The 72,089-nt window shown below is 34.2% G+C and overlaps 4 protein-coding genes across 4 annotated transcripts; all 4 read right to left on the reverse strand.

Annotated features, from left to right (window-relative positions):
* Window positions 1–19,964: 19,964 nt before the first annotated feature.
* On the reverse strand, window positions 19,965–30,328 carry LOC131613896 (probable FBD-associated F-box protein At1g32375). The gene is made up of 6 exons (XM_058885534.1): window positions 29,728–30,328; window positions 29,372–29,426; window positions 20,720–21,407; window positions 20,497–20,634; window positions 20,243–20,394; window positions 19,965–20,049 (listed from the first exon to the last, which is right to left on the reverse strand). The coding sequence occupies exons 1-6, from the start codon at window positions 30,326–30,328 to the stop codon at window positions 19,965–19,967; spliced, it is 1,719 nt and encodes a 572-aa protein (XP_058741517.1).
* Window positions 30,329–31,467: 1,139 nt separating this feature from the next.
* LOC131613897 (uncharacterized) lies at window positions 31,468–32,167 on the reverse strand. The gene is made up of 2 exons (XM_058885535.1): window positions 31,929–32,167; window positions 31,468–31,765 (listed from the first exon to the last, which is right to left on the reverse strand). Exons 1-2 carry the CDS (start codon window positions 32,165–32,167, stop codon window positions 31,468–31,470), a joined length of 537 nt encoding a protein of 178 aa, XP_058741518.1.
* Window positions 32,168–34,498: 2,331 nt separating this feature from the next.
* On the reverse strand, window positions 34,499–35,077 carry LOC131613898 (uncharacterized mitochondrial protein AtMg00310-like). The gene has a single exon (XM_058885536.1). It carries the CDS (start codon window positions 35,075–35,077, stop codon window positions 34,499–34,501), a length of 579 nt encoding a protein of 192 aa, XP_058741519.1.
* Window positions 35,078–56,380: 21,303 nt separating this feature from the next.
* Window positions 56,381–59,350, reverse strand: LOC131611677 (F-box/FBD/LRR-repeat protein At4g26340-like). Its single transcript, XM_058883598.1, has 4 exons — window positions 58,509–59,350; window positions 58,276–58,413; window positions 57,877–58,173; window positions 56,381–56,975 (listed from the first exon to the last, which is right to left on the reverse strand). Exons 1-3 carry the CDS (start codon window positions 59,241–59,243, stop codon window positions 57,886–57,888), a joined length of 1,161 nt encoding a protein of 386 aa, XP_058739581.1. The 5' UTR covers window positions 59,244–59,350; the 3' UTR covers window positions 56,381–56,975; window positions 57,877–57,885.
* Between the last annotated feature and the right edge of the window lie 12,739 nt (window positions 59,351–72,089).

Here is a 72,089-nt window from a genome sequence, read left to right on the forward strand (position 1 = left end):
TCAACTTAATATTTTTTAGTGGGAGGATCATGGAAGATAGTGTTGTGAAAGTTGATAGACTTGGTTGGAGCCTATATAAAAGTTATAATTAGTTAGGCTATGAAAATTGTAACTCAACAAACTCAACAATTTTTATTTGAGTAATTAGATCTAGATAGATGTTTTCCTAGTTCATTTGAAACTGCATTTCTTTGGGTCTCACCAATTTGGGAGATTTGGAGGAAAAGAGAAGAAATATGAATTTTGATATTTAAAAAGTTATTATATTTGTTAAAATATTTTCAGTTTAATTTTAGTATTTAAAAATTATTTTTTTATTGTGTTAATGTTTTTCTTCAATATATTTTTCATATTGCATCGATCCACTTATTATAATTGGTCTCTACCTTTAAATTATTTTTAATCAATTTTTTATGTTTATTTATGTTTGTTTTTTTCTTCTAATTTTGTTATTTATCCTATCTTATTTTCATTTATATCAGATTTTAAATCATTATTTTTTTATTTATTTAATAAAAAATTTAAATCAATAATTTTTTTTTTGTAGCTAGGATTAAATTTAAAAGGAGTACTAGGGGTACTCAAACCCAGATTACAAAAGGATAAAGTCCGGAAAAGAAAATTACCAACCAATAAAAACTTAAACTAGATAATTCAAAGGATCTTTGCATAAATAGTAAAAGTTGCTATTGGTATGAGTAATATCCCCCACCGTAGACCATTTCCAAGCCGAAATCTTGATGTTCCAAACTAAATCTGATAAAATGAAATTCTCATTCTTAAAGATTACCGAATTGCGGGTATTCCAAATGCTCCAACACACCACCAACCAGATGAAACCTTCCTTGCCAGACCTAGTTTTTGACTTGCTGAAAAAATCAAACCATAAATCATAACTACTGCTGATTGAAGATCCATGGTCCACATAGGTGCCTAACCAAATTCCTATATTATCCCAAACCTGTTTATGACTGGGCAGGAAATCAAGATATGGTATAGCGACTCTGTTACATCAGAGCAGAAACATCAGCAACTATCCTCTGGACTGTTCACGATGCCTCAAATCAGGAGCGAGTCCTTTGTCGCCAATCTGTTCCAGAAAACCCTCCAGCCGAAAGCCTTTACTTTGTGCGGTATCTTGGTCTTCCAAAGCCTCTCGAAAACTTTGTTTTGAGCTGCTTCCAACACCCTTTCGTTAAGGGCCGGAGGAACGAAAATGGTGTTGTAGCCGCTCTTGGCCGTGTATCCCTCCAACGGATTGTTGTTCCATATTACTCGACCGTTCTCCTCTGCGCTCAAAGTAGCATCCTGCAATATAAGTTTCAGTTCTGCCAAAGCATTAATAATACCAGTATCTGTCGAAACAAGGATGATGCTGTCTCCCCGAGACCATCCATTGTGAACCTATTTCCCGACATCCGCCATGCAACAGCCCTTTTTAAGACTAAGCTCGTACAGATTCAGGAAAAGAGATTTAAAATTCTCTTCTTTGAACCACACGGCTTTCCAAAAAGAAGTGGATATACCATTACCTATGATGACTTTGCAGTTGCTTAGAAAATCCGCCCCATTGTTACGGTTTTCCAAGTTGAGAATATCGCTCCACCATGTTGATGCCGATCTAATGCGTCTAGCAACTTTGCCATTTTGAACTTGCAACTGGATGTTTCCGTATTTGGCAGACAGCATTTCCTTCCACTTCCCTTTGTCCCCATTGATGATTCTCCATTTCCATTTTAACATTAACGCCGTGTTGAAATCCTCAATGTTTTTTAGCCCAAGACCTCCTTCTTTCATTTGTAAGCATAAGATTTTCCATCATACCCAATGGATCTTCTTCCTCCCCTCAGCTCCTCCCCATAAAAAGCGGCTTTGAATCACATTTATCTCTTGACAAACCTTCCTCGGAGTCTTGTAAAAAGAGAGATGAAAAATAGCTAGGCTACTTAAGACAGATTTGATGAGTGTGATTCTCCCACCGAGAGATAACATTCTTCCTTTCCAACAACTAAGGCGATCTTTAAATTTATTCACTAAAGGAGTCCTGGACTATATTCTTCTCGGGTTCGACCCAATCGGTAAACCAAGAAAAGTGAATTGTTTTTCTTCAGTTCTGCAGCAAAGAAAATTTGCAGCCGCTGACAGAAAGTGAGGATTGATGTTCACGCCAATGAGTTTGCTTTTGTGGTAGTTTACTCCCAGCCCCGAAACCAACTCGAATCCTCTAAGGATTTATTTGAGACTCCATATATGCTGCCATCCACCTTTGCCTATCAGCAATGTGTCATCGGCGAATTGAAGAATATCCACCGAGCAGATATCAAAAACCTGAAAAACAGAAAAAACACCACATTCGGTAGCATTCGTAACCAGGCCGGCCAGAGCTTCTGTCACCAAAATGAAAAGAAAAGGGCAGATAAGGTCTCCTTGTCGAAGAACCCTCTGTACAACGAAATCTTTTGTAGGGCTTCCGTTCACGAGAACAGACATAAAACTAGAAAAAACAATCGCTTCCATCCACCTATCGCCGAACCCCATTTTGTCCATCAAGAATCTTAGAAATTGCCAACTGACTCTATCGTATGCTTTCTCGAAGTCAACCTTGAACATCATACACTCTTTTTTCTCCTTTGTTGCAAAATCTACTACTTCGTTTGCTAGAACAGCACCGTCCATCAGTTGCCTTCCAGGGACAAAGGTTGTTTGAGATGGTGAAACAATCCTGCCAATAACTCCTTTGAGCCTAGCTGATAGTAACTTCGAAACAATCTTGTATAAGCAACCAACCAGACATATGGGACGATAGTCTTCTAAACCCAACGGAATTTTTGTTTTAGGTATCAAGGACAGGAAGGAAGTGGTAATGGATTTAGATAACACAACATTTTAATGGAAATCATTGATGAAACGAATGATGTCTTCTTTCATAAAGGCCCAACACTTTTTGATAAAAAAGAAGTTGTATCCGTCCGGGCCCGGGCTTTTGGAACCGTCGCAATCCCACACAGCTTCTCTAATTTCAGATTCGAAGAAAGGCAGCTCTAAATTGGCAGACTCCTCTGTAGTTAAAGACTTGAAAACAGTACCTTCAATAATGGGGCGAAAAGCTTCTTCTTCCTTAAAGAATTCTGAGAAAAATCTCCAAACCTCTTCCTTTACTTCCTTCACTGAGTATAATGTTCCATTTGGATGGGGAAGCGCACCAATGAAGTTTCTTCTACGAAGATCTTTCAAACTTTTATGGAAGTAACCACTGTTGACATCTCCTTCGTTATCCCAAATTGTTCTAGACTTTTGAGCAATCATGTTCTCTTTAATCTTCAGATCCATTCACAATCGGCTAACTACCTCACTGCGCCTAATCAGGACATCTTCAGAAATTTCTTCCCTGCAGGATTCCAGAATAGCATATGCCTCGTTGATAGCTTTCACGTTCTGCTCGATCTTCAAGCCCCTCTTGCCGAAAACCGTCTTGTTCCAAACGGCTTTGCTCTTCAAATTCCTAAGTTTCTCTTTTAAGATGAAGTCCCCTCTTCCTGTTACCTCGATTCCCTTCCATTCCTTCTCCACAAAGTCCATAAAATCCTTGTTACCGAACCATTCGTTATGAACACGGATCGGTTTTGGCCCCCAGTTTGAGTTGTCCACCATGAGCCAAACTGGGCAGTGGTCAGATATATCCCTGTTTCCCACCATTTGCCCCACTATGTCCAGACTAGAGATCAAATTATCAGAGACTAGGAAGAGATCTAGTCTACTCATGGCACAACCCTTCCCACCAAACCAAGTAAACCTTTTGCCTTTTGTTGGGACATCCACCAACTTGCTTTGGTCTATGAAACCTGCAAAACCCGTAATTTCGTTACTTCGCATTTGTTGTCCCCGACCTTTCCTTTCACTACCATCAGAAACTGAGTTAAAATCGCCAACTATGCACCACTCACCATCTGAGAACTTGGTTTTAGCTTCCAATAAATCCCTCCAAAGTTTCCTCTTTAAATTCAAAAAGCAAGGAGAATAAACGTTGACTATGTAAAAAAAATTTCCCTCCATTTAACCTTAATCCCAAGGTAACCTTCTCCTCTGAAACTCATAATAACATCGACAGTTTCCTCCTTCCAAAGAGTTATATACCACCCGATCGACCTTCTGACTTTGTGAAAGACCAACCAACTTTCTCAAAACTCCATAAGCTACTTATGATGGTCTGATCCACTGTCTCCAATTTGGATTCTTGAATCAGGAAAACTTCACCCCTTCCCTCCTTAATGATTTTGTTGATTCTGTTCCTCTTTACCGAACTTCCTCCCCCCTTATGTTTAGAGTTCCAATAATCATGGGAACTCTTTGTTGAACGCCTTCGATATCTGCTTTCTCTCCCTAGCAGTCTTCTCCATTGCCTCAATTTTTTCTTGCAATCCCTCCTTCCTTGGGTATCTTTTATTCCTAATCTCTCAATTGCCTTCCAAACTTTATCCCCCACATTGGATTCCATGTTATCCCAAAATCTGTTGTTACAGTGAACCACATTCGAATCAGAGATTCGGTCGCTGCAGAGAATATCTCCTGCTGAAAAAGAATCGTCCTCTTCGTGACAGAGATGTGGTGAAGATTGAAGAGGTGTAAAAGTGTTGGTATCGGGCCTCTTCTTAGGACCAGCATCTTGATTCTTCTCTAAAAGGGCCTCCAAGCTATTCAGCCTTAAGGTTCTTTTGATGGGCTTTGACTTCTTAAATTTCAAAGGCCCAGAAATTTCGTACACACTTTTGTAATTAGATTTAATGGGCTTTTCTGAACTCCTATCTGGTCCTGTCTTAAATTTGAAGAACGTGTCTATGGAACAACTCACTTGAGAATTCTTGGACGCAATATAGGATGGGGACCCAGTGAGAAAAAGTTTTGCTGATGAAGCTTCCTTCGCCGCCCCTATGGCTTCATCGAAACTTCCAACAATAGCCTTTTTGTCTTTCCTCGAGCCAGATATCACTTTTTCTGCCGTGTCCTTTTGGACTTCCTCATCTGTCTTGTCAACGGAAAGATCTCCCTTGTTCTCTTCCTGGATGTTTGAAGATAGAGCATCACTATCCATCGAGAATATATCGCCCTCCTCGTCGCCTAAAACACCTTCGTAATCTGATGCAGATGAAGACTCAGTGTTGTAATTCTTATATTCTTTCTCCTTGGATGGTGCCGAAAATCTCAAGGGACCGTAGGAGTCCTCTGACATTTTGATGTCGAAAGAAGATCCATTGATGAGGACCTTGAAACACACCTCAGACACCTTAGCTATATTGGTTCTAATCATGATTCTAGCGATGTCCATGGTCGTCCTTTTTTGAGTATTTCCATCCGTACAAATATATGATCCAACCAAACTAGCCAGTTTTTCAAAGAAACAGAAATTCCATGCGTGACATGGAACACCATGGATCCTTATCCAAGTGACTCTTTCATTGTCTATATCTTCCTCCTTCCACTCCCTAATGCAAGAGAACCATTGGCTCCACCAGGATTTTCCTTCTTTGATTAAGTTTTTGATTTCCCCTTCCTCGATTTCTTCTAAGAGACAAAGATTTGCTCCTAGAAGAGTAACCTTGATAGCGAAATAACCCTCGATCTCAAAGCTGTTTTGGATATTATAAGACATACCTAATTGATGTACCCTCCCCACGTAGGCCTTTTTGTATCTGTTGATGTCTTCCTCCTCAGCTTCATAATGGATTTTGTTATCAAAACGATCCGAACTAGAGACGTCGATATCTTCTCTATTCAACACAACATCTACAAAAGATTTTGATCCCGTATGCCCGCTGCTCTTTCCCTGCCCGCTACTCTTTCCCTTATCGCTCCTCCGTAGAGTCTTCCCATCCCTAGGGTTTACTCCTCTAATGAAAGTTCCTTTGGTAACCGTTTTGACGTTTGTCCTCCCATTCCTACCTTCATCTTCGCTTCTGTTGAACCTTGGAAGGTTTGCATGGATCTTTCTCCCGTCGTTGATGATGTTATCTAATTTGACTGCAAGCAATCTCGCATTCTCTCCAACTCTGAATCTGGCGAAGCAAAGTCTCTTCCCCATTATGTTCCTTTTTTGTGGTATTACGACCTCCAAAATGTCTCCTATGCAACCGAACAGCTCGAAGATATCTCTAGTGTAACACCCTTCTAAACCCCCGCGGAAAATATAATATTATCAGAGTAATAACACATCAAGGATGCTACAATTATTAAATAAATAAAAACATCCAGTCGATTGTCATGCTTTATTAGAAATTAACCAATATCAAACATGTGTTTAGCACAGCGGAACTTAATTCAGCAGTATTAGGAAACATCTCCACACAAATACTCAATACATAAATCCATAGCCAAAATGGCAACAATGTATAACAAGTAACGCTAAGACTAATCGATCCCAGTGTTACAATCAGAGCATGACTCGACACGAACTACGGGCTAGCCCACAAGCTATCTTCACCCAATCAAGACGCCGCTACATCCTTAATCTGAAATCATCAAAGTAAGGGTGAGACTACATCATAATTAATTAGCATTATAAATCATCAGATATAGAATTTCATAAGCAATTATCCACCCTACTTAGCATATTCAGGTTTATCAATTCCTACCAATCACAAGCACAAGTCAAAAATATGCACCAATAACACCACACAATCATAACACCGGATTTCATCCTGACATGTCACAATTTATACAAAGACCATGCAGACTCTCATGCATGTGGTACCAAAATTCGTGAATCACATTCACAGGACTTCTCTCTTTGATACTACCCTCTAGTCGCTCACACCCCACATGGGCACACGACTACTGCCTCATCGCTCACACCCCACATGGGCACACGATGACTGCCTGCTAATCTCCGCACAATGGGAATTAGCCGTCAATGCAAATGATTTATGAATGAATGCACACATGTCACATACTTATATCATCATCAACCCGATGCTTAACATCGCTTTATCACATCTTACCAATAACGTCACAACAAGTATGTACATGTATCATGCATCATTCAAAACAAATCAATCATCATCATTCAACAAAACACATGATAACAACATTTACCATGAATAACATCCATCTGCATCATCATTCATCAAAACACATGATAACCATATTTACCACGAACAACATCCATTTGCATAACAAGCAGAAGCAATCACATTATAACAACACACATCATTGCACATATTCAATTATGCAAACAACAATTCATTGCACCTCATCAACTATGCAAAACAAGAATAAACCACATTTGAAGAAAACGATACTTTTCAAAATAAAATCAAGTTATTGTTGTTTCCTTTATTTCATAAGGTAAAGCATTCAATTTAAGGAACAACGTCCAAAACGGCGTATAAAACGGAGTTACGGTTTGAAAATTAGAAGCTTTTAAAGTTAGAACAGTTTTCAAAACGTGCTGCTGGAATTTGTACTGTAACCCGGTTCGTCCCACATGGGAACCGGTTCCTAGACCCAAAAATACCATTTTTAACGTTTAAAAACACTGGAACCCGGTTCCTCCCACATGGGAACCGGTTCCCACGAACCCAGTAGCTAAAAAAAGTGATTTTTAAGGCTTTCATGCATCCCAAACACATACCAACTCATACCATTACGAAATTGATCATCAATAACATCAAAATACTCAAAATACATGATTCTAATACACAAACAACAAACCATAACACCATGTAACAATACTACATCATCAATTGCAAGCAATTCATCAAATCATACATGTCAGTGTTAGGATTTCACAAAACCTAACATCCCAAATAGAGATTCTAATTCCTTAATTCAATCCTATTATCATCAAAATCATAATACTATATAATTAGAGTAATCACCCCTTACCTTGATGGAGATTCTTGAATTGATCCTTGAACTTTGGGGTTTTCCTCCTTCCTTTGCTCTTCTCACTTCTACGATCAAAATCTTTTCTCCCAACTCTTCTCTTGCTCCTTTCTTTTCTATTTTTCCAATAATAAAATAATAATAGAATTAGGACCAAGTGTAGAGCTTTTTACTCCATACACCCCCTAATTATCCATCACACCCCAAAAGTCTAATATTCTCTTATTTCCTTGTTTTATGAACGCATAACATAATTTAGTAATGAACTCCACAACTCAACACCCCTCATTACTAAATACTACACTTGGCCCAAGGACTAATATTCCATAATTCCTCCAATTATTTCAACAAAAATACCAAATAGTTCTATATAATAATTTAATTTCCGATTAAATTAAAATTATAAAATATGGGGTGTTACAACTCTCCCCCACTAAAAGAGTTTTCGTCCTCGAAAACATACTTCAAGTGGAAGTTCCGGATAGGAGTCCTTCATCTGAATCTCCAATTCCCAAGTAACATTCCCCTAGTCGATCCTCAAAATTAATCCGACATAATCAACAGAAAGCATGTCTCATGCATTCAATCTCAGCTCTTACGTTGCATTCGACCACTCCACAGATGTACCACTTGCCATGTCTCCAAAAGGTTAATGACAATGAAACGTCGAGGTGCGACTCATAAAATACACCCAATAACTAAATAATGTAATTACACAATCCATGGTATGATCACACCTGATCAACACTGCCGTAAAGCATTCCATCTACCGAACGTACCAACCTTAGACACACTTTTCCATCTGAGCGATGAAATAACACTTATACTTTTCACCAACTGCTTCTTTCAAGAGCTCGATAATAACATTCCTATACCATTGAATTTCAACTATCTGACTCCTCCCAAGTCATACCACAAATTATCCAACACGTCACATTCCGCTTTTACTGCACTATTTGGATTACTCATTACAACCATCATTACCAATTAGATTTCTCAGTTTTATCCAATTCCGACTCTCTTCACTCATTCGTTACAGAATCCTTCTTTGTCATACATGGTACTAATCTACCATTTAGCAACACTTACTCGCACTCAAAAATAAAGTCCTGATTTACTTCCTCTATTTAAACATTCTAACCATCAGAACGAGTACACACAAGTAATTATAATCACACTCATCATCCTTAATATACCATTGCTTACAAAATAGCTCAAACTAAGTCCCACTTTTCTCTAAGAATTAAATCAACTTCGTCCTTCATAGAGTATAATTCCTCATTATATCTGGAAATCTACAATAACACTTTACAATAGTCCAAAATTATTATAGCATCATATAGTATACACTCATCGCCTTAACTTTGCTGAATACATACTCGTTAACTAACTACATCCACAATAACATACTCATCACCTCAGCAATTATTCAAAAGAGTACTAATCCTCCGAAATGACATCCTTTCATCCACTAGATTATAAATCCAACATATAGATCAATACACATCCTCTATGTAGGCTCCTGACATATTAATTCCTCACTGCCCACGAGTAATACTCATAACACTACTCCACATCACACTTTCGTTGCGCGATTATGGTTACCCGTCTTAAATCATCATCCAATATATTGCACTCTTTCGTATTCACTTCTTCATAAGTTCACACAACATGGTGAGTGATTATTCTCACGGCTTAGTATCCATCATATCCTAAACCATTAAGGTAACAAACAAGCTCATCCTATCTATATGATTCCTTCTACTATCAACAAGAGATTAAGGGTGATCAAGTCCTCAATTTGTCAATAGATAGCCGACAACCATATTTAAGCATAAACCGTCGTTACTACATAATAGTGTCCTTTCCGAGTTTGCACTCGAACTCATTAACATCATCATAGTCCAATAGTTCACTCTGAGTCTTTACAACTTGCACACTTCCCTCTCATTGGCTCTTGTCGGTGAGACACCAACGTCCAAACATTTTACACAATCCGCTTCGTAGTCACTTAGCATCACACACATGTTAAGTACTTCCAAACTTCATAATCACTAGTATACTCGTACATTACTATTCATCTCGTTCCAAATTAAAATCCCCTTCTTAGCAAAAGACCGCGACAACATTCATAACTCGAGGTTTTAATCTAAATCCCATGACATCTTTCACGTCCAAGTATCATTCCAATCGCAATCTCAACAATTCTTCCTCACACCAATAGGTGTAAGAAATCCTCTACAATTCTCCTTCTATACACGTCGTTGCCTTGGCATCATAAATACGACCCCAACCGTACTAAAACTTATTTCACCCTTCTCTACTAATTCACTCCTTGCTAAAATCCATCGCCACTCAAATCATCAGCTTATTCTTCAACAACATATTCTACTCAATTTTGTTTCAAACAATCACGGTAGTAGGCATTCCTATTCAACAAGTTTCACGCTTCCTTAACTGACTTCAGAATATCTCCTCCTAGGATCAAAAGTTATGGGTTTTTAAAGTAAAAAACAATTTTCCAAAAACTCACAGTAGAAACCGGTTCCTCCCACATGGGAACCGGTTCCTGGATGCTTCCCATAACTCGTCTCTAATTTTTACTATGGGGAACCGGGTTGTCTCTATCTGGGAACCGGTTCCCAGCAACCCAAAATTCCCACACCTTTTCTTTTATAATGGGAACACATTCCAAACAAGTTTTAAACATCAAATAACAACATATATCATGGTTATTAAGTCAGCTTTGCAATACCCCAAACGACACTTAAATCAGACACTCGAATCTCAAGATATGAATTTTCCAATCGTTGTCCGAAATTGCAACACTGACGCCATGCAGCGACACCTTAAATGATATTTCCAAAACTCCTCAAAAGGTATACTTAATTCCTAAAATTGCTTCTCAACAAACCTTTTAATTATTCCTTCAATCTGTTCAACTCTGACACTGACATCCCGTGCCGTACCAACAAACAAGTCTAGTTCTAAGAGCACGTGTAACCGCAACTTCACTTCTTTCCAACATCATCCTGTCACAATTAAATATGTTACAGCTGCTGCAACCAATTTTATGACAAAGTTCATCTCTTTAGCTTTCCGACGCCTCAAACGGAACTTAAATCGGATGTCCAGAACTCCAGTTATGAATTTTCGAAGTTCTGCAGCTATTCAGCAATTTTCCGGCATTTTGCTTACGAAAATTTCACTCCAAAACTCATTCTCTTCAACTCGATCATATTCCAAATAGCTCCTTATCATATCTCTTCACTTCCAAACATTCTTATAACTTGAGCAACACACCCCATTGCCGAAGTGCGATTTTTGAAACATTACGACAACAGTCCTCTTTGCAACTTGCAACTGAACCTCTTCCGAGACGCACAGCTACTCAATTGACAACTTCGCAGCCCATCAGCAGAGCTGATACATTACAACTTCTTAATTTCCCTCTCCTACAATAATCATCAATTACCTCTAATCATTTTCCTTCCAGATGTTCCAACTTAACTACCAGTCAAGTCCCAATTTCAAGTCACCTTCGATTTGGAAAACAACAACTCCAACAACGCTTGCACGGTTGCCAACAACAGCCTACTGAATCAATCGTCTTACAACTGAAACATAACCGAGAAGTGAAGCTTCTCCCCCACTTGTTTCAAACCAACTTCCGCAACAAACAACCAAGTACCGACAGTGATTCACTCACATGTCGCGTACCAAGGGACAATATGCCGACAGTATTCAACTGTCGTGCAACTCGACTGACTCTACAATTGGCCGGACGGACCGACCTGCTCTGATACCACTATTGTAACACCCTTCTAAACCCCCGCGGAAAATATAATATTATCAGAGTAATAACACATCAAGGATGCTACAATTATTAAATAAATAAAAACATCAAGTCGATTGTCATGCTTTATTAGAAATTAACCAATATCAAACATGTGTTTAGCACAGCGGAACTTAATTCAGCAGTATTAGGAAACATCTCCACACAAATACTCAATACATAAATCCATAGCCAAAATGGCAACAATGTATAACAAGTAACGCTAAGACTAATCGATCCCAGTGTTACAATCAGAGCATGACTCGACACGAACTACGGGCTAGCCTACAAGCTATCTTCACCCAATCAAGACGCCGCTACATCCTTAATCTGAAATCATCGAAGTAAGGGTGAGACTACATCATAATTAATTAGCATTATAAATCATCAGATATAGAATTTCATAAGCAATTATCCACCCTACTTAGCATATTCAGGTTTATCAATTCCTACCAATCACAAGCACAAGTCAAAAATATGCACCAATAACACCACACAATCATAACACCGGATTTCATCCTGACATGTCACAATTTATACAAAGACCATGCAGACTCTCATGCATGTGGTACCAAAATTCGTGAATCACATTCACAGGACTTCTCTCTTTGATACTGCCCTCTAGTCGCTCACACCCCACATGGGCACACGACTACTGCCTCATCGCTCACACCCCACATGGGCACACGATGACTACCTGCTAATCTCCGCACAATGGGAATTAGCCGTCAATGCAAATGATTTATGAATGAATGCACACATGTCACATACTTATATCATCATCAACCCGATGCTTAACATCGCTTTATCACATCTTACCAATAACGTCACAACAAGTATGTACATGTATCATGCATCATTCAAAACAAATCAATCATCATCATTCATCAAAACACATGATAACAACATTTACCATGAATAACATCCATCTGCATCATCATTCATCAAAACACATGATAACCATATTTACCACGAACAACATCCATTTGCATAACAAGCAGAAGCAATCACATTATAACAACACACATCATTGCACATATTCAATTATGCAAACAACAATTCATTGCACCTCATCAACTATGCAAAACAAGAATAAACCACATTTGAAGAAAACGATACTTTTCAAAATAAAATCAAGTTATTGTTGTTTCCTTTATTTCATAAGGTAAAGCATTCAATTTAAGGAACAACGTCCAAAACGGCGTATAAACGGACTTACGGTTTGAAAATTAGAAGCTTTTAAAGTTAGAACAGTTTTCAAAACGTGCTGCTGGAATTTGTACTGGAACCCGGTTCGTCCCACATGGGAACCGGTTCCTAGACCCAAAAATACCATTTTTAACGTTTAAAAACACTGGAACCCGGTTCCTCCCACATGGGAACCGGTTCCCACGAACCCAGTAGCTAAAAAAAGTGATTTTTAAGGCTTTCATGCATCCCAAACACATACCAACTCATACCATTACGAAATTGATCATCAATAACATCAAAATACTCAAAATACATGATTCTAATACACAAACAACAAACCATAACACCATGTAACAATACTACATCATCAATTGCAAGCAATTCATCAAATCATACATGTCAGTGTTGGGATTTCACAAAACCTAACATCCCAAATAGAGATTCTAATTCCTTAATTCAATCCTATCATCATCAAAATCATAATACTATATAATTAGAGTAATCACCCCTTACCTTGATGGAGATTCTTGAATTGATCCTTGAACTTTGGGGTTTTCCTCCTTCCTTTGCTCTTCTCACTTCTACGATCAAAATCTTTTCTCCCAACTCTTCTCTTGCTCCTTTCTTTTCTATTTTTCCAATAATAAAATAATAATAGAATTAGGACCAAGTGTAGAGCTTTTTACTCCATACACCCCCTAATTATCCATCACACCCCAAAAGTCTAATATTCTCTTATTTCCTTGTTTTATGAACGCATAACATAATTTAGTAATGAGCTCCACAACTCAACACCCCTCATTACTAAATACTACACTTGGCCCAAGGACTAATATTCCATAATTCCTCCAATTAGTTTAACAAAAATACCAAATAATTCTATATAATAATTTAATTTCCGATTAAATTAAAATTATAAAATATGGGGTGTTACATCTAGCCTTGATCCTATCCAGAATTTCTGAAAAGAAAACTGAGAAAGAAGCACCTTCTGCTGCTCGCTGTGCCGACCTTCCCTCCGGGAACACATCCCATCTTGCTGCTATCTTTCTAAAACCCTTCCTTCCAACCCTGTTCCATTCCATGGTAGACGAAACCTCCCAAAACCGTACTCCTTAAATCAATAATTTTAATAATAAATTATTTATGTATTTGTTTTGTTAGATGATTCATCATAATTTAAAAGTTATTATCAACATATAGTTTAATTTGTGTCGGAGAGTTATAATCTGAATAAGTGTTCTCGGTTTTTTAACGTTATGTAGTAAATTATAACTTTTTAGTCATGAATTTTTCACATTCGAATATCGTATCATTTATATAAGATCATAAGAATAAAAATGTAAAATAAAACCCCTCTCATCCCCTCTCCTCTTGAACCAAACATATTTTTAATTAAAATCCCTCTGCTCCCCTTGTTTACCATGATTTTTGGTAAACAATACCTCTAGTCTCTTATTAAAGGTTACTTGCAAAATCAAATAGGGAATCATATGACATAGTGTTAAGATCTTTTAGAGACTGTTTGGTTGAGGTAATTCGAAATTTCAAAGGAATTTGAAATTCAAAACAATTCAATCGATTCAATTGAAATCCATTCATTTTTAAATTATTTTGTTTGGATAAAGTATTAACATAATTCATTGTTAGATTTTGGGGGTTATTTTTTATAAAATTTAAAATGTTTAAACCAATTTATAAAATTGAAAAGTATAGACTAATTTGTAATTTATAAAAATTTGAAGAATCCAATTGTAAATTTTAAAAATTATTAAGGACCAATTTGCATTCTTGTGAAAATTTTGGGGGTCAATTTTGTAATTTTGAAAAATATAAGGACCAATTTGCAAAATTTGAATAAATAATAGTAACGAATACATTATATGGAGTATGAGAGGAATTTCAAATTCTTTGGTTCTTTGTGTCATTTTAAAATGATTAAATTTAACTTAGATAAAATACTCCATAAATTTCCATCATTTTAACAATTCTTCACTTTTGTATCTATATAATAAATTTTGTGCAAATCATTTTAATTTCTCTCAAAACATTACATTACCTCATTAAAATACTTCATCCAAACACACTCTTATAGTTTTTCTATTGTTTGAGTATTGTTTTGATAATATATGTAAAGGAAATGTTTAAAGATTTAAAATGCAAAAAAAAAAAGGAAAAGAAAAGTTGATAAAGTAAAAGTTTAAATAATGAACTTTGTATTGAAGAAGAAATAAATAACTTGGAATTAATAAATTGGAACACATACATACATTTTTCAAAAAACACTTTTTTCTCACTTTTGTGAGGATACTTTGAGTTTCTTTTACAATGTAACAAATGCGGACCCTAAAAACTAAAAACAAATACTATTTTTATAGAAATCCTAAAATAACTATTTCTAACGGTCGACTAAGCTACAAATGCTACATCTCTGATCCATGCAAGCTTCGTGTGATATGTTTCCACGTGTCCTTGAGAAAACCTTTTGTCCTTATCCATTTGGAAGCTTCGATCGACCAAACCTTAAGCAATCTGAGAAAATATGGTTTTTTGCAAAGTCCTTTTGAATATTGTATACTCACAATGCTCTTAGTAAGAGGAGTTGACTAAGTCATCAGATAACCTTTCTCTCTACCATTCAACAGGGCTATGTTTTGACCGGAGGCTTCAACCTACTTGTCGAAGATTCCTTTCCTTTCATAAATATTATTAGGAAGTCATATCTATAGGATCATAGTCCTAAAGATTTGGTCGAAATTCTAGGGTAACAAATTTCCCCCTAAAAATTGCATTTTCGATTAAGAACTTTTTCGGCAGAGAAAAAATGGCATTTTTTTATTGACAGATTTTCGACACTGTAGATGCCTTTTCGCTGATGCCATCATCATAATGACCACTTTATCATTTATTCATTTCCCAAGGATTTTACCATTATTCCTTTATGATTACATCAAATCCCCAGGCCGTGGGTTTTAAACTACTACCTCCGGTCCCATTTATAAAAAAAATTCTCTTATTAGATACATTGAATAAATAATGTATCTAGACAGTTTGTTGTCCAGATACATTATTTATTCAATGTATCTAAAAAGAGAATATTTTTTTATAAATGAGACCAGAGGGAGTACTACCCATAACTTTTCCCACCAAACTGGAACTGAAACGTTAGGGCTAGATTCAAGACCTCGATCGCCATTTGTCATTCATTGAAGTGACTTAGAGGGTTATAAATGGACAATATCTAGTTCCTCTAGTCTTTTCACAAAACGCTTTACTCTTAAAGATTTAACTCTTCTTATTCATCTTCTATAGTGTTTTATCAGAAAAAACCAGAGAACAAAAAACCTTCTATTTTACGGTAAATCATGGAAACACTTTCTACCAATTTGAAGACATGCACAAATTCTCTATATCTTACTCTCTCCGAAGAAGATGAGTCTAAAGCTTACAAAATGTCCCTCAACCAACACATAATGCAGCGAACATTACTATTTGGAAAAATTAGATGCTGATTTCCTTCCTCGATATTGATAAAATGTTGGCATTCCATGGGCCGTATCTTGCTCCGAATTCATCCCCAGAAAGAATGCGAAAGTTTTTTCGTTGCTATGCTTCTGCTTCTCCTTCGGCATTCGAAACACGCGCTCTTGATCGGAGGTTTTTGGATCCTACTGCAAGAGTATTTCGCTCAGTTCCTACTTCTGGAAACATAGATTATCTAGCATGGCTTGACAAAGTAGAGGGATAACTCCAATATCAATGAGAAGATTCGACTAACACTTTTCAGCTTCCCACTACAAGAATATTTCGCTCATTTCTTCTCGGAAGGTTCGATTAACACTTTTCAGCTTCCACATGGGATGATAACACCCACTCTGTTTGACATGCGGCTATTACCGGCCTCTCACCTTTCGGTGAAGTGTTCAATCCCATGCTGCCAAATAAACTAGAATTTAATTTCGACAATCTAACCATCAAATAGTACATCCTCGACCATCACAACAAAGAAAGTGCAGAAGTTTATGACATCGAGCATGTCGCTTTCCTAAATTTTTGGCTTTCTTATTATTTTTTTCCAAGGTTATCTTAAAATAGCCAAAGGATTTATCAACTTGGCGATTTAGCTCCAAGAAGGTCAAAAAATCTCTTTGGGAAAACTACTGCTGGAAAATATGTACCATTCTCTCGGCCTTGCTTCTTTAAAAATCAGTCTTCTCCTGAAAACCACCGAAGTGACTTTTGCTTTCATGCCCTCAATGGCTATTACAACATTGGCTCAATGCCTCTATCGATCCCCGTCTGGACATAACACAATCTCCCGAACTCATGTGTAAGAAGGCACCAAGCTTTCTTTGACTACTCCTCGTGGCAATATCAACAAACTTGTTTTCATGAAGTACATCAATCTATTTCTCGAAATAGACGTCTTTGTTTTGACAACGACTCCCTTCATGGATAGGACTTTTGGACCGAAATGGTTTAGAAACCGTTTTCCTGGTGTTACTCCACCTACTGCTGCTCATTCGAATGCCATTTGGGCAACATTTTTAACTCCAAACATTCTCGCTCACCGCATTGAAACATGGAGGGAGTGTTATGGATTCACCAGCTACCAACCAAATTTGGTGGCTCGACAATTTGGTCTTATCCAAATGTTGCCAAAATCCCTCTATTCTAAGGCAACTGAAATTTGTTGGTCGGGATGTGGATTCACGGCTCAAAATCATGTGGATTTCCTTAAGTTTCATAACAAACAACTTCTCGAACTCCCTAATTTCAAATTTCAACATTCCTTCCTTACCACTAATGATTTCGACACGTGGTGGTCGAAATACTATGAACAATCTCTTTCCCTACCACTGTTTCTTGAAAGGGTGGAGAAGGCCATTAACAAATTTGAGGGCCCGGAGGCCAAAGCAGGTTTTCCTTTACTAGCTTCATATTTACTCTTTCTTCTAAAATTAAAGTTCCTTACTTAGTTATTATTCATTAATCAGAGCAAGAAGCTAAACCTAACAAGTTAACTTCTACAATTAGTCGAATATGTATTGTTTGAGGCTGATGGAAGTATCCAAAGCTTTGCAGGAAACAATCGCTTTAATCACCATTAGAAAGTAGAAGATGGATAATTTGATCATGTTGTTGACCAATTAAGAAGATGAAGAAAAGGAGGCTGATTATGAAGAGGAGGAATATTAAACTGGCTTGAAGAAATCAACTAGGATGTGCCAAACATATAATCTGACTTATGAAGATATGTTATAGTTAGCTTATGATGATCTACTTTCGTTAACTAAGACTTTTTTAATCCTTGCATTTGGGATTATTTATTTTGGCAATTGGTTTAGTAACCATTAACTCTTTTGTGCTATGAAGAACATTTGCTTTGTGACAGTCCTAATGCTCTAGCATCATGCTCAACATTTGTCTTGATATTTGCTGGAGTTTTTCTATTCCTGATATGATGTGTGTATGTGCTAACATATTAATCTATATGTTTACTAACTAACATTTCTGAGGAATATCTTTTCCAAATTTTGGCAAAGAGGGGGATTAATGGTGTGTAGAGGGTAGTTTTTCTAACTACTGACTTTGAGGAGCTGATATCTGCTGATTTCTGATGTGTTTAGTACTAACTGGTACTCATTGTCTGGTTTTCTGGTATTTTGAGTGTCCTCTTTTGCTGAATTATTTGACATGGCATATAAACCTTGTGTGAGCTGGTTGCTTGTTAGTAGTAGCTTCTGATCTTTGACTACAAACTACTAACTGTGTGTTCATGCATGACTAACTCATCTTGAATGATTGCATGACTAACCGTCTTTGGAGATAAAATTGTGTAGCATTATCATGTGTGTGTAAACTACCTAATGACGCATATGTGTAACTACCTTATGACCTTTGGCATGCAAACTCATGTGCATATAGCTACCTCATAATTTCTATCTATGCTACAAATGTGTTGGTGATGTTTTGACATTCGTAATAACATGACCTATTCTTTAAGCGGAGGTTGGGCGTCAATCTCAAACATGGTTATTTACACCCATGGAATAAAAGTATATTTTCCATTTTCGATATTCCTTTAAATGCGACCCTTTGAGAACACCACTGCTTTGCTTAATCTTTGGCAAAGCTTCTATGTAAAAGAATAAATATGCGACACTAATATACAATTGCACCATCTCTTCTTTTTTGTCGAAAAATTGACCCATTTAGTTATAGTGATCATGGAGCACCAAAGAATGTATGTATTTAACGTCAAGATGGAAATTCTTAATGGAAAGTGTAACATCTCGTGAAACCAAAACTGAGTATACAAAATCGTTAAACTTAGATGTTGTGATTCGTTCTATAACTGTTTGTTGGAAGCGCATAATGGGAACTAAGGGTCATAGATGGTTCCACCTCTTTGAGAGAATGCTTCTTGCAACAGATTGTTTGGTTTGAAGAAAAGAGAGAATGTGACAGAGAATCACGTCTGGTAAATTGCTTATTATATATGCCATTCTAACAATGGACGAAGAAGGACTGATTATAGAATTTAGATTTTGTTTTCAACGACAACACATATAAAGAAAATCTTATTCAATTTAATTATTAGGAAAATAAAAATAAAATAAAAGACAATATAAATTTTCATATTTTCACATACAAACAATAATATGTTAAAAGTCAAAATGATCTTAAGAAAAATTGTAAAAAAATTGCAAGTTAAACATCAATAAATTTGCACTATCAAACATGGTTATTTACACCCATGAAATAAAAGTATATTTTCCATTTTCCATATTCCTTTTAATATGGCGGTCAAAACATTAATAAATATGCACTAAACAAATACTAATGAATTCTTTGAGAATACTAATGCTTTCATGTAAGAGAATAAATATGAGACATTAATATACAATTGCACCATCTCTGGTTCTTTTTTGTCGGAACAATTGTACACTCTTACCATATAGTTATTTATCAAATCAAAATTTAGCACACAATTACTCACAAAATGGATCAACTTGAATATGAAGTGAAGTGATAAACAAGTAAAAATGTAGTTAACTTAAGCAAGTACTAGAAGGAACAATTTTCCACCAAAGACTAAGTTCAAGTTTAAACCACCAAATATAGCAATTGCATGGTAGAAGCTAATTAGCAAAATAAATGACAGCAATGATAGAGTAAGTAACTACTAGAGACATGTATCATTGATCATGATAAACTCTAACTTTACACGTTGAAGATGCCCTTGGGTAGGAGGATATTATTCTTTCGATTTTGGAATGCCCATGGTTCCAAATTCTCATAGTTTGTAAAACTTTTGCTTTCTTCAAAATATACCTTGCTAGCTTAAGCTCCTCTGGTTGGCCGGAGAAGTCGAAAATATTGCACGTTTTAAGGTGTAATGACAGGCATTGGGGAACAACAGCCGGGTCTACCCACTTTTCTCTTTCTCTGTACTCTTTTTTATTCCATGTTTTGGTTTTAGTGGTCTGTTAATAATACACATAAAATAAAATAAAATAAATCATATCTGGCAACCCAAGGGAGGTCTATTCTATGAAAAGATAAATCAGATATAATCCTTAACAAACCTGATGAAGGTCGAGCTTTTGAAGCTTAGGGCATTGATTGAGAAATTTGACTAAGAATTTGCAGCTATATTTGAGAGAAACAAGCTCCAGATTGATCAAGTTATGAAAAGTAGGAATCAAATTATTCCAGTAATGCACCTAGTTCATATATGAAGAAATCATGTAAGATTTTTTGTCACACTCAAAAACAAAGCAAAGGAAAACAAAATACATTTACACATACCTGATCAATTTGAAAGCGCAGAGAACGCACATTGTGAACAGCTTTTAATGGAAAAAAGGAATAAGTACAAAGAATATTAGCTCTTGTCAAGTTACTCAAGCAGTTGCATTCGTTCCAATTTAGAGATTCATCATAATCAAAAAACACATAAGATGTGAGTAAATCCTCGAGAATTGGACATCTAGATAGAAACATCATAAAGTCTCCAAGTTTAGGGAAAGACATATATTCCAAATGAAGGGTTTTGAGAGAAGGAAGTAGTACACCAGAGGAATAACCCTCTTTGGTGCAGAAATGAGAAAGCTTGAGAACCACTAGTGTTTTGGAACTGAAAACAGTGATGGGAATATCTCTCGATGTGTAGAGAACGAGACAAAGGTATTCAACTCTGTGTTGTAGGACAAACTTAACCCATTTGATTATACTGAGGCACCCAAGATCATAATAGCGTGAATCTTTGAAATAGAAACTCTTAATGGGACGTGTGGCATCTCGTTGAAGCAAAACAGAGTTTACGAAGTCCTTAAACTTAAGACTTGTGATTGGGTCTTTAACTGTCTTGTGACTCTCGTCAAAGCACAGAGTTGGAACTGAGAGCCATAGATGGTTCCATCTCTTCGAAAGAATGCTTGTAGCCACGGATTGTGTTCTGTTCGAAGAAAAGAGAGAATGTGACAGAGAATCACGTCTGGTAAATTGCTTATTATATCAGTCATTCAAATTTTCTGGTTCTAAACAACAGAGGAAAAAGAAAGACTGATTATGGAATTTGGTTTCAAGGAAAAGCTGTATAAAGAAAATTTTATTCGATTTACTTATTATGGTTTTTTTTGTACGCAATAACTTATTAGGGCTTAACCAAGAAAAGGAAAATAAAAATATCTCCTTTTTAAAATCGAAATATATTGATACTGAAAAAACTAAAATAACTTTTTACTATTAATAAAAAATATTAAAAGATCAATTTGAACTATTAATTTAAATGAAAACATTAAATTAGAAAATCTTTTTAGTAATAAATATTTTTGACTTGACAACTGTCTGGAATCTGTATATTCTAAACAATATAGTCCATAAAAATTAAAAAAAAAAATAGTGTTCTATAAAATTATTATGTATCATAGAAAAATATTAAATTTGGTTAATTTTTTTGTAAAAAAAATAAAAAATTTAAAATGAACAATATAAAAATAAATTAAGTAATATATTTTTAAAAATATATATTTTTAATATTTTTTATGAATACCGAAAAGCTTATCGATTAAGAATAAAGATAAAGCCCTAAGACACTAGTTAAGAAACTTAAAATAGAAAATTTGTATTGAAAAACATAATAAATATATTAAATATCAATTTTTAATTTATTTTTTCTTCATATTTAGCACTTAATGTGCCCTTAGGGAACAAAGCAGTACCCATAAACTAATCCCAAAATCTTCGTTAAAATTAATGTCTATTTAATGCTGGCTCCTTGGGTGTGTTTTGATTTGTGTAATAAATACCTTAGATATCTGGAAGAGAATGCTAGAACTTTAATTAAATATTGATTGTGCGATGGAAAGTGGTAATTGCCGCATTATAGTATTTATAGAATTAAATGAAAATGAAAATAAGTTAGTTAATTATTTTCAGATTTTGAGTTGATTTTACAATATTTACTTTACTTTATTATCAATGCTAATAAGAAATTCGTGCTATCACACGAGTCCCGTCTGGATTCACATGCATCTATCAAATTATTATTTGTAAAGTTTGAATTCATTCTTCAATTAGTAAACATTGACATAGTTACAAAAATATGCTAATAATATGCAATTCGTACTTACAATAAATCGTACAACTGTTTATCTAACTTTAATTATATGAAACAACAGCGAGAGAAATATTTAAAAGATGGACATTAAAATGAAGTCGTTATCTATCAATTATATAAAACAACAGCAAGAGAAATATTTAAAACATGGACATTAAAATGACCAACTGGTATCTCTTAAATACGTTTATATCTACCCCGTGAATTCAGATGAGTTAACAAAACTTAGTTGAATCCAGATGAATTAATTTTAAAACTACAAATTTGGATAAGATCATTTTTCCAATTCAAATAACATTACTTTTTAGATATTAGTCCATTTTTCTAAACCTAAAATTTATAATAGCTTCCCGTCAAATATCAGTTTTAAATCCTTCTTACTATATCATATTTACAATTTTTACAAAAATCTACAATATGACAACTCCCCGTCAAATTTCAGTTATAAATGAATATCAACACTCGCTAGTATCCTGAAATTTTAGTTTTAAATGAATATTTTCTCTATTTTTTTGTTTAGGAGAATTTAATAATAGAAGTTTAACTCTATAAAATGTTGTAAATTTTTTAAAAAAATAATTATTTAATATTTTATTGAATAATTTTAAATAAAAATAAAATACATTTTTAAGAAAATGTAACTAATAATAATAATATTTAAAATTTATATATAATTTAGTATGTTTGATAATAATATATAATGTGAATAAATTAAAATTAAATATTTATAATAACTTCTTAGAGGTATTTTTTAATATTAACATATTCTCACTCTTGCCTAGAATCCTCTTGCCTAGAATCCTCTTCCCATCTTTTTTTCAATTGCCAAGAGGTGAAAGGTATTTGGAAGCATGTTTTCTTATGGCTTGGCACACCGAACGATTTCACCGAAGAGGAGATGCTTCGTTTTGACGTCATTCAAGAGAAGGTGGTTTGTAGTAAACGTCGTATTTTGATCAACCACGTTTAGTTTGCAACTATTTGGAGTATTTGGCTAATGAGGAATGCCATTATTTTTAAGGGGGAGTTTTTTTGTTTTGATGTCATTTGTTCTAACATTGTCTTTCTTTCTTGGAGGTGGTTATGTAGTGGATATACTAAGTTTAGACCAATTTACTATGAATGGTTTAAACTTCCATTATCCGTTCCTTTTTCCCTCTAGGGCCTTCGGCTTTTTTTTGTAAGGGTTGCACCCCTAGTGCGAGCTTTCAATCAATCAATTGCTTATTAAAAAAAAACATATTCTCACTCTTAAAATTATGCTTAAATATGTGTTTTTTATTAGAAAGTTTTTATATATCATAATTGTCTCATGTTTTTCATTAAAACAAATATTTCCAAGCAATTTATTGTATAAATATTATCATTTTATCATTAAAAAATTATAATTTAAAAAGGTATATTTGTGTGTAATTTCAACGTGCATATTCTTAATATTAAATTAAAATATGGGTCATGCTAACATGTGCCCTTAGGGCACATGTTAAGGGTACTATAATTAGGGTAATGCTAACTTGTGCCCTAGGGCACAAGTTAATAGATAAATATATTAGTTTTTTTTTTTGGAAATTGTGTAATGCATTTAATACAAGTTTATAATTAATGATTTTATTATTATTTTTAATATAAAATTTCTATTTATGAGTTTATTAACTTATGCCCTTGGGGCACAAATTAAAGCTATGGTTTGGAGGTGGTCTTTAATAGGAAATATTACACATACCAATTGCAACTATTATGAGTTTTGTAAAAATCCTTTGTTTTATATCTCTTAGGTTTCATTTGGTGTGTAATTTTTCTTTTCCGAATAGCATTATCGGATCTTTTTGTAATCGGGTTTGAGAATTTCTATTCTCTTTTTAATGAAGCTTGCTTACAAAAAAAAAAATTAGCATTACCCTTAATTTAATTCGTAATTTTATTTAATAAGTAAAGATTTGTTTTCCATCTATTATAAAAGTATGAGAGGTAAAAAAAATATTGCAAGAATGTCTAATTTTTATATTAAAAGTTTACATTAAGAAAACATTTATAAAACCATTTATCTATATTTAAACATTAGTGTGAATAAGTTGATGTTTGGAGATGGAATATAACGGAACGGAGTAGAATAAAACATAGTTTAACGAAATGAAATATGGATCCATTATATTCTTTAGTTATTTATTTAAAATGTCTCATTCCAACACCCTCACTCTAAATTGGATGGAACAAAACATAGAGAATTGAATGGAATGGGATGGAATGGATTCCATCATCTTACATTCTATATATTATTTACAAATTCAAACAATAGAATCTCATTAGAGGTTGAAAGTTGAGGTTGAGTTCTGCTTATCATCCGCAGACAGATGATCAGACGGAGAGAACGATTCAATCGTTAGAGGATTTGTTGCGAGCTTGTGTATTGGAAAAAGGTGGTGATTGGGATAGTTATTTACCTTTGATTGAGTTTACCTACATCAATAGTTATCATTCGAGTATTGGTATGGTTCCATTTGAAGCATTGTATGGTAGGAGATGTAGAACATCGTTGTGTTGGTACGAATCTGGAGAAAGTTCGGTGGGTGGACCGAAGATTGTGCAACAAACTACAGAAAAGATCAAGATGATTCAGGAGAAGATGAAAGCTTCTCAGAGTCGTCAGAAAAGTTACCACGACAAAAGAAGAAAGGATATTGAATTTAAGGAAGGAGATCAAGTATTCATGCGAGTTACTCCGATGACTGGCATTGGGAGAGCCTTGAAGTCGAAAAAGTTAACTCCGCGTTTCATTGGTCCATTGCAGATTACTAAGAAAATTGGGAAAGTTGCTTATCAGATTGCTTTACCGCCGGCACTCGCTAATTTGCATGATGTATTCCATGTATCCCAGTTGAGGAAATACATTGCAGATCCGTCTCATGAGATTCAGGTAGATGATATACAGGTGCGAGATAATCTGACCGTAGAGACATTACCTATGAGGATTGAAGATCGTAAAATGAATCAGTTGCGAGGTAAAGAGATAGCAACGGTGAAAGTGGTTAGGGGAGGACCAGCCGGTGGAAATGTTACATGGGAGTTAGAGAGTCAGATGAAGGACTCTTACCCGAAACTTTTCGTCTAAGGTATGTTTTCGAGGACGAAAACTCTTTTAGTGGGAGAGAGTTGTAACACCCGTATTTTTAAATTATTAGATAAATTGAATTTTGGTTAATTATTTAAATTAAAATTTAGTTTATGAATATTTTTTAAAATAATGGAGTAAATGAATAAGAAGAGAATATTGGACTTTTGGGGGTGTGAGGTGTAATTAGTGGGTGTATGGAGTAAAAAGCTCTACACTTAGTCCTAATTATATTATTATTTTTTTATTGAGAAAAATAGAAAAGAAAAGAACAAAAGAAGAGTTGGGAGAAAAGATTTCATCGTAGAAGTAAAAAGAGCAAAGGAAGGAGGAAAAACCCAAAGTTCAAGGATCAATTCAAGAACCTCCATCAAGGTAAGGGGATATTTTTCTTTTTAGTATCTCTTATGTGATCTTAAGTGATAGGTAGATTGATGTAGGGTTTGGTTCAATTAGATATTGGGATTATTAGGTTAGAGTGTTATAATTTAGATTGAATTGATGAAATTTGCATGAACTATTGGTTAATAATGAGTTTAATTGATGTTTGATGGTGTATGATTGAATGTATGATGATTGTATGCCTGTATCTGATGTCTGGAACCGATTTGGGATGATGGATGTGTGAAATCGCAGGTCTGTCGCAGACCTGAGATTCTGAGAAATCGCACGTTCGCTAAGCGGAGCTAGGCTTGCTAAGCGGAGGCTGTGTGCGTCGTTCAGGCTCGTTAAGCGGAGCTAGTTCGCTAAGCGGCGGTCCAAGGTAGTTTTCTACTAGAAAGCGTGTTAGAGGGTCGCTCAGCGGACCCTGTTATACAATTTTTTTTCAAACTTTGAAATCATAACTTTTGAACCGTGTATCCTTTCTTAGTGCCGTTTTGGACGTTGTAAAGGTAATTAAATGTTTTATATGATGAACGATAAAATGGGCAGTGGCTGACTTTATTTTTTTAAAACTCGATTTAATTATTTGGTGAGAATTAAGCATTGTGTACATATGAGATATGTGTGACATTGTATTGATGTGGTGATAAATTGGCTGTGATTATTATTATGACTGTGATGAATGCATGGCTATTTGAATGATGTTGAAAACATGTACATACTTATTCGGTGATGTGGTGTTGAGAGGAGTTGTTCATCGTGATCGGTGATGTTTTTAAGTATGTTATGTGTGTTCATTCACTCATATGCATTCGGTGATGGATCCCGGTGATGTTTGGATCGATGGTGGACATAATTCCCATTATGCGGAATTTGTGTCGGAGGGCCGTATCTCGATGAGGCGTAGATCGGTCAGGTGGATTAATTCCACGGTTTATTGGTACCACATGCATAGTGTTAGTTGAGTCATATGCATTTTGTCATAACATGATTGAATGAATTCAGTGTTGTGTTGAATGATTTATTGCTGTATGAGTTGATGAATGATAGTGGCTAATCTGAATATGTATGATTGGGTGAATGATATATGATGATGCTTGTTGCTTATGAATTGCATAATATTTACTAATTGAGAATGAGACTCACCCTTATATGTTGTCATTTTCAGATTGAGGATAGCGGCTTTACGACTTGGTGAGGATTAGCTCATGAGTCAGTGTGTCTAGTTTAGCGTCAAGTGTCATGCTCTGATATTGTAACACTAGGGACGCGAGTTTTGATCGTTCATGTCTTATGACTTTATTTCTTTATTTTGAGTTTTATGGATATAGTTTCGAAGGTATTGGACTATTCCCTATAATTGTTTTTCCGTTGTACTAACATGAGTTACTATGAATTATGATGAAACTCCTTAATGTTAGCATGACAATGACATATGATGTTTGATTTAAAATTTGAAATTGTGACACCCTGGTTCCATGTTACTCTGCGGAATTTAGAAGGGTGTTACAGTTGCAACTGTTGAAAGCGGTAGTCATTATTCTAATGAAGATCCCGAACAAATACTCAACGAGATAATTAATTTAATTTTACATTTTCAATTATTGTATTGTAATATTTAATATTATATTTAAATTTAAATTTATTTCAATGTTTATTTAAATTAATTTTCATTAAAGTTAATTATTTATTTTATTAATAAATTTACTGTTTTTAATTATTTTTTAATTTTCATTAATTTTATTAATTATTATATTTTGATATTAATTAAAAATTATTAATTTATTCATTAAATAAGATAAACAAAAAAAATGCATTTGTTTCATAGGTCGGAGTAAGGATTCTCTCCATTACTCAAAAGAAACGGAGGTGTCAATTATTATAGTTTTGATGTATAAATGTATAATTAATGTCACTACTTTTTTAAATGTGTGCAAATATATCTTTTATTTACATCAAAACTATAGTAATGAAAAATTACATTTCTTTTGAATATTGGATAACTCAATTTTTTTTTAAAAATGGAGAGAATCTTTACCAAAACTATATAGTAATTGAGAATTATGTTTTAAAAGGTAGCAATTGGGGAAAAAAATTAAAAAGGTGGCAGTGGGTCAATGAGTCTTATTTACAGTATATTTTCCATTTTCCATATTCAAAGCCACTATCATTGGTCACGATTCTAAGCATGGAGCTATCAGAAAAATAAAAAAGTGAAGAACACCACGGAATCATATTAAACAAAAAGGAAATGTGAAATAAAAATATTGTTAACGTAGTAAGTACTAGATCAGTCAAAGCAAGAAACAATTCTCGGCCACTTATGCACCAAACACAAAGTTAATCACCATCAAAGTTCCAGTTCAAAACACCAAATCTAGCAATTACAGACATGGGGATCAATAATCATGATCAACCATAAGTTAGTTTGCAAGTTGAAGATGCCCTTGGGAATGAGGATAATATATTTTTGTTTTTGGAATGCCCACGTGGGGTCCAAAATTTCATGGTTTGTAAAATGCTTGCACTCTTCAAGATATAACTTGCTAGCATAAGCTCATCTTGTAGGCCATAGAAATTGAAAAGATTGCAAGTTCGAAGGTGTAATGAAAGACATTGCGGAACAACTTCTGGATCCACCCATTTTTCTATGTACTCTTGTTTTTCTCTTTTAGATCTTTTATTCAAGGGAGCCTGTTAACAATGCACATAAAATAAAATAAAACATATCGGGCAACCCATTAGCGTTGTATGAAAAGATAATTCAGATATGGTCCTTAACAAACCTGTCGAATGTCAAGCTTTTGAAGCTTAGGGCAATTATTGAGCGCTTCAACTAAGAATCGGCAACAATAATTGAGAGAAATAAGCTCCAGTTGGGTCAAATTATGAAAAGTAGGAATCAAATCATTCCAGTAACGCACCTAGTTCATACCATGGTTTTAAATTGCGGACCGCATCACCTGATGCGGCCGCAATATTGCGGTTGCGGTAGTGTCCGCATCCGCATCAGACCGCAATTGCGGTGTGATTGCAAATCACAATAAAAACCGCATCATAACACCGCATCAGCCGCATCATAACACCGCATCGACCGCATCAAGCCGCATCAGACCGCATCAGGCCGCAAGAGATTATGCAATGCTCGCAAAAATTATTTGGTCTACCTTCTTTTTTTAATTATATTATAGATTTAAGATATATTTTAAAAGGATTAGTGATATTTAAAAGGGTGACGAATTATTAATGAGATATACATGAAATTTAGAGAGAAAATGGAAGATATGTGAAATCGAAAGTATAAATAATAAAATATAATATTTTATGTTCATAAATATGAATTCACGCCGCAACAACCGCATTCTGCATCGCAACAACCGCAATAGCCGCAACCGCAGTAACTGCAACCGCAACCGCATCCGCAGCCGCAACCGCAATTTAAAACCATGGTTCATACATGAAGAAATCAGATACGATTCTCACACACAAAAACAAAGAAAAACAAAATACATGTCAATAGCATTTTTCTTTTCCATCTCATCATCAATAAGTGTAGTAAACAAACCCTATTGAGTCGAAGGCACAGGGAAGATGTGTTGTTAACCGCTTTTAACGGAAAATAAGAATGAAGAAAAGAATTATAAGTGCAATGAATATCAGCTCTGGTCAAGTTACTCAAGCAAAAGCTCTTCCACTCAGTACATGTTAGAGATTCCTCAAAACAAAAAGTCACATCAAATGTGTATAATTCCTCCAGAATTGGACATCCAGATAAAAACATGAGAATGTCTCGAAGTTTAGGGAACCAAATAATTTCCAAATGAAGGGTTTTGAGGGAAGGAAGTACAATTGAAGAATAACCCTTTTCCACGTTAAAACCAGAAAGCTTGAGAACCACAAGGGTTTTGCAAGTGAGAATATTGACAGGCAATCCCGGATAAGATCCCGATGGGCTGAGATGGAGGTAAAGGTACTCAACTCTTCTTTGTATCACAAAATTGATCCATTTGGTTATAGTGGTAATGGGGCACCGAAGAAGACAACCGTATGCAACCTTGAAATGGAAACTCTTAATGGAAAGTGTGGCATCTCGCGCAAGCAAAACAGAGTTCATGAAATCATTAAATTTAGAACATTCAGTTTGATAATGAAGATTGGTATCGAAGCACAGGGTGGGAACTGAGAGGCATAGATGACTCCACCTCTTTGAAAGAATGCTTGTAGCCGCGGATTGTTTGGTTTCAAGAAAAGAGAGAATGTGACAGAGAATGTCGTCTGGTAGAGTGCTAATAATATCCGCCATTGATATTGAAGGAGGAGGGCGGAACAGTGAAAAACGAAATTAGTTTTTGATTTTCCGTTGAAACTTAAACCCTAAACCTAAAATATGATATGCTTTACGAAATTATAGACTATAATGTTATCTATTAATTTTTTTGTATTTATTATGGATGATTGAAATTTGAGGACATTATGGAATAATAATCCATATGGTTCTGATTGAATTGGAAAAAGTAAATCACGTTTACTATTGATTTATGATTCATTATTATTTCTACAACGAATCAACAAATTTATGGGGTAGCTATCTATATCTTTTCTCTAATAAATATAGATAGAAGTATTTTTCTTCCGTTTAAAAAAACAATTTATTAACATTTTTTTCAAAATAATTTATTAACCTGTGTGTAATACATGTGGTATCCATAATTATATTTTAGGAAACAATTTTCTTAACTATTTTTAGTGGGAGGATCATGAGAGAGTGTGTATCAAAGTTGATAGAGTCGGTTGGAGCCTCTTTATAAAAAATTTTGTTAGTTAGGCACAAGAAAATTGTAATTCAACAACTTTATTTGAGTAATTAGATTTAGATAGATGTTTTCCTAGTTCATTGAAACTAAGAGTGTGTAATTCAACAACTATTGGAATCTATATATTTTAACAGAATATAGTACAGAAAAAATTTAAAATTTAATGTTCTATAAAAATGATTATGAATCACAGAAAAATATCAAATTTAGTTAATTTTTTTTATAAAATTAATCAAAATTTAAAACGAACAGTATATAAATCCATTTTAAATTTTTTAAAATAATTATATACATTAAAATCAATACATTTTAAAATTGCACTATTAATATCAAATATTAAAATTATTTAATATAGATGAATTCATAAACTATCGAAAAATCCAATTTAAAACTCGAATATTCAATTATTAAAATTATTTAATTAAGATGTATTTATAAAGTTATAGTAAAATAAATATTTGATTAAAAAAAATTTTGAATAATATATTTTAAATAATATATAGAAAAATAGGGATATGCACTGATAGTGTAAAATAGTTTTACACTGTCAACCAATGACAATCATGAATCAGGACAAGTCAGACTGAAAATTAAAAAAGACTTATATGACATGGCAAAACGTTATATTCTAATTGGACGACAGTGTAATAAACTTAACCTTAAAGTTCGTAACAGAACTCAACAATCTTTGGATAGAAATGATAAGAGCATTAAGCTCAGACCTACCGGTAACCGTAGAATTAATTCCATGAATCACCACCTGAGAGTCGCTTTCAAAAATAACATTATTCAGATTCATGGTTAGAACACTATGAATGGCTTCCTTCAGAGCCAAAGCTTCAGCTTCTAAGGGAGACAAAATGTCGTTATCCCATGCTACACCTGCAATGGTAAACCTTCCCATATTGTCCCGAAGGCACCAACCCCTGTTAGTAGTCTGATAATGGCTATTAAACCCGGCATCAACATTACACTTTATTCATCCTTCAGGAGGCGGAATCCAAACCAACGGGAGTTGATGAACAATATTCGGCGTATGAATTTCACGGGCATCAGACCAATCAAACCAATTATAATAAGCTTGAGTACCAAAGATCCTCCCTGTTATTATTCCACACAATATTATTACTATTCTTCCAAAGACTCTCTAACACCAGAGCAAAACGACCCGCATCTTTCTTATCTTCTTTATTATAAATATCAAGGATAATAGACTTAGCATCACTAAAAGTTTGTAGCCGATGATCAACAATAGTAGATAAACCTGCTGCCCGCCAACAAAGATTAGTAGCATGATAGCCGAAGAATACATGCCAATCATCCTCCATATCTAAATCACAAACCGGGCAAGACAACGGGCATTGAACATAATGTTGTCTAAGTCTTCTGCGCGATGGTAAACAACCTCTACAAATTTTCCAAAGGAGGTGTTTAACTCTAGGCGGCGCCATAATATTCCACAAGCTATCCCAATTTCCATCCATGTAACACCCCTCTAATACCCCACGGCAATTAGCAAAATTAAATCAGAGTAAACATGCAAAGGGTGTCACAATTCAAAAATAAAAGAAAACACACGTTCGGCATATGTCATGCATTCACTGAAACATTTGAAATTATAACTCATAGATAAAAATCATGTTTACACAGCGGAATCAAATCATCAAGTCAACAATATTACATCGTTAATGTATCAGACTTCAAATAAAATAAACAATAGAGTTATAATTCGAAACTCAAAACATCGCGTCCCCAGTGTTACATCTATCAGAGCATGACACCGACACAACAACTAAACCAACTTATGAGCTAATCCTCACCAAGTCGAAAGCAGCTATCCTCAATCTGAAAATTGTCAACAAGTAAGGGTGAGTCTCATTCTCAATTAATCAATGTTATGCATTCATAAGCAACAAAACATCATAATATATCATTCACCCAACTTGTCATATATTCAGATTCACATCTATTATTCATCAATTTCACACAATAATAGATTACAACACAACACAGAAATCCATACAATCATGTTATGACAAAATGCATATGACACAACTGACACTATGCATGTGGTACCAAAATTCGTGAATCATATTCACAGGACTTCTCTCTGCGATACTGCCCTTCAAGTCGCTCACACCCCACATGGCACACGACTAACCTCATCGCTCACACCCCCATGGGCACACGATGACTGCTTACTAATCTCCGCACAATGGGAATTAGCCACCAACGATCCACTCATCAACGGGATCCAATGTAAATGATTTATGAATGAATGCACACATATCACATACTTATATCGTCACCGATCCGATGCTTAACATCGTCTCATTTCATCTCACCAATATCATCACAAACAAGTATGTACATGTCCAAGCATCATTCAATCATTCACATACATTCACCACAATCAACATATTAATATTAACAGCATATTAATATTCACAAATCATCAATCATCATCATGTAATTCTCAACAATCATCACATCGTAATGTTTTCAAAACAACATCTTATATTGTCACATTTCATCATATATGTCAACAATACATTATCCAATCAAACAAATCGTCACATGATTAATATTTCAACATAGCATGTATTTAACACATCTCATCACATATATGTACAATACATCATTCACCAAGAAATAAAATCATATTTAAAAATAATTGGATTCACACCTCATTCCATCGTTTAAACACGTAGGCTATCTCATAAGATTCATCGTACTCGAAACGACACTAAAATTAGACCTACGGTTCGAAAGTTACACATCATTTAACTTTCCCAAGAAATAACTATCGCTACAGCACGCGGCGCAACCAAAGTTCGCGGCGCGACCTGAACCACACAAACACGTTCGCGGCGCCAACCTATGCACGCGGCGCGATGCGAGAAAACAAGTACGCCTTCGCGGCGCCAACACATGGACGCGGCACGACCTGGCGATTTTGCAGAATTACGGGTCTGCGTTCAGACTCTGCGATTTCACATCCTTTTCATCCAAAAACGATTCCAGACATCGCAGACAGGCATATAATCATCGAATTTCTCATCACACATCATTATACATCAAAACAACACATCAATAACCAACAATCTATACAAATTCATCAATTATCCCAAATCATAACATACCTAACAATATCAAATCCCAATATACCCAATCGAATCGAATCATACGTTAATCCATCCTATTACCCATAATCACATAATAGAAATTAATCGGAAGAGTCCCCCCCTTACCTTAGCCAATAGTTCTTGATTGGTCTCTCCCTCCATTGCTCCTCTTTCACGTTCTTCGTGTCCAAACTCCTTTCACGTTCCTTTCCCTTATTCCCAATTCTTATTATTTTATAAAATAAACTTTAATTGGAATAAGACCTTTACTAACATAACACCCCCTCATTCCTCAACATCACACATGGCCCAACACCATAACCATCCTTTTCCAATTAAATTCTACAAATCACCAATAATTCTAATTATTAATTAAATTTCCATTTAAATTAAAAATTAAAATATACGGGTGTTACAATCCACTCTACCATTTGGTTGAAAAGAACGAGAATTCCTCCAGAGTTTATAGCCCGTACGAACACTATAATCCCCAGTTTTCTCTTCTTTCCAAACCAATTTATCCTCTACTACCTCCTATATCAAGGGAATACTAAAGATTTCTTTCGCAACAACCTGATTAAATAATGAATTAACAAGTTGAGTTTTCCAACTCTTAATATTGGGTAAAAGAATATCTTGAACCGAAAGATGATACACACCTTGAGGAAACAGGCCGATAATGCGCAAATCCTTGCTGCCACGGAGCCAAGGTTCATGTAAGAATTTGATGTTACTACCATTCCTAATGCTCCACCTACAATCCAAACACAAAACATCCTTAGCCTTCCAGAGACTTCTCCACAAAAATCTCGGATTAGAGCCTAACTTAGCATCCAAAAACGAGGAATTAGGAAAGTACCTTGCTTTGAAGAATCTGGAAACTAAAGAGGTGGGATTAGACAACAACTTCCAACCCTGTTTAGCTACCATAGCCAAGTTAAAGGCTCTAAAATCTCTAAAACCCATACCTCCATCTCTCTTCGGACACACGAACTTCTCCCAAGCCAACCAATGAATACCTCTATTACCCCCACCACCTCCTCCCCACCAAAAAGAATTTAGCATCTTCTCAATATCATTCACCACTCCATCAGAAATAACATACACACTCATGATATATGATGGAATAGCTTGCAAGATAGATTTTATCATCACCTCCTTACCTGCCTTCGACAATGAACGACCCCTCCAAGAATTAATTCTCTTCCAAATACGATCTTTAATGAAAGCAAAAGTCTCCTTCTTGCTTCGGCCTATCATCGAGGGTAAGCCTAAATAGATTTTCTTTTTGATACGAATATTAATAGAATATTTAATTCTACTATTAATAGTGCTAGTAATTTCATAATCAATTAATAATAAATTTTTTACATTAAAAACTTTACATATTTTTATATAATGCAAATTTATTACAAATTGTTAATGGGTTCAGTGGTTAGTGTTGAACTTGGTAGTTAGGGAGTATCACATTTTGATTCGCCGTAACGACTTGGAAGGAGTAGAAAATACTTGATGTCAGAACTGTTCTCCGAACTGAATTACTCAGAGAAAAAAAAGAACTTTATTGAATACAAATTTATTAAGGGTTTTTCTAACCTATGCAACGTTGCATAGGATAAGTGACAATTAATACACCACTTTTTTAAATATAAATTACCATATTAACTATTATTTATGTTGATCCATTAATTAGGTGGGAGAAAAAATATAAAAGATTACTTTTTAAAAGAAAAATAATTAATATGATACTTTATATAGAAGGAAATAATGTATTAATTGCACTTATCCTATGCAAGGTTGCATAGGTTAGAAAAACCCATTTATTAAATATGGTTAATTTGAAAATGATTAGTCATAAAAATTATAAATTAATGTACAGTATTTTAAACTAAATAATATAATAATAAATTGATTTATTCATATTTTGAAAATTATATCCTTTTAATAAAGAAATATATTGATACTGAATTTTTTTTTACTATTAATAGAAAATATTCAAATATTAATTTGAGAAACAAGATATAATTATGAATGTCAATTATTAAATTTATTAAATGTTTACGATTTAATAATTGAGAAAAGCTAACATGTGCCCTTGGGGCGCAAGATAATTAGACATTTATAAAAAAAAATTCTTCGAACGCGTGCAATCAATGTATCAGAACTTTAAATATGACTTTATTACATTTAATTATATTTAATTTTTTTCTAATTATTGTATCCTTAATATGTGCCCTTAGGGCACATGTTAGCATGACCCTTAATAATTATAGAATCATTGCTATTATTATTATTATTATTATTATTTAAAATTTTCACAAAAGTATAATCTTACCAAAAATATTATTCTATATGTTATTTAATTTTATAGTAAACATATAAATTTTAATTTCCCATATTCTCTCCTATATTTTTTTCACACTCTCGATTCTTTACATTTATTGCAAAAAATATAGTCATATTTTATATTTTTTTGTTCTGAGGAGTCTTGGTATTATTTATTTTACTAAAATAGACATGTCCATCTATTCCAGAAAAAAAAATGTCTAAAATATAGAATTTTATTTATTTATCACTTATATTTTTAAAATTTAAATATATTGTAAAACTTGAAATTTTTTTTTTTTTTTGGAAATAATTGACTTTTATTTACCAAAAACAGTGAATACAAAGCGATCACAAGGATCCAGCAGCAAACCGGACAAAAAACAAACCTAACTAACCAATCATAAGGTTAGCAATCTGAGGTTTAAGGCCTTTACAATTCCAACCCCTATAAACTATTCTGTCAATAATTGTCTTAATAGTTTGAGAAGTATCATTAGGAGATCCAAAAATCTTCTTGTTACGATGACCCCAAACACCATAGATTGCTTCGACAGCAGCTAATTTGAGAAGAGATGCCCTCCAGCCTTTGCCTTTGGTCTTGTACATAAGCCAAATAACTTCATCATCCCATTGTTTAGGCTCACGATTTATATGTAACCATTGGAGAATGGCAAACCAAATCTTGCGAAATTCCATGCATTCAAAGAAGATGTGGCTATCTGTTTCTTCTTTATCACAGTAGCTACACTTAGTGTAATTAATAAAGCCAAGGTGATTCAATCTACTCTTAGTAGCCAGTCTACAATGGCAAAGCAGCCAAAGAATAAGAACAGCACACGACCTAGCTGGGTTATTCAGACAAAGATTCTTCCATGACACATTAGGATTCAAAATCAGGCAACGATATATGACACCATAACTGAATTTACCTGCTTGACTCATCTCTTCCCATTGTGTATGGCAAGATGGGAGAATATCTCTAGCTTTAATTACTTCTTTCACAATCCAAGTGCTAGCAATGCTTGGAGTAAATTCCCATATAGTACGGTTCCTCAAATAATATGTGTGAACCCATTTCACCCATAACATATCCGGTTTGTTGCAAATGTTCCAGAGGAGTTTCAGCATCGTGCACTTGTTCTAAGTGTTGATGTCAATAATTCCAAGGCCTCCTTTTGACATAGGCTGACAGACTTTCTTCCATGTAACAAGACTCTTTCGACTAACCTGATCTTTACCTGTCCAGAGGAAAGAGCGACAAATGCCATCAATTTTAGCCAGGACTACTTTGGGTAATGGAAATTATGAGAAATGAGAATAATTAATCCCGACCGTTAAATTTTGATTTGTTGATTTTAATCAACTGAGAACACTTGGTTATAATGAGAAATGACAACAATCAGTTATCGCCCTTAGATTCTATTCAATGAAATTTGTGGTATAGATTATATCTTACTTAAAATAAACATGCAATTAAAAGTTACACACAATCATTTTTCTCAAATCTCAAAATTAATTAGAGAATCTCTTATGAATAAAATTTAATATTTCTTTCTTAAATAATTTTAGTTTTAAATTATAAAAAATTATTTAGAATTAAAATTTCATAATTTTTATAATAAAATATTTTTCAATAATGATTTTTATGAAAATATTTTCACTATAATTTCAAAAAATAATAATTTTTAAAAATTCATAGAAAAAAGATAATAACATTTAAATTTAATTTTAATGATTATTTCTTTTAAATAAATTAAATTTTTTTCTGTGCCGAAGATATGTGATGCTAAAAAATTCGTAGTTTTTTAAAAAATTTATAACAAACAAATATATATCATAAAAATTGTGATATTGTTAAAATAATTTTATAACAAAATCTGATATAACTATCTCTATAATATTCATATTTACAAAATTTAAAATGCAGTACTATTAAAAATAAATAACACTATCAAAACTAGCATATATTAAGGATTTCTTATTTTAACGTTTTTGTAAAATATAATTTTCATAGCATTACAAATATTTGGTTAGAAAAGAAATATAAGTGAATTGAATTTTTTTATGATTATATGAATTGAAATTAAACCGAGATTGCAATTTAAATTTAAAATAAATAATTTAAATTGATACTTATTAAAATTTGAATAAGATGTTTGAATAAATAATTTAAATTTATACTTATTAAATTTTGAAGATCAGTGCCAGGTAGAACAACACTCAGACAAATAATCCGCATTGCCAGTCACATGATGTGTAGCTCCGGAGTCAGGGTACCAAGGTTGAGCTTGCTGAGTGAAGTTAGCAGGTGCCAGGAATCCTGCTCCGGTGAAGTGAGCCTGTGGTTGATATACAGGCCTTTGAGCAAAACCAGGAGGAGGAGCTTTAAGAGCAAAAGAAATCCACTGATTCTGCATAGGCGCTTGACCTGCAGAAGGAGTAATCCACTGATTGTAACCACCTTGTGCCATAGGCTGAGGCAAGCTGGGATTGAGCCACTGATTCCAGGCTGGTCTTTGATGCTGTGGAGAAGCATTCCACACAACAGGCATTACATTGGAGTGCCTGTGATAGCAGATGCTAGCATCATGTCCTGGTTTTGAGCAAATCTGACAATGAACTCTATTTCTGCCACCATATCGACCACCTCTGCCATGTTGATTTCTTCCACCACGAAATCCACCACGTCCTCCACCATAGGCACCACTCTCAGTATACTGCATCACATTGGCGGAGTTAGGTGTACTCTGTGTATCAACTGCAGGCATGGCTTGAGCAACATTCACAGAAAGAGGCTCAGAGAGCACAGATTTCTTTGATTTCTCCAGTTTAGCTTCATGGGCAAGAAGCATAGACTCAGCCTCAATTATAGGACATAGAATAGCATGATATTGAATGATTGACGCTAAAGCATTATACTCCTCTGGTAATCCATCAAGAATTGCTTCCTGTTGATCACGATGAAAAACGGAATCATCAATTGATGCAAGGATGTCAACAATTCGCTGAATACGAGCAAGATATTCCGCAATTTATTTTTCCCCTTTGGTTATGGATTTCAATTCTGATCGTAACTGCCTCGACTTCGCATTTGTGTGTGCAAACATATATTGATGAATTTCATCCTAGATCTGATGAGAATGAACACACCTGATAACGCGAGGAAGCACAGCGTCGGAGAGTGTGGTGAGAAGCCACGTGAACAACAACGAATCTTGTTGCTCCCAGGTGAGAAACTCCGGATTCTCCTTATCGGCGGTGCGATCTTCATCGGAGAGGTAACGCGGCGAAATAATAGGGTTTACGAGGAGACGATGAAGGCGATGAGTGCGAATTATGCCTTCAAATTGTTGTTTCCACGAGCGAAAATTGTTTTCGTCAAGTTTCAGCGTCACCTGCTGCGTGAACGTTTTGAAAGCGTTCTTCAACGCGAACTGCGGTTGAGCACCGTCGCGAACCACCGTGCTTTTCACGGTGTCGTTCGAACTATCACTATCGGAAGCCATGACAATTGGATAAAAAGCTCTAGATACCATATTAGAAACGTAGAGAGAGAATAAAGAAAGAAGAGAGAGAAAGTTTGTTGTAACAGAAATTAATATTATATTCATTGATTCATCAATACATTTAAATCAGTGTATATATAGTGATAGCTATGCACACTAAACTTTTCAGTTTAGTTGCTTACATCAGCACTACTTAGACTATTACTCTATTATTGCGGAACAAAAACCGGATGGTCCCAATTTTCTCTATCCTTTTTTTCTATTCCATATTTTGTCCAAGTTTTGGCCCGTTAATAATGCATATAAAATAAAATAAAACATATCGAGCAACACAATAGAGTTCTATGAAAAGTTAAATCAGAGAACTTCAACTAAGGATTGACAACTATAACTAAGAGAAATAAGCTCCAATTGAGTCAAATTATAAAAATTAGGAATCAAATCATTCCAGTAATGCACCTAGTTCATATATGAAGAAATCAGGTTAGATCATCACACACAAAAACAATGGAAAACAAAATACATATGAATAACATTTTAGTGAGTTAGTAAACAAACCTGATCAATTTGAAAGCGCAGAGAATGCACATTGTTAAATGCTTTTAATGGAAAATAAGAATAAGTGCAATGAATATAAGTTGTGGTCAAGTTACTTGAGCAAAAGCTGTTCCATTCGGTACAAGTGAGAGATTCGTCGGAACCAAATGTCACCTGAGTGAGTAAATGTATATCCTCAAGAATTGGATAACCAGATAGAAACAACATAAAATTTCGAAGTTTTGGAAACGAAATATTTTACAAACAAAGGGTTTTGAGAGACGGAAGTACAATCGAATAACCCTCTTTCATCCTGAAACGAGAAAACTTGAGAACCACTAGGGTTTTGCAAGTGAGAACTGTTGGAACATTATGCATATATTCCAATATAGGGAGATGAATTGAAAAAGTTCATTAAGTGAAGTCCCACATTGTATATTAGTTGAAAAAACTTCTTAGTCCCACATTGCTTAGATTAGAAATCTTAGCTAGTTTACTTCATTATATAATGAAGTCACTTGTTTCATTCCAAAACACACCAAAAACTTAATTTGAGTTTTTCCTTCCTCACTCTCATAACTCTGCGTCTTTCGAATTGTCGAAGCGCCAACTTCTCCCTCTTTCTTTCTACTCGTTGAATTTTCCGAGTACCTTCTTGAATTCTCTTTAGAGAATAATGTTAATTTCTCCTCGTTTGAGTTGAGAAATTATAAGTATAATTTTTTCTTGGATTCTCTTTAGAGAATTATTGAAATTTCTCTTGGTTTGAGAAATTACTACGACTGGTCTTTATACCAGATACTAAGATGGTATTCATACCATATTTGAATGGTCCTAGTACCATTTGAGGGTGTATTTCTAGACCGATTATCTACCGTGCAAGTAGTAATCGTATAGTATAGAACTGGGCTGTTTTATCCTGGAGGCGTCGTGGTTATTAAGAGCTGCTTTGCATAATTTTGGCAGTACCGCGAAACGTCTTAAAGAAAGCGTACCGATCCGCGACTCGACCCGGTAATTTCTTTGGTGGCAAAGTTGTTAAAATCGTGATCCAACAATTTTAAGACGTTTCGAATTGCCATGGCTACTGAAGAAATTATTGGTACTTCTGCGGATACTTTCTTTGACAAACCGTCATGTTTGAGAGATGTCACTTCAAATGTTGGCAACAAATGATGATTTTCTTCTTAATGTTGAAAAAAAATAGCTAACATTTTAACCGAGGACATTTTGTTGCTCCCTTTGGATCAACCGAACATACTAACGGTAAGAAATTTGAGGATCAAAAGGAACACATAATAGTGTTGAAGCTGAATCTGCTGCACAGATTAAAGCGAACAAGTTACAGCTTAGGAATGAAATCACCTTATAGAAAGAATGATTATAACATTCTGAATAGAATCACAAATGATCTGTATGACTATTACAGTAACTGTGATACTTCAAAATATGTTTAAGAGGCTCTGAAAAACAAGTATGACATTGAAGAAGCTGGAGAACAGAAGAATGATTTTAGCAACTACGTGAAGTATCAGATGGTAGTTGAAAGGTCCATAGAAACTCAAAGTCACGAACTTCAAAAGATTGCTCATAAGGTATGTATTTATAAGCAATTAGAATTTCTTTTATTATTGACAAACTGCCCCTAGTTTGAAAGTTTTTATGAATTATGCCTTGTTAGAAAATAAAATAATTTTTTATTTAGAGACTGATTATTCTCATTAAAGAAGAATATCAGAGACATGATTAAATAGAAAATTCTTGGTTGCTTTAAACAACAAAAATAAATTCGGTATGGTTCTAAAGCCATATGGCAAATCATTATAGAATTAGAACTGCAATATTGTGAACCGAATTAAGAATGGGAACCCTTCTATGGCCCCAATTGCTCCAACTAGACAACAACCACCACCTCAAAGAAATGACGTGGTTTTTCTTTTGTTTCAACTGTGGAAAACTAAGTCATATGGCTAAGAGATGTAGCATGTAATGCTTGAACTTGGTGTGGCCCGTAATGCACGAGTTAACCTGGCTAATGGAAAATTTATTCATATGATCATTGAAATCAACATGGTTGATAGATTTGATGGTTGGTGGATAAACACAGGCGTCTCTCGTCGTATTTGTTATGATCGTGTTATGTTTAAAACATACACGAATACTAAAGATAAGAAAGTGTTGTTGGGAGATGCCCACACCACTAATGTTGTCGATATTGGAGAAGTGGAACATGGTCCACCTATGAAAAGACTTTAATCTTGAAGAATGTCATGTATACTTATGATATTATAAAGAATCATGTTTATGTTTTTTCTTCTTCTTATAAATAAGGAAATATTTAGTCAATTTATTGGGGTAGATTTGTACGCCATCATCATAAAGAATGATATTTTTTGTGAATGAAATTGATAAGTTTAAAAACTTTGTAAAGAATTTGAAAATGATTTAGTAAGAACTTGTAGTGATAGGTAATATGTATGATTCTAGTTTATTTAATAATTTTTATAAACAACATTGAATTGTACATGAAACGACTGCTCCATATTCCCCTGAAATAAATGGTAAAGCAGAAACAAAGAATAGAACTCTTATTGAATTTTTTGTTGCAATTATGATGAATTCTGGTGCTGCACCTCACTAGTGGGGGGAAATTTTATTGACTGTTTGTTATGTCCTGAATAGAGTTCCCAAGTCAAAGAGTAATATATCTCCTTATGATATATTAAAGAAAAGACAACCAATCTTGTCTTATTTGAGAACTTGGGGATGTCTGGCTTATGTCAGAAATCCGGATCCGAAACGAGTTAAACTCGCTAATAGAGCATATGAATATGTATTCATTAGATATGTAACAAACAGTAAGGCATATAGGTTTTATGACCTAAATGCAAAAGCGATCATAGAATCAAATGATGTTGATTTCTATGAATATGAATTTCCCTTCAAATTGAGAAATAGTGGGGGCACTCAATCGAGTCACATTCTTGTGATAAGAAGCATAGAAAGCAACAAAAATGTAGAAATAGAACTTCGACGAAGTAAAAGAGTAAGAGTTTCTAAAGATTATGGGCCTGACTATGCGGCTTATAATGTAGAAGAAGATCCAATAAATCTTCAAGAAGCTTTGTCTTCTCTGGATGTAGACTCATGGCAAGAAGCTATTAATGATGAGATAGATTCTCTGGAATCTAACAAGACCTGGCACTTAGTAGACTTGGTTCCTGGTTGCAAACCAATCGGTTGTAAATGGGTTTTGAAAAAGAAACTAAAACATGATGGAACTATTGATAAATACAAGGCTTGTTGTAGCCATGGATTTTAGACAACGAGAAAATGTAGATTTCTTCGATACCTTCTCTCCTGTCACTAGAATAACATCCATTAGGGTACTTATTTCAATTGCTGCTATTTATAATTTAATAGTACACCAAATGGATGTTAAAACTGCTTTTTTAAATGGTGACTTAGAAGAAGAAATCTATATGGAACAACCAGAAGGGTTTGTGACCCATGAACAAGAAAAACAAGGTTTGTAAGTTAGACAAATCTTTGTATGGATTAAAGCAATCTCCTAAACAATGGCATGAAAAGTTTGATAACTTAATGATATCGAATGGGTATAAAGTGAATGAAAGTGACAAATGCGTTTATTACAAACTTGAGAATCGCATTTACACTATCATATGTCTATATGTAGACTATTTACTCATATTTGGATCAAACATTCAGACCATTAATGATGTGAAATCATTGTTGAGTAACAACTTTGATATGAAAGATCACGAGATTCTTGGTATAAAGATCACGAGACCCGTGCAAGAAATTTCTTAGGATCAATCACACTATGTGTAGAAGATCTTAAAGAAATATAAATACTTTGATTGTAAACCTGCATGCACACCTTATAATCCAAGTGTTAAACTGTTTAAGAACACTGGTGAAAGTGTGAGACAAACTGAATATGCGAGCATCATTGGCAGCCTTAGATAGGCCACTGATTGTATTGGACCCGACATTGTATATGTCGTAAGATTGTTATGCATATTTACGAGTAGACCGAGTAACAAGCACTGACAAGCTATTGAGCAAGTCATGAGGTACCTTAAAAGGACCGTATATCTCGGTCTACATTATCAGAAATTTCCTGTTGTACTTGAAGGATACAGTGATGCAGATTGGAATACCTTGTCAGGTGATTCCGAAGCTACTAGTGGCTATGTATTCAACATAGTTGGAGGAGCTGTATCTTGGAAATCAAATAAGCAGACTATCCTGGCTCAGTCCACGATGGAGTCTGAAATGATCGCATTAGCAAATGCTAGTGAAGAAGCAATTTTGTTAAGATGCTTGCTAGCTGAGATTCCCTTATGGGAAAAACCTATGTCAGTTGTGTTGATCCATTGCGATAGTACCGCGGCTATTGCAAAAATTGAGAACCGTTATTATAATGGTAAAAGACGTCAAATAAGAAGAAAGCACAATGCCTTTAGAGATTGTATCTCTAAAGGAGTTGTAAGAATGGATCATGTACGCACTGATGAAAACTTAGCAGATCCTTTGACGAAAGGATTAGCTAGAGAGAAAGTCCATAATACATCTAAAAAAAGATGGGACTAATGCCTATACAGAAATGAGTTGCTCATGATGGTAACCCGACCTAAATGACTGGAGATCCCAAGAAATAGGTTCAATGGGTAATAACAAGTTGTGAGTAATATGAGGTGATCATGCTAGAGTAAATAAAAGTAGCATGAATCCTGAAGTAATAAGAGGATGAGATAATAGAAACTCTTAATGAGATCTATACTTTGTATGAGGGAGTACCTAGGCTACATGAGTACTCTTGATAGACTCACCTATGTGATTGTGGAACTGAGGCCGGTTCCTATGGAATTTCGAGGCAGAATTCCTAGAGCCTTCACTAAACCGGGATACACGTGCAGGGCCATTAAAGCACGGGCTATTAGAATACACCTTAAGAAAAGGTTGTGTGCGAGTTTGATGTCTGAGATAGAGTTCAAGACAATTGTGTCACTCTTGTTGAATCGGAATCCTACTTGCTACGCAAAGGTTCAAGTCGTAGACACCTCTGCTTATGCACAATCTTAGAAACGTTTGACGTTATTTCTGAAACACTGTTTTAAATTCAAGTGGGGGATTGTTGGAACATTATGCATATATTCCAATATAGGGAGATGAATTGAAAAAGTTCATTAAGTGAAGTCCCACATTGTATATTAGTTGAAAAAACTTCTTAGTCCCACATTGCTTAGATTAGAAATCTTAGCTAGTTTACTTCATTATATAATGAAGTCACTTGTTTCATTCCAAAACACACCAAAAACTTAATTTGAGTTTTTCCTTCCTCACTCTCATAACTCTGCGTCTTTCGAATTGTCGAAGCGCCAACTTCTCCCTCTTTCTTTCTACTCGTTGAATTTTCCGAGTACCTTCTTGAATTCTCTTTAGAGAATAATGTTAATTTCTCCTCGTTTGAGTTGAGAAATTATAAGTATAATTTTTTCTTGGATTCTCTTTAGAGAATTATTGAAATTTCTCTTGGTTTGAGAAATTACTACGACTGGTCTTTATACCAGATACTAAGATGGTATTCATACCATATTTGAATGGTCCTAGTACCATTTGAGGGTGTATTTCTAGACCGATTATCTACCGTGCAAGTAGTAATCGTATAGTATAGAACTGGGCTGTTTTATCCTGGAGGCGTCGTGGTTATTAAGAGCTGCTTTGCATAATTTTGGCAGTACCGCGAAACGTCTTAAAGAAAGCGTACCGATCCGCGACTCGACCCGGTAATTTCTTTTGTGGCAAAGTTGTTAAAATCGTGATCCAACAAGAACTGTTGAGAATCAAGTGTGAGGAAGAAGCCCCACATTCGTTAAAAAAAAGAAAGAATGAACATTTTATAAGAGAGAACCCACACACCTATCACCTTAAAGTTTTAAGTGGAGATGTGGTGTGTCTCACAAATGTGTGTTCAAAGTTAAAATGCTCCCTCGTTGACCCCCTCGAGTTGCCTCCAACAAGAATGACGATGGACAATTCGGGATAACTTGTCACAAGTGAGTTAACATGGAGATAAAATTTGTTACTATGGGCTAATTAGCTATAGTTAATAAGGTTTGTCAATAAGATTTGTAGTACTTATAAGTACTAGTAATCAAGTAGCTATTGTTTTACTTATATTTATTACGGATGATTGAAATGTGAGAAAACTATCGCTTACGTTAGGTTATGTTTAGTCCATTAAGATTGATCAATAGCTTATTGGCTTATTGGGTTTATTCTCTCTCGATACTCCTTCGCTTGTTTCGTTCTCCATCTCTCCGATCTCCAGAGACAAGTCCGATGCGTCTTCAACAGTGACGACAACAAAACCAAAGGAGCTTTCGATCTTCAGGTAATAATGTGCGTGCTTTGGTCTCAGCATTTCAGATCAGATACTTTTCTTCTTCTTTTCGTATTCTCCAATGCGCGAACTCTGTATGATGTGGTTGTTATCGTTTGAAGATCGACGATGAGGACGAGTCATTCTGGCTGATTGATAATGATGTTGCATGTAGCCTCGCGAACGATTCCGAAGATCTTTGGAGTCAAAGATGGAGACGCAGTTACGGCAATGGTGCGGCTTCGGATCGCGAAGATTGAAACGTGCAGAAGTGATGTGAAAACGATTCAGTTTGATTCAATGAAGATGATGTTGGTGAAATAGTTGTTGAAGATTATCTATGATTGCAGGATTTGGAAAGATGAATTGAAGAAGCGAAGTGATGGTGGAGTGAAGATTTTTTCTGAATTTTCATTGGTGATGAGAAATAGAGATTTTTGACAAGAAGATGAAGTTGAAGTTTGGTGAATAGATGGCGAATCGTTGGTGAATTGGTGGTGAAATTGAAGAATTGGTCAAGATTTTTTGGTGGATTCAAGCTTGGGCATGAAGAGGATTTTGTGCAGGGCTGGAATTTTGTTGGATGCGTGAAGTGCCTATTTTTTTTTTAGGGTTAAATACATTTTTAGTACTTTAAATATGCGACCCTGCATTCTTATAAAATTATTATGCACCTAGTTTTAGTCTTGTGTATTTTAGAATTATTATTTTGCAAATTTGTTCATAATATTTTAAAAAGTTCCTGAAAAAAAAAAAGAAACTCAAAAATTAATTTCTAAGTTGAGATTTTCATTACTTTTTTCATTAGTTTTTGAAATTTGAAAAATTCATAAAAATTCTAAAACTTATTAAATAAATATTTTACAGTATTCTAAACATATATAAAAAAATTTATTCAAAAATTTAAAAATTAAAGGGTAAGTAAACAGTTTTTAAAATTTTGGAAAATAGCAGAGACTGAAATTGCATGCATAAAAATTTTAGAAGGACCATTCATTAAAGAAAAATTTTATAAAGACTAAAAATGCAGAATACGTATTTATAAGGACTAAAAACGTATTTAACCTTTTTTTTTAATGATTGAGGAGAGTCCCTTACGTTTTGCAACATGGGCTACTGATGCCTAAATTGTAATTGTGACAATTTAAATGTATTTAAATGAACTTTCCCTTTCAAGTATTTTTTTTTTTTTTAACTTTCATACTTTTCCTATTTTTTTAATGAATCTTGCATACACATGTTACAATGAGTCTTGAAGGAATTTTGTGATGAATCCGGAAAGAAATTTGAATGGACTGTATTTGAATTAGATGATGATGATACTTGAATGACCACTTCACACTTCTGATACAATTAAATTTTCTAACCCAAACCAATCCGGCATGACATATAACAAATGATAAGGATGAGAACCAAAACAATTTCCTTTCTCATGCCATGGCTCACGTCTTGTTTTGACAAAATTTTCTTCGATTGATAACCCTAGACACACCTTGATGAAAAAGGATATTTGAACTTGAGATGACAATAATTTTGGATGAACTTTGAACAACACTCATGGATCTTATCTTGAATTAAATTCTCGATGAGTCAAATGTCTTGAATGAAATTTGAATAATAGAATCAATTAGAACATCAAATTAAATTCATCCCAAAATCATTGGGACCCTAATTCAATCTCAATTCCTTAATTCAAACCAAACTTGTACGATAAGCCACCAATAAATTGAAAGTATAATGGTGCCTTGAACACAATGCTCTCTTTAAGCTCATAACCTTGTACCATGACTCATTCTTCTACAATTCAACCCACAAGCCCTTTGACTTAATGATCTCGAAACAATGGAAACTCTATAATTTTCTCTTGGTTTTTTTTAGTGACGAAATAAACGTCCACCATAACTTATAGCACAGACGAGGGGGCAAATTTTGGGATGCAACACCTTTATTTTTTTCGTCATCTGTATTACCACACATACCATTTTTTTGGCATTTGAAAGAAGTTTTTCCTATCATGAGAAAAAAATTGAAAGAATATGTTTATGCTTCTTAAGTTTATCCTATTATTTCGACAACTTCCTCTAAATTTTCTTGTGAAGTTAGTGTTGAGAGAGTTCCATAACATGGGTCCTCCGTTAGATTGGGGTGTTTTGACCCTTGAGGAAGGTTAAAACGAATTGTAGTAAGTATGGTGGATGTGTCATTCTTTGATATGAGTGCACCTTTTTAATCCTGAGTCTTGGTCTCCCTTCATTAGTTTCAAGATATAAGTTTTGAACCATCTAATGATCGCTCTTTCCTAGCTAGACCATATAGGTGTACATTAAAGTGTTGGGATGATCCTGTTATTTCGACAACTGAATCTAAATTTTCTTATGAAGATAGTCTTGAGAGAGTGTTCCTTGACGTGGGTCTTTCTTTAGACTAGGGTGTACTAACCCCTGAGGAAGATAAAATGATTTGTGGCGAGAATGGCAGGTGTGCCATTCCTTTCTACGAGTGTTCCTTTTTATCTAAAGTCTTTGTTTATACTAAATTATACACACTTATAAATTTAGTATTAATTTTTTGAAATATAATAGTTATAAATATATATATATTTATATAATATATATATAAATTAGGGTTAAATATGTTTTTAATCCCTATAAAATTACCAAAAACTACTTTTATTCCCTATTAAAAAAAAGCCGACTTTTAGTCCTTATAAAATTACTTTTGCACTCACTTTTAGTCCCTGTAGAGGGACTAAAAGTGAGTGCAAAAGTGATTTTATAGGGACTAAAAGTCAACATTTTTTTTATAGGGACTAAAAACCAAAATTGAGATATTTATAAGGACCAAAAACTTATTTAACCCTATAAATTAATATTTATATTTGAAATTCTAGCACTTACAACAGATGTCATGACAAATGTTCTAACAACACATAATATCAACACAGATGTTACACCTCAGAAAGATAAAGAACAACACTCAACTTTTTTGCTTAAAATCTTCAAGAGTGAGAACACACGTCCACCTCAATCTATCAAAAGATACATGAGCGACACAAAGAAACAGAAAACACGAAGAGCTTGAGAGACTTTCAAAACAACAACCCTTATGCACTCACGATTTTCCTTACTAGAAAGCTTGGCAAACTAGGTTTCCCAAGTTCCTTTTTATAGATACTTGGAGAATAGGCTTGGACTTTAATCCGAATCTAATCTTCTCTTTTATGAAAATAACTGCGAGATCTCTTCACAAATTAGGAACTAATCAAATCAAATTATAGTTTTCCAAAATAAATCTCTAAGATTCTTTTTCTAAAAATAGAGACTAATTTACATTTGTCCTAAACATCCCTTAATTCCATGCGCCTGTAATGATTATTTGAATATTCCAGATTCTCATATTTTTCAATCAATTCTTTCAAGATTTATAAAATAGTCTGAACTGTCAGGATATTCTAGTGTAGAATGTCACAACATTTGGCAAAAACTCTGTCCAAACACATAACTGCAGAACCTGTTATGACAACAAAATAGGATGGTACAACATCAGTTAAGAATCATGTTTTAGCAAAACCACGCCAATACAAAAACAATGGAACTAACAATATATATATATATATATATATATATATATATATATATATATATATATATATATATATATATATATATATATATATATATATATATATATATATATATATGAGGAGGGATATTCTTACTCCAAGAGTAAGTTATCAAGACTTACTCCTCATCATGACCATAGATTATTTTCAATCTAATGGTTAAAATTAATAAGTAATTAAATATGGAGAGAGAAAAATAATACTCATTAATTTTAACCATTAGATTGAGAAGAATCAATGGTACGATGAGGAGTAAGTCTTGATAACTTACTCTTGGAGTAAAAATATCCCTCCACTATATATATATATATATATATATATATATATATATATATATATATATATATATATATATATATATATATATATATATATATATATATATATATATATATATATATATATATATATATATATATATATATATATATATATATATATTATTGAAAAGTAAGTAATAAACATAAAACTCATTTTATTATGAGAATATTTATGTAATTTTAGAAATATACATCCATAAATTGATAAATTCATTCGCTCTAGCCAGTGTGTATGATGAATTCTTGTCTCAACAGCAAGAAGAAAGATTTTGTGAACACTTTCCTAGCAAACATCTCATCACTGCACACTATTCTTCAACGAAAATTTGAATTTTGCATTGTCTTCGTTCAAGTTAATTTGTAGAATCTCATACACAACTAACTAGAACATATGTTCCTGAAGTTGGAGGATGTTTTACTCAAATCTCATTAATGATGATGTGGTGATCAAGCCAGAAGTATGTAAGCCTGAAATTTCTCCTTCTTTGGGAGAATTTGTTGTTGTCTGATATCTTCCCAGTTTTGATCTCTATAGATTTCTCCTCACAGCGGCCAGCAGGATATGGACTCCTGGTATTTTTTTTTTCAATAAGCAATGGAATTAAAGGGAGCAAAAGGGATGCTCCACCCCTATACAAAAGGATTACAAGGCAAAACACAAAAGAGGTTGAACATTCCAACCATAAAAATTACATAACGGCGCCTTCTTATAAAAAGCACATAACTAATTCCAAGAATTGCTAACAATCTCCGACATGCACTCTATAAAACTAAAGGCTTCGTCTTTAAATATGATAGCATTCCGTTTAATCCACAATATCCAAGACGACGCAAGCCAAACAACCGACAAAATAGCTTTCTTTGAAGGACAAATAATCTTTTCACAATTATAGAAAAAATAAATAAAGTCCTCAAAAGACAAGAGATCTCCTACACCAAGCCACATAAACACCCGACGCCATGCACGACGCGACACTTCACACTCCGAAAAAAGATGCACACTAGTTTCTTCCTCCATCGAACACAGGACACATAAAGAATTACTACCATCAAGCACAATGCCTCGACTCACCAAAAGATCTCTAGTAGGAAGGCGGTTGTGTAGAAGTATCCAACAAAAGAATAGGATTTTAGATGGTACCTTGACTTTCCAAATTCGAGAGAGAGCCCGAACCTTATCCGCATTCACCGCCGGACCCGATAGCTTTGCTTTGAAAAAGTCATAACAGGATTTTACTGAAAATGACCCATCCGTAGTCAATTTCCAGCAAAAAGAATCCTGTGCATCAATAAGCGGATCCCGATTATGCAGCCCCTCCATAATGTCCGCCCATTCAAGCCGCAGCTCAGAATCGCCCGCTGCAGCCGTTTCAGCCGTAGCAGGCCCGCCGTTGAAGCCTCCCTGCGTTTCCCTCTGCACTGTCCCAGTCCCCCTGTCTCCTGCAAACACGACATCGGACCTGTTCGAAGCACCAGCCAGCATGGCAGCGTCACTGCCAGCCACAAACAGAGGTAACAGAGACCAATTCCACATGCTATTTTCATAAAAACCTGCAGCAGCTACATTCATAATATGGTTATCAGCCATAGCAAAAAGAGAAGGACGTCGTTCCATTAAAGAGCGCTCTCCTAACCAACACGCATACCATAAGGGCGTCGACTCCCCACTTCTCACACTAACACGAACCGCACTAGAGAAATTATCCAAAAGAATATTAGAATAATTGTCCGACGTTAATAAATCTCGCCACCATATAGAATCTTTTTTTGTTCACCACCGATAAATCTCCAACCAAAGCCTTGAGTTTAATGTTACCATACCTTACTTCCAAAAGATCTCGCCAAACCGCCTTGTTATCCGAAAGAATACGTCATTTCCATTTACTAAGCAAGGCTACATTCATAATCTCCATATTTTTAACACCCAAACCACCTTCATCTCGATGCTTACAAACCGTATCCCAAGACACCCAATTGATACAACGTTTAGGGGTATTTGTCTCATTCACTATGCGCATTCTCATCCTAACGAAATTCAATATTGGCAAGTACAAAAAAACTAATGTGATAATGACATGGATACTAGCCAACAATATTGAAACCAATTATGCTAGTAGAGTAATCTACCACTTGATTAAATGACTAGGGAAGGGAAATGCTTGCTGACTTCATAATTCCTTTTCCTCTCGGGCTTTTTGAGATGATAACACTCGGTAGTTTTTCCTTGTTTGCTTGTTGTTTATTTCTTTTCACTTTTTTTCTTGCTTTTATATCTTTCATTTGTAATGAAGTTAATGGAAACACAAGAAAAATGGGTTTGAATTGGGTTTCATTTAAAGTTTTTTATAAACTAAGACAACACAAACAAGGCATACGGAATAAAAATAATGACACAATATTTTTATCCTGATTCACAGTTAACGAAGCTACTCCAATCCACCCGTCAAGATGATTTTGCCTTAGCAATAAGGACTTAATTCACTATAATCAAACTGATGACAAACCACAAAGACTACTCTTCAATGGCTTCTTGAGAAATTCTGACTATACCCTGAACTTTCAAGGAACACAATTAACTTACAAGTTGAAATACAAGGAATATGTTTACAAGATGCTTCTTAAAAGCAGATTACATAGATGAAATACAAATGAACACAACAGTGTTTAAGCAAGTTAATGAACAAAAGTTCGTCGCAATTTACAACTTTACAAAAGAACAGTGTTTCAACATATTCAAAATTCCGTTCGTCCGTTATTCTTTTCAATAGTTATTGCAATCTTCTATGTCTTCATTATATAAGCATCAAAAGATCCGTTGAAGAGTGAAGATGGAATTGCAAAATTTATTAGTTGTATTTTGCACAACTGTTAGCAAAGACTTGTAGACAATATTGTACAACAGTATAGTCCTTGCATCGTAAAACATGCATAGTGGGAGGAATGTATGATTTATATAATGTACTATTTGTCTCCCATCACACGATCTTATCTTCTAATCTTTAGAGGCTTCAGAATGTGAATAAATGAAACATGTTTAGAAGGATCAATTGCTGAATCAAAGTCTTTAGAACCTTGTCTTCAAAATCTTTAAAACTTGTTCTCCAGAATCTTGTCTTCAGAGCTTGGTCTTCATAACTTGTGTCAAAATGTAAGAGCTTGAGATTCTTCATAAGCGCTCTTATCATAGTCATAGTCATAAGATAATTGATGTGCTTTCTAATAGAAGCATCGTCAAAGAGCGTTCCAACACTTGACTTGTCTTTGTAAAGCGCATGTTAGAATTCTTTATGGTCAGAGTGTGTTGATTCCAGAAACTTATGACGTCACACCAAATTATCAGAGTCATAACCTATAAGCAAATACTACACACTACAAGAAACCACCAAAGTACAAAATTGTTCTTAAAGATACCACGCATTGTTATCATCAAAACTAAAGGCCACATGCAGAACCAAATCGTGTTCTTACATTTAACTTTTTCATTTATGAATAATTATTAATCTTTGTCCTTTACTACTTAAGTTGGTTGCTTCCAAATATGAAAATTTCATATGTGATATATGTGCTTGTGCTATTTTGGTTATGGCATGCGAAACAAGGTGACAGAAATGTAACTGCTTATTACAATGAGTTGTTGACATTGTGGCAAGAGTTCGATCTCTGTAATGATAACAATTGGAGGTGTACAGAAGATAGTGTTCTATTTCTCAAGAGTCAAGAAAATGATTGTGTTTTCATGTTTCTCGTTGGCCTTAATAAAGACTGTGATGAGGAAAGAGGTAAAGTTTTAGGAAAAATACCAATTCCAAAAAATGTACAGGTTGCTCTAGAAAATCCAAAGTGGAGGGAAGTTGTACTCGAGGAGATGAGAGCTCTTGAAAAGAACAAACTTTGAGTGTTATGACTCTACGAGATGTCAAGAAGACCGTTATATGCAAATGGGTGTTTATTGTGAAGTATAATTCATATGGGTCAATTGAAAGGTACAAGGCTCGCTTGGTGGCTAAACGCTTTACTCAGACATATGGTATATATTACTTAGAGACATTTGCTCGTGTTGTAAAATTGAACATTGTCAGAATTCTGTTATCTCTTGCTGCTAAATTGGATTGACACCTACATCAGTTAGATGTTAAGAATTCCTTTCTCAAAGGTGACCTAGAAGAATGGTATTATGGTTTCACAACAGAAATATATTCTAGACTTATTGAAAGAAACAGGAATGCATGGATGTCGTCCTACAAATACTCTATGGAACCTAATGTTAAACTTTGGGGAGAAGGTAATGTTCCTGTTACACTGGAAGATATCAGAGATTGATTGAGAAACTGATTTATTTGTCACACACTCGACATGATATTGCTTTCTCAGTTAGTGTAGTAAGTCAGCTTATGCATTATCTTTTCGAGAAACATCTTGAGGCTGTCAATAGGATACTGAGATATTTAAAGGAAATTGGAAAAGACTTATTTTTTAAGAAGAAATGTGTCTATCTTCACCAATAGTGATTGAGCAGATTCAGTCACAGATAGAAGATCAACCTTTGGATATTATACCTATGGTTGGGGTAATCTTGTGACACGGAGGAGCAAGAAACAAGGAGTTGTAGCAAGAAGTAGTGTAAAAGTCAAATTTAGAGCTATGTCTCAAGGTATTTGTGTAGAATTATAGTTCCTTAGAGTCCTAGAAGAAAGCTTCCATTGAAATTATACTCTAACAACTCAGTTCAACATGACAGAACCAAGCATACTGAGATTGATCGACACTTCACTAAGGAGAAGTTAGATGCTGGAATCATATGTTTACCTTTTGTGACTTCTAGTCAGCAAACTGCGGATATCTTGACTAAAAGTTTGACAAGACCTGCCTTTAAGCATTTGATGACAAGTTGGTCATGATAGGTATCTATGCACCAACTTGAGAGGGGTGGGGTGTTCAGAAATATTTCATTTCCCAATTTTACTAATTCTATTTATTCTCCTTTACTTTCCTTTATTCTCCATTAAGGAGAGAATTAGTTGTAATTTATAGTATTCCCACTATATAAACCATTTTGAGGTTGAGAAATAAAACACAACAGCTTTTTACCATTCTCTTCAATATGATTATTAGTCGAATTATTAAGAGAAAACTCCAGAAGTATTATGCTGAACTTTTATAAATTTATTATGCATTCTGTCTAAAACTCCAGAAGTATTTGTTTATGTTATTTCAGATCATATCTTAGAGGCTAGTAATTATATTAAGGGCAAAACTCTCAAAGACTAAAACTAATGTTGATTCACTAAGATCGAAATTTAACGGATGTGCTAAACCGTGGTAATTACTAATTAGTAAAACTTTCAAGCATGGGCTGTGACTCTTGTAATTGTATCACCTCTTGAGAAGAAAATTAAAAGGGTAATGCTAACTTGTGCCCCAAGGGCACATGTTAAGAAAATATAAATGGAATGTTTGTATTGAAAAAGTAAATAAATAAATTAACTATGAACTTTTAATCAAATTAATACATAATTTTCAAACACAAAGTTTCTATATCCAACACAAACATTCCATTTATAGATTTCTAAACATGTGCCCTTGGGGCACAAGTTAGCATTACCCAAATTAAAATACATTTAAGATATGGTTTAATTTCCTATCAAGGGTCACATGTACATCTGCTCACAATGAGCACTATAAATGTCAGCTTATTCTTGGGCTTCGGCCCTTCTTGTAATAAAAAAAACAAAAAAAAAAAGTCAGCTTATTCTGAAACGTATAAGTTAAACTAATGCAGAAAGGTACTGATATATTTGAAGATGAAAATCACCATCATCGAGCTCAGTCCTATTTTTTATTCACTCAAACTATGAGAAAAGCCATTGGTTTTAAGTAGAAGATTTGCAATATATTTAAATTTTCATATGCATAAATGAATACCATATCATCTCCAATTCATAAATCAGTAATTTCAAAATAATTGCAGTATCCCCATATCTGCTATCAGAAGGGGGCTGGACCCACTTGATGCCAGAACTGATCTCTGAATCAGACTATACCGGTGGTGCTAAGCCAAAAATAAATAAAATAACTGTAGAATCATTTTAATTTCAACAAGAAAAAACTTGTTCAAAATACTAATAAGTTATATGATCTATTTGGAGTTTAATTCTAAATTGCATATAGCTGCCATGTCCAAAATCAATATCCCTACAATGGTTTCCTTCCAATGAGTCAAAAAATTAGATGAAATTAACTTGCAATGTGAAATTTACAGCATGCCATCATTTTTTTTCAACCTGTTTTTCTGAAATCAAAAGGAAAAGAAAAGAGAAGTTAAAGCTAAATAGAAATTTCTTCCATCATTGCTCTTTTTTATATCAAGAACCATAATGATTTCAGTGATGGAACTAAAAAAAAAATGCATGATCTTCCTATTTAACAAGATATGAGATAAAGAAAATTAAAGCATTAATGTTATAGGTTTGGTGTTGCAAGGGGAAAATGCGTCAAACCATTTTATTACAAACCGTATAAGTATATATTTTACATTTTTACAGCATTTATCTTTCACAAAACCAACTCATGTTAACGATAAAGCAGTGCCCAAAGCATCTTAGTTGGGGCAAGAGACACAATGTTATAAGTTCAGAACAATTGAGACCACGGCTGAACCTTTCACAAATAACCACATACTTGTTCTCAATTGCAATCATCCACTATACAACTTTCCATTTAGATCTATGTCTTTCTAATGTGCCAGGGAAAAACAATAAAACACTATGAAAAGGTAGACAAAAAGGATTCCTTTGAAAATATAACTGTATTTAGTCTTTGTTCATGCTTCTGTTTAAAAGAATAACGAAGGTATATTCCTGGCAAACATGAGGGACAAATTTACACATGTTCCCCTCCTACCCAATGATTATACATCAAATTATAGTTTAACATATCATTGCTCATAAAATGCATTGACATGCATATGAAGTCACAAACAAGTAAAACTGAATATAACTAAGCAGGCACTGCATACATAAATTAAGAATCATTTTCTATGGACTTGTGCACTGAGACAAAATCATTTTCTATCGACTTGTGCACTGAAACAAAGGTTATGAAATGAAAGTTCAAATTGAAACAACCAAATCTAGCAGTTGCGTGGTAGAAGCTAATTAAGTGACAAGAAGGATAGAGTAACTACTACTTACATTGAAAGGCTAACAAATTGTAACTTTACATGTTGCAGAGGCCCTTGGGAATGAGGATATTAGTCTTGTTATTCTAGCACGTCCAACTTTCCTTATTTTCATGGTTTGTAAAACTTCTGCATTCCTCAAAATATATCTTACTAGCAGAATCTCACCTTGAAGGCCTAAGAAGTTGAATAGATTGCATGTTGTAAGGTGTAATGAAAGGCATTGCGGAACAACATCCGGGTCTACCCAATCTTCTTTGTCATCTCTGTCAACTCTTCTAGTCCATATTTCCTCCTTGTCTACTTCGGCCTATTAATAATGGACATCAAAAAAACATAAAGTGTGTATTAAAATCCCACACTAGATGAGGCAAAAAATTAATAGACAAATAATATATGATCCTTAACAAACCTGAGCAATGTGAAGCTTTTGAAGTTTAGGGCAGTGGTTGAGAAGTTTTACTAATAACTGCCAACTATAACTAAAAGAAATAAGCTCAAGTTGGGTCAAATCATGAAAAGTAGGAATCAATTCATTCCAGGAAGGTCGCTAGTTCAAACATGTAGAAAAAACATTGTTAGGAACGGGAGAAAAAATTGTCACAGAGAAAGCTAAAAGGAAAACAGAATACATGTCTAACAAACCTGATGGATTTTAAGGCGCAGAGAATGTGTGTTGTGAACTGTTTTCAACAGAAAATACCAAAGAATCCAATCAATATCAGCTCTGGTCAAGTTGGTCAAGCAAAAGTTGTTCCACTCGCTACAAGTTAGAGTCGTTAGAGATTCATTAGAACTAAATTCCACCTCGAATATTCTTAAATCCTCGAGAATTGGACATCCAGATAGAAACACGGTAAAGTCTCCAAGTTTAGATAACCAAATATCTTCCAAATGAAGGGTTTTGAGAGAAGGAAGTAGAACGGAAGAATCTGAAAAACCCTCTTTCACGCTGAAACTAAAAAGCTTGAGAACCACAAGTGTTTTGCAAGTGAGAATGGTGATGGGCAATTTGGGAAGTAACAGTGCTTTGAGATGGAGATAAAGGTACTCAACTCTTTGTTGTATGGCAAACTTGATCCATTTGGTTATAGTGATCATGGGGCATCGATTAAGATGTATGTATGTAACGTCAAGATGGAAAGTCTTAATGGGAAGCCTGACATCTCGCGAAACCAAAACAGAGTATACAAAATCGTTAAACTTAGAAGTTGTGATTCCTTTTGTAAGTTTCTGTTGGAAGCGCAGAGTGGGAACTGAGAGCCATAGAGGGTTCCACCTCTTTGAAAGAATGCTTGTAGCGACAGATTGTCTGGTTTGGAGAAAAGAGAGAATGTGGCAGAGAATCGCGTCTGGTAAATTGCTTATTACATCCGCCATTGAAAATTTCCGCTGCAGGAAGATGGAGAAAAAAGTGCAGAGCAATTTTGTTGGTAGACTCACTTAAATGTTGGGAATTGATTTAGTGGAGGGATGCAAATCGTCTCCTTTTTTCTCTCTGCTGTCATCCCTAATCTAGACCTTTGATATCTTTAAAATACAACTTTTTTATTTTTATTTGTATTTTTATCCACAATGAAATATTTTGGCCCTTAGATATAAGGCATGATGGGAGTAGGGATGGCAATGGGCAGGGTTTGGGCAGGGTACTATAGTATCCGTTCCCATATCCGCAGTTGAAAAAAATCCCCGTACCCGAACCCAAACCCGCTTGGGTATCAATATTCATGTCTGTACCCGTATCCTGTGGGTACCTCAATGCCCATCCCCGTACCCATTTACCCGCATTTATAGTAAAATTAAATCGTTTAATTACAAAATATCATATAATTTAAGTCTTTTTAACAATATTAAAAAAATTATGTATGTTATTGTTGAGTTAAGAAACAAATAAACACTTTTATTAAAATGTATAATGATTTAATAGTGATATATTTTTTAAAAAAATTTAGAATCATGTATTTTTATATAATAATATAAATGACATTATAGAAATATGTAGTGTGGGTATGGGGCGGGTTGGGTAGTAAGGTACCCGTGCCCGCACCCATACCCGCATATTTTAATGGGCAATTACCCGTGCCCGTGCCCATACCCATTTTTATGGGTATTTACCCTACCCGATATGGAGTTTTTTGTGGGTACCCATTGGAGATGGGCCAAATTGCCATCCCTAGATGGGAGCAGAATTTCAAAGAGCAAGAGATGATTCCTGCGCTTTAGTGGAAGGAGACTTATCCGAACTTGACCTGAATTTAATTGGAAAATTTATTTTGCAAATTTGTTTGCGAAATTGTTTTGACATTGTAATTTTCTTAGGCAATGTTATATTAAAATAAACTCAAATAAGTTAAAGCAGTGTTTTAAAAACCGGACCGATCATCAAATCGGTGAGAGTACTGGGTTACTGGTTTATCGGTTGAACCATTGGGTCATTGGTCGAACCGCACGACCAAACCGGATTAAACCGAATAACTCGATTGAATAGATCTGTCATTATATAGGTATAAAACCGGTCGAACCGGATGATTCAGTCTCTAAAAAATTATAACTAGCTTTTAAATTTTTTAAAAATATCATATCATAAATTCACAATTTCATAACTTAAATTCAACTTTTAAACAAAGGTATCACACATAACAAAATAGAAAAAAATTACAAAGTCTAATTGCAAACAAAGTATAATTACAACATAATCTAATTGAATAGTTTATAACAAAATAACTCCAATGTGTCAAATTTAATTCAAAATAGGATCCTCCTAAAAAGAATATCAAATAAAATTCAATATGTTTATGCTATTTAAGAAAATTTATTAGCAAAGATAACAAATAGACAATAAAGTTTTTAATTTATCACTAACGAAAAAAACTATTTGAGAATGCTATTTAAGTAATACACTACTAAATATATTAAAAAAAAAAGTTAAAAAAAAAAGTTTAAAAGAAATGTTAAAAAAAAAGTTTAAGAAAAATTAAAAAAAAATTAAAAAAAAAAAGCTTAAAAAGAAAAAGCAATTAAACCGCCGGTTTTCCCGATTTTCACCGGTTCCCACCGGTTTGATGGCATACCCGATCTGACTATTGAACCAGACCGGTTACCTGGCTGATTTCCGGTTCGACCCGTCCAACCGGCCGATCCGATCCAGTTTTTAAAACACTGAGTTAAAGTCAAACAAAAGTTAAAAGTCATATACTCTACGTATTAAACTAAAACAAAAAAAAATTCAAAATCATACATAACATTTATCTTAAAATACAAAAAATAATACATTCAAATTAGGTTTATCTAACCCCCTCCGCCGTTTTCTTCTTATAGACTAGCTGTGAGTGGTAGAGCGCAGTTTTAATGTAAATAAAGTGGTAGACCATAAAATATGAAATATGTGACATAATAATATATTGTATAGAATCAATGTTTTAAAAAACGAACCGGAGAATGAACCGACAAAGTGTGCAGGTCAAAGTTCAATCGATTCAACCGGTTAAACTATAGTTAAACCGCATATTAAATTTAAATTAAAAATTAAATAACATATTATTAAACATTATTTATCCCACGTCCACAAATACTATATTATTTCTTATCCTTCTATTTGCATTTACATTATCTCATATCTTTTAATTTTATTTTTTTATCTTCCATCTATATTATTTTAATTGTTTGTTATAATCATTTTTTAGATTATAAAAACAAAAAAAAAAAAAAAAAACAAGAGAAGTAAAAATTACAAATTAAATTTGATTTTGTGAACAATCTTGTTCAATGAAACCGGTCCTGATTCTACGATTATTTTGGTATTTTACAGTTGAAACTGTTTTATCTCAATTTTATAAAACTAGAGATCGGTTGATCCAAGCTGAATCAGATTAGATTATAGTTCAGGTTGAACCGGTTCAACCAGATGATTCGATCTGATTTTTAAAACATTGTATAGAATAAAATCAAAACACTCAAAACCAAATAAAAAACTCTCTAAAAGATCAAAATGTCTTTAGTCAATTACACATATGGTCTTTACTAGTCTAATAATTTTTTTAATGAAGAATAAATTAGATAGTTCATTAGCATATGCTCCAAACTTAGCTAGATAGTTAATTAAAAAAGACAAAATGAGAGAAAACAAGAGATATTTGGTGAAACTTACATTTTAAGAATGCATCATAGAAATTCTATTATATTGACAGTAGTACAATAAAGAATATTAATTACATAGGACTATACTAAGCAATAATCTACAAAATGTTATTCTCTTATAGAATACTCTAGAGTATATTTCCATATTATTCATATATATTAAATACAAAACAATATTGAAGTTGTTTTGGTGTAGACATAACCGAGAATAATCAAAAGGTATTTCTTGAGACCGATTGTTTATGCACAAGTAACTGTATCAATGGTAAAGCACTCAAAGGCTAAAACTAATGTTGATTCATTAAGAAGATCAAAGTTTAACTGATGTGCGAAACCGTGTGGTAATTAGTAAACTTTCAAGCGTTACAATATATTTAAATTTAAGTATTCTTATGCATAAATTAAGATCAAAGCATCTCCGGTTCATATATCAGTAACTTAAAATTAAATGCAGAATCATTTTAATCTCAACAAGCATGAAAAAATTGGGAGTTCAATTCCAACACCTCCTCTCTTAACCTTCATAAAGTGCATATAGTTACCATGTCCAAAATCAATATCCCTTCAAATTTCAATGGTTTCCTTCCATAAGCCTGGTAGCAAACACTACGCATATACCCTTCCAATGAGTCAAAAAATAGATGAAATTAACTTTCAATGTGAAATTTACAGCATCTTTTTTTCAACCTGTTTTCTGAAATCAAAAGGAAAAGAAAAGAGAAGTTAAAATTTATAATAGAAAATTAAAGCATTAATGTTATAGATTTGGGGTTGCAAGAGGAAATTGCATCAAACCATTTTATTACAAAGTATATATTTTTCATTTTTACAACATTTATCATTCACAAAACCAATTCATGTTAACAATAAAGCAGTGCCCGGAGCATCTTAGCTGGGGCAAAGATGTGCATAAAAAATGTATATGCCAAAGTTAAAACAAATATATCTAAGAGAAGAAACTGAACTAGTCCGCACAAATACATCATAACACCAGTATGTAACTGTTGGAATACTTGGAATGATGATAACTTGGAGGAAGAGTTGGAAAGATTTATTGACATTAAATGAGCAGAAGTAAGAGCTAATATGGGGATGAATTTGAAAAGATTCATTTATAAGTCCCACATTGGAGGGAACACAAATATTAGTAGTGTATGTATATTCCAACTTGGACAATTGTTGTTGGGCCCAAGGGCACCTACAATTTTATAAAGGAGTGAGGACACACCAATGTTTTAATTAAAAAAACATTGAACAATTTCTTTACCCACCATTATGAATAATAATTATTATATATTTCTATTCTGATTCATATTTTAAAATTTAAAATAATTTTAATTAAAAAAACTAAAATAATTTCACTTGCAAAATGAGTTATAATTTTTTATTTATATATTTATATATTTATAATAATCATTATGTAATTATAAAAAAAATTAAAAAAATGAGTGTTTTAATTTATATATTTATATAATAATTATAATAATTATTATATATTTATAAAAATTAGGCTAAATTATAGTTTTGGTCCCCTTGTTTTAGGTTTTTCACGATTTTGGTCCCCCTATTTTCTTTTTAAACAGTTTTGGTCCCCCATCCCAATTTTGATGCAACTGTTCATGCACTTTGTCCATGAATGGTACATGTCCGTACATGAACAGTACATGTCCGTACATAAACAGTGCATGAACAGTTGCATCAAAATTGGGATGGGGGACCAAAATTGTTTAAAAAGAAAATAGGGGGACCAAAATCGTGGAAAACCCAAAACAGAGGGACCAAAACTGTAATTTATCCTAAAAATTATTATATATTTATATATTGATATATTTATATAATAATTATTATATATTAATTATAAATATATTTATCTATTTATATAATAATTATAAAAATTAAAAAAATGAGTGTTTTAATTTATAATAATTATTATATATTTATATATTTATATATTAATTATTATATATTTATATATTATATATTTATATATTTCACTTACAAAATTAAAAAAAGATTTTGTCTTAATTTTATTCAATGAATAAATTTTATATTTAATTCTATATAATTCAAAATTTACTTATGAAATTAAAATGTTTTTGATTTATATAAGTTAAAAATAATTTTAAACTTTAAAATTGATTAGGAAATTTTGATTCACCTTGATTTTATTGATTCACCTTCATTTTATTGATTCACCTTGATTTTATACCTATTAATTGTATTGATTCACCTTGATTTTAATTTTTTAATAATTATTGAATTCTTTCGGAAGTGTATATCAGAAACATTCCAAGACCAATTTGGTCTTGGAATATTTCGGATATGCATCTCCGAAGACACCCCCTCCCAAAAAAAAAGTGTTTTCGGAAATGCATCTCCGAAAATCCAAAAAAAGGGTGTTTTCGGAAATGCATCTCCGAAAACACCTTTTTTTTCGTGTTTTCGGAAGTGCATTTCCGAAATAAGACAAATTTTGAAAAAAAAAAGCGTTTCGGAAATGCATTTCCGAAGTGAGGGTATTTTGGGTTTTTCACCAGAGGTGGCCAAGAAAAGAGGGAGGTAGGGAAAGAAATTTCCATTAATTTTTTGGAACCCGAATTAATAGAAATTAATTATCATTGAATAATTAATTAATTCGGTAAAAATTAAATACTATTAAATAGGAAATTAAATACTACAAAAGCACTGGAGTCTCCCCCACTAGGCTTCTTCCAACCACCAGTCTTTGGATTACCTCTACCATATGGCTTACCCTTATCCATAGGCTTCTTCCCTTTTCTGTCAACTAACTCGCGAGAGTGAGATGACTTCAGCTTAAGGTTATCCTCCTCGAAGATCCTGCTACAGTCCACTAAATCAACAAATCTCTGAATCCTCTGGTACCTAATTCCTTGCTTAATCTCATCACGGAGACCGTTCTCAAACTTGATGCATTTCGAGAATTCACTAGCTTCATCATTGTTGTAGTGAACGTAGTACTTCGCCAACTCAACAAACTTCGAAGCATATTCTGGTACCGTCATACTACCTTGAACCAGTTCCAAAAATTCAATCTCCTTTCGACCCCGTACGTCCTCAGGGAAGTACCTTCTCAAAAATTCTCTTTTGAACATAGCCCAAGAAATAGCTACACCATCAGCCTCCAATTCCGCCCTGGTAGCCATCCACCAGTCATCAACCTCTTCTGACAACATATGCGTACCATACCTAACTTTCAGGTTCTCAGCACAATCGGTGACTCTGAAAATCCTCTCGATTTCCTTAAGCCACTTCTGAGCACCTTCAGGATCGTGCGTGCCCTTGAACAACGGAGGATTGTTCCTTTGAAAACTGTTCAGCTTCCTTTCAGCACCAATTCCAGCTCCATTGGCATTCCCTCCTGGAGGCGTCGTGGGTATTTAAGAGCTACTTTGCATAAATCTGGAAGTACCGCGAAACGTCTTAAAGAAAGCGATCCGATCCGCGACTCAGCCGATAATTTCCTCTGTGGCATTTTTTTTATAAAACCGAGAAACAACAATTTTAAGACGATTCTGTAACTGCCATGTCGACTGAGGAAACTATCGGTAATACTACTCTGAAAAAGGTTGCCCACGTTCTAACTGAGGACATCCCAATTGTTCCTTCTGGATCAATCGAGATAACTAATGGTAAGTCAACTGTTGAATCTGACGGAACCTCCAAAAAGGACGGAGTTTCCAAAACGTCTGATGGAGACTCTGCTGCAAAAGAAAAAGCCGCAGCAGATGACTTACAGCTCCGAAAAGAAATTTCCCTATGGCAAGAAAATGATTACCTATGCAAACATCACATTCTGAACAGTCTTGCTGATGACCTGTATGATTACTACAGTAATCACAAGACTGCTAAACAGGTATGGGAAGCTCTTCAAAGGAAGTATGACACTGAAGAAGCTGGTGCAAAGAAATATGCTGTGAGCCGCTACTTGAACTACAAGATGGTGGATGAAAAGTCTGTGGAAGCTCAAAGCCACGAACTTCAGAAAATTGCTCATGAAATCATTACTGAAGGTATGCCCCTCAATGAACAATTTCAAATTGCTGTAATAATTGACAAGCTGACCCCCGGTTGGAAAGATTTCAAAAATGTCCTTCGACACAAAACAAAAGAATTTTCAATCGAGAGTCTGATTACTCGCCTCCGAATTGAAGAGGAAGCTCGGAGACAAGATCAGAAAGATGAAGTCTTAGTTGTTTCAAACAACAAAAAGAGATTCGGTGCGGTTCTGAAGCCTACTGGCAAACCATTAAAGAATCAGAACCGCAATGTTGTGAACCGAATTAAGAATGGGAATCCCTCTAGGGCCCCATCTGCTCCATTTTCTAGACAGCAACCACCACCTCAGAAAAATGACGCTCCGGTTTTCACTTGCTATAATTGTGGAAAACCGGGTCATATGGCAAAGAAATGTAAGAGCAGGCCTAAACCTGTCGCTGGATCAAATGCTCAAATTAACATGACTGATGAGCCATTTGTTGCTATGATCACTGAAATCAACATGGTTGGTGGAAGTGATGGCTGGTGGATAGACACTGGTGCCTCTCGCCATGTCTGCTATGATCGTGCTATGTTCAAGACATACACTATTGCTGAAGATAAGAAAGTGTTGTTGGGAGATGCTCACACCACTAATGTTGCTGGAATTGGAGACGTTGAGCTGAAATTCACCTCAGGAAAGACTTTGATCATGAAGGACGTCATGCACGTTCCTGAAATTAGGAAGAATCTTGTTTCTGGTTTTCTTTTAAATAAGACAGGGTTTAGTCAAACTATAGGAGCAGATTTGTACACCATCACTAAGAATGGTATTTTTGTTGGGAAAGGGTACGCCGCTGATGGCATGTTTAAGTTGAATGTTGATTTTAATAAAGTTTCTCCTTTTGTTTACTCTTTGTGTGATTTTAATATTTGGCATGCTAGACTTTGTCACGTTAATAAGCGAGTTATTTCTAATGCAAGCGACTTAGGCTTAATTCCAAAATTAAATGTGAATGATTCTAATAAATGTGAATATTGTAGTCAAGCTAAAATAACTAAGACTTCGCATAAATCAATAATTAAAGAATCTAATTCCCTAGATCTTATACATTCTGATATATGTGAATTAGATGGAACCTTAACTAGAAATAGTAAACGTTATTTTATCACTTTTATTGACGATTGCTCTAATTATACTTATGTATACTTAATGAAAAATAAAAGTGAAGCGCTTGACATGTTTAAGATGTATGTAACTGAAATTGAGAATCAATTTAGTAAGAAGATTAAGAGACTTCGTAGTGATAGGGGAACTGAATACGATTCTGGGTTATTCAATGAATTTTATATTAAACATGGAATTGTACATGAAACGACTGCTCCATACTCTCCTGAAATGAATGGTAAAGCAGAGAGAAAGAATAGAACTTTTACTGAACTTGTTGTTGCAATTATGATGAATTCTGGTGTTGCACCTCGCTGGTGGGGGGAATTTTATTGACTGTTTGCTATGTCCTAAATAGAATACCCAAGTCAAAAATTAAGATCTCACCTTATGAGATATTAAAGAAAAGACAACCAAACTTGTCTTATTTGAGAACTTGGGGTTGTCTGGCCTATGTCAGAATTCCGGATCCGAAACGAGTAAAACTTGCTAGTAGAGCATACGAATATGTATTCATTGGGTATGCAGCAAACAGTAAGGCATATAGGTTCTATGACCTAAATGCAAAAGTGATCATAGAATCAAATGATGTTGATTTCTATGAAGACAAATTTCCCTTCAAATCAAGAAATAGTGGGGGCACTCAATCGAGTCACATTCCTGTGATAAGAAGCACAAAAAGCAACGACAAGGTAGAAATAGAACTTCGACGAAGTAAACGAGTAAGAGTCTCTAAAGATTATGGGCCTGACTATGCGGCTTATAATGTAGAAGAAGATCCAATAAATATTCAAGAAGCTCTGTCATCGCTAGATGCAGACTTATGGCAGGAAGCTATTAATGATGAGATAGATTCTCTTGAGTCTAACAAGACCTGGCACTTAGTAGACTTGCCTCCTGGATGCAAACCAATTTGTTGTAAATGGGTTTTAAAAAAGAAACGAAAACCTGATGGAACTATTGATAAATACAAGGCTCGTCTTGTAGCCAAGGGTTTTAGGCAAAGAGAAAATGTAGATTTCTTTGACACTTACTCTCCAGTCACTAGAATTACATCCATTAGGGTACTTATATCAATCGCTGCTATTTATAATCTGATAGTACACCAAATGGATGTAAAAACAGCTTTTCTAAACGGTGACTTAGAAGAAGAAATCTATATGGAACAACCTGAAGGTTTTGTGATCCATGGACAAGAAAACAAGGTCTGCAAGTTAGATAAATCCTTGTATGGATTAAAATAAGATCCTAAGCAATGGCATGAAAAGTTTGATAACTTAATGATATCGAATGGGTACAAAGTGAATGAAAGGGACAAATGCGTTTATTACAAATCTGAGAATCGCATTTGCACTATCATATGTCTATACGTAGACGACCTACTCATATTTGGATCAAACATTCACGCCGTTAATGCTATGAAATCATTGTTGTGCAACAACTTTGATATGAAAGACCTCGGAGAAGCAAGTGTGATTTTTGGCATCAAGATCACAAAATCCGAACGAGGAATTTCTTTGGATCAATCACACTACGTGGAAAAGATCTTAAAGAAATATAATTATTTTGAATGTAAACCATCAAGTACACCATATGATCCAAGTATGAAATTGTTTAAGAACACTGGTGAAAGTGTCAGACAGGCAGATTATGCAAGCATCATTGGCAGTCTTAGGTATGCCACTGATTGTACTAGACCGGACATTGTATATGTCGTAGGATTGTTGTGTAGGTTTACAAGTAGACCGGGTAATGAGCATTTGCGAGCTATTGAGCGAGTCATGCGGTACCTTAAAAAGACATTGAACCTCGGTCTACATTATCAGAGATTTCCTGCAGTACTTGAAGGATACAGTGATGCAGATTGGAATACCTTATCAGATGATTCCAAAGCTACTAGTGGCTATGTATTCAACATAGCCGGAGGAGCTGTATCTTGGAAATCAAAGAAACAGACTATCCTGGCTCAGTCCACGATGGAGTCTGAAATGATAGCATTAGCAAATGCTAGTGAAGAAGCAAGTTGGTTAAGATGCTTGCTAGCTGAGATTCCTTTGTGGGAAAAACCTATGCCAGCTGTGTTGATCCACTGCGATAGTACCACGGCTATTGCAAAAATAGAGAGCCATTATTATAATGGAAAAAGACGTCAAATTATAAGAAAGCACATCACTATTAGAGACTATATCTCTAAAGGAGCTGTGAGAGTGGATCATGTACGCACTGATGAAAATTTAGCAGATCCTTTGACGTAAGGATTAGCTAGAGAGAAAGTCTATAATACATCATATAAGATGGGACTAATGTGTAACACCCCAAATTCTACCCAAAAATATCATGCGAGAAATCAGAGTATTTTAAAAACTATCAACAATGCATTTGGGATGTCACATTTACTTCCTATAAACAACTCATAAACAAATACATAGCACTTTAATCTCAGAGAAGCACAAAACAACCTATAACAGCTCTTAGACAAACCAACTTCATTTTAATATGCAGCGGAATCATAACATTCGAATTTATAAACAAATCATCTTATTTAATCGGAAACAACTTCAAACATCACAGTACTTCTCATTATCCAATTTGGAACTCAACAACTAAAACATGAACAACATAGAAACAACAATATAGACAACCCCCGAGTGCTACGTATCAGAGCGACACACCAACCAGACACGGTGAATCTACAAACTTCCACAGCTATACTTGAGTACCTGCCCATTTCCCATGGTAGGGGAAACATCAGCAGAAGGGGTGAGATATCAAACATTATAAAGGAAAGTATGATAATACATATAGCAAAGATAAATTCATACACAATTCACCACTTCTCAATATAAGCAATTTGCATCACAACAATAATGTTAACTATCAACTATAACAATGTATTCAAGTTTACAAGTATGTCATTCAAGCACATAATAACATGTACTTCATAATCACAACGTAAATTAATACAACTATCAACAATGGCAAAACATGGTTCATATATTCCACATATATACATATATCATTAATACATATATATATATATATTTGCATTCTCATCATATACGTTTCATTTACATATATCACCAAAATCATGTATCAAACATCACCAAATTTAATTATCACATCTCATGCACACATAACAATCACCTAATCACATAATTACATATATTCAAACATCACATAACTCCAATGTAACTCAATGCAAGACATGTGACTCTATGCATGTGGTACCCAATATGGACCCAAAGTTCCACCGCTTCCGATTCATATAGAATCTAGCCACGCTTCAGATCCGGACAAGACCAAAGCCACCAAATGTAAACATATAGTTTACCGCTTTCCGATTCACTCTAGAATCCAAGCCACGCTTGTGTTTCAAAGCAATTCCACCTATGTTTCAAGGCACACTATGATATGAATGTATGTACAATCTCACAAATATATGCAATTAAGATCATCTCTACCATCTTAACTTTCCACATATCACAACAATTCAACTCTATGAATTATCCACCAATTGTACACAACATTCACAACACACACACATCATTCACATATGAGAGGCCAATTAATCAATTACGATTCACACAATCCAATTAACACTAGTAATCATACTATCTCATGTTAATTCTCATTTTTGTCAATTATACATGAACACACATTTTCAACATCAAGCAATTAGTCATTAGAATTAATGCTAACCAACTAACCATAAAGAATCAATATCAAAACAACATCATTGGCATGACAATATATATTTCTCAACATACATATTCAAGACAAAAAACAATTACAAACAATTTCTCAAAATACCGTAATTTACCGATAAACCGAATAATTGGTCCAAGTTCAAGTATATTCCAATCACATAGACTTATTGGAATCAATTCAACTAATAATTTAACTATCCAATTAATAATTAAACTATATTAATTTCAATTCAACTATTATATTTCTATTCCATTATTTTCCAATTCTATAACAAAACCCATTATTACACTATCAATGGTTTACTCACAACAAACATAACAATCTAATACACATAGATTATCAATTGCACACAACTTATCACATTTATATCATCACATTCCAACAATCATCAAATACCCAAAATTGCAACATAGAAGAACATGGATATCAAAGTATAGAATTAAACCCACTATAACATACTATCATACAACCCTTTAGCATGAAAGAACCCCACCCTTACCTTGGCAAATATGAAATCTTTCACCATAGCTCTAAGCTTTTCTCCAAAATAAATCCTTCAAACATAATTTGGAGACACACCTAAAAACCAGTTCGGAAATCAGCTTATCAGACGAACTTAAAATCCTCAAAATCAAAATCGCTCCGGTCAGAACTTACCTCTATGAGTCAGGAACGTTGTGTCAAAACCATGCGACGATCCAACGGTTGGATTGAGAGATACATCCGTTTTGCTAAGGTGACTCAATGCTGAAACTTGCTGCGAAAATGAGGTTTCTTCTAGCTTTTCTCTTCCACCATTGTTCTCTTCCCTTTTGCCTCTTTTCTCTTCTTCCTATCTTTTCCCCCAAATGAAAATAGTAACCTCTAAAACCCTAACCTTCTCTTACTATCTCACTTATGTCAATTGGGCTTAACCCACCAATCCATCCATTATGTTTCTATCACTTAGGCCCATTTAGTTATATCTCTCTAATAACTCAATTAAGTCAAACAACACAAACACTCACATAATTAAATACTTAAATAATTATTATATCACATAATAACTAAATAAATAAGTTATTATTAAAAACACCAAACAATATAATTACTAATATAATTAATAAAAATATTAATAAAAATCGGGATGTTACAACTCTCCCCCACTTAGAATATTTTCGTCCTCGAAAATACCATCGACACAACCATCTCATCTCCAAAACTACACTTACTCTCCC

This window comes from Vicia villosa, linkage group LG6 (genome assembly GCF_029867415.1).
Source record: "Vicia villosa cultivar HV-30 ecotype Madison, WI linkage group LG6, Vvil1.0, whole genome shotgun sequence".
NCBI classification, from domain to species: Eukaryota; Viridiplantae; Streptophyta; class Magnoliopsida; order Fabales; family Fabaceae; genus Vicia; species Vicia villosa.

What these genes read in the sequence shown, in the direction of transcription:
- LOC131611677 (XM_058883598.1), bottom strand. Translation starts at nt 59,243, where the DNA reads ATGGCGGATGTAATAAGCAATTTACCAGACGCGATTCTCTGCCACATT. An exon ending in TGCGCCTTAAAATCCATCAG is followed by an intron (nt 58,414 to 58,508) that starts GTTTGTTAGACA and finishes TGTTTGAACTAG; the next exon opens with CGACCTTCCTGGAATGAATT. An exon ending in AAAAGCTTCACATTGCTCAG is followed by an intron (nt 58,174 to 58,275) that starts GTTTGTTAAGGA and finishes CATTATTAATAG; the next exon opens with GCCGAAGTAGACAAGGAGGA.
- LOC131613897 (XM_058885535.1), bottom strand. Translation starts at nt 32,167, where the DNA reads ATGGAGGATGATTGGCATGTATTCTTCGGCTATCATGCTACTAATCTT. An exon ending in AATAACAGGGAGGATCTTTG is followed by an intron (nt 31,766 to 31,928) that starts GTACTCAAGCTT and finishes GACTACTAACAG; the next exon opens with GGGTTGGTGCCTTCGGGACA.
- LOC131613896 (XM_058885534.1), bottom strand. Translation starts at nt 30,328, where the DNA reads ATGGCGGATATTATTAGCACTCTACCAGACGACATTCTCTGTCACATT. An exon ending in TTTTGAGGAATCTCTAACAT is followed by an intron (nt 29,427 to 29,727) that starts GTACTGAGTGGA and finishes TTGCGGTTGCAG; the next exon opens with TTACTGCGGTTGCGGCTATT. An exon ending in CAGAATGCGGTTGTTGCGGC is followed by an intron (nt 21,408 to 29,371) that starts GTGAATTCATAT and finishes GCAATTTACCAG; the next exon opens with ACGTGATTCTCTGTCACATT.
- LOC131613898 (XM_058885536.1), bottom strand. Translation starts at nt 35,077, where the DNA reads ATGAGTGTGTATGTTATTTCTGATGGAGTGGTGAATGATATTGAGAAG.